Source organism: Tupaia chinensis, unplaced genomic scaffold (assembly GCF_000334495.1).
Source record: "Tupaia chinensis unplaced genomic scaffold, TupChi_1.0 Scaffold144058_1, whole genome shotgun sequence".
In the NCBI taxonomy this organism is placed as follows: Eukaryota; Metazoa; Chordata; class Mammalia; order Scandentia; family Tupaiidae; genus Tupaia; species Tupaia belangeri.
Genome location: NW_006203910.1, coordinates 825,603 through 883,793, shown reverse-complemented (window position 1 = coordinate 883,793; position 58,191 = coordinate 825,603). Strand labels below are relative to the sequence as shown.

At 39.5% G+C, this 58,191-nt stretch overlaps 1 pseudogene; it reads left to right on the top strand.

Moving 5' to 3' along the window:
• Positions 1 to 12,877: 12,877 nt before the first annotated feature.
• On the top strand, positions 12,878 to 27,464 carry LOC102495987 (myosin light polypeptide 6-like; annotated as a pseudogene).
• The last annotated feature ends 30,727 nt before the right edge of the window (positions 27,465 to 58,191 follow it).

The following is a 58,191-nucleotide window of genomic DNA, read 5'->3' as shown; positions in this document are numbered from 1 at the left end:
AAGGGCAGCTGGGACTCAAAGCCCCATTCTTTCCTGAATCTTTTACCCTACAAATGTGCCAATGCACCTGAAACCTCCAGCACTGGAGTCACTTTTTTGTGTTTTAACATGGGTAGTCCCTGTTTAATTGCAGATCTTACCTGGGAAACATCCTATATGTAGATGCTGAGAATTAAAATTTGTTTAGGAAAGGAGTGCATTCTGGCTAACCAATGAGAACTGTGTATAGAATTTAGACCAGTCTAAAAGTTGGTGAGTAAAGTGTACAAGAGGTTTAACTACAAGTTGGACAAATAAAATTTAAAATAGAGTAAATCTCACTTAAATGTTTAACACTTATCATTCTTTATTTTTTTAATCTTAGTCATTCTGACTGGGGTTAGATGGTATCTCATTATGGTTTTGATTTGCATCTCCCTTACGATAAGGGATGTTGAGCAGTTTTTTCATATGCTTTTTAGCTCTTTGTATGTCTCCCTTAGAGAGTTGTCTGTTCAGCTCATTTGCTAATTGGGTTGATCTTTTTTTGGGGGTAAGCTGCTTGAGTTCCCTATATATTCTGGTTATTGGTCCCTTATCTGAGGCATAATTTCCAAATATATTATGCTATTCCAAGGATTGCTGATTCACTCTAATTATTGTTTCTTTTGCTGTGCAGAAGCTTTTTAACCTGATGCCATCTCACTTGTCTATTTTGGAGATTATTGCCCATGTTTTGGGGTCTTACTTAAAAAGTCCTTGCCTACTCCAGTATCTCTAAGAGTTTCCCCTGTGTCATCCAACAGTAGTTTTATAGTTTGAGGTCTTAGGTTTAGATCTTTGATCCATTTTGAGTTGATTTTTGCAAATGGTAAGAGAGAGGGGTCAAGTTTCATCTTTCTGCAGATAGATACCCAGTTTTCCCAGCACCGTTTGCTAAAAAGATTTTCTTTTCCCCATTGGATTGACTGGTGCCCTTTGTCAAAGATGAGGTGGCTGTGTATTTGGGGGTTTATTTCTGGGGTTTCTGTTCTGTTCCGAATAAAGGATGATAGGTACTGGTGAGACTGGTGAAGGGGGAACTCTCCTACACTGTTTTTTTTTTTGAGAGATTTTCACTGTAGGGCGCGTGCGCTCGCCAGACAGACAGAGAGAGACATAGAGACAGAAAGCGAGAAATCACCCCCCAGGGGGGATGGTCACGCCGCAATCCCTTCTCCTCCATTCTCCTCTCAGGATGTTGGGAACGCACGCACACGCGCCCGGCGTGAGTTTTAAGCCACCGGGTCCGGGACGTGAACCGCGGTCAACTACGTGGGAGTCCAGCGACATAGCCATTACGCTAACTGCTGGTTCCCAACTCTCCTACACTGTTGGTGGGAATGTAAATTAGAGCAGCCACTCTGGAGAACAATATGGAGTTTACTCAGGGGCCTACAAATAGAACTTCCATATGATCCAGTAATTCCACTCCTGTGTGTCTATACAAAGGATAGGAATACAATTAGTCAGAAAAGTATTTGTACATCCACGTTTATCCAGAATTGCTAAGACATGGCTTAACCCAAATGTCCCTGAACAGATGAGTGGATTGAAAAAGTGTGGCACATGTACTCTATGGAATACACCTTAACCATAAAAAATAATGAGACCCTGGCATTTGATAGAAAGTGGATGAATATGGAAGATTTACTGCTAAGCGAAACGAGTCAGACTATAGAATAGAGGCATTATATGTCCCCACTCAATATATACCAAATGTCTGCCCTCTATGGCAGAAACTGAAATATTGGAAGGTATAAAAGCATGGAGAACAATTGTGGATACTAGAGACAGTGTGGGAGGTGGGTAGGAAATAGAGGAGAGTAAGAGGAAGGGAATCAAGGGGAAAAAGAAACAAAATATTTGAGGGATACAAAGATGGAAAATTATCTGTTGATAATGTGTATCATAATATCTTTAACTAGACTAATATACAGTGTATTCATGATGGGTAAATTCATGTTGCATGTGATAATATACAGTGACTGTATAAAAAATGGAAAAAATGAATGTTTAACACAAGTTTAGAATCTCGCCTCCAACAATTGTACAAGTGTAGGAAGAAGCTGGTAGCTAACTTCAGATAATTAAAGACATTCATATCAAAAACAGAGGAAGGCAGGGGTGACTCTACTTCTAGGTAGTGGTCAAGACAGGTTATTAATTGAAGTTTGTTACAAGGTAGAATATTTATGTTGCACAGAGACATATTTCTGGCCTGATTTCTAGCTGGAAGTTTCTATATTCTTGCAAATATTTTCAAACCAGGAGTCCCCTGGTCCTAAGGGGACTCCTATCTATGTGTAACTGTCCTTTCATTCCATATTCCCCCTCCTACCTAAAATTTATCAAAGAATAGGGTAAGCTTACCATGTTTGCTTTCTCACCTACATGCAGTTTTTAATTTAAACTATATTGATGTATACTTTAAAGTGTACATTTAAGGGACCAGCAGTTAGCGTAATGGCTATGTTGCTGGACTCCCGTGCAGTCAACTGCGGTTCGAGTCCCTGACCCAGTGGGTTAAACTCTGGCTTAAACTCATGCCAGGCGTGTGTGCATATGTGCCCAAGGTCCCGAGAAGAGAATGGAGGAGAAGGTACTACGGCATGGTCATGCCCCCTGGGTGGTGATTTCTCGCTTTCTGTCTCTCTGTCTCTTTCTGTCTTTCTGGCAAAAACACATGCACCCTGTAGCAAAAACCTCTTTTAAAAAAAAAAGTGTACGTTTAGTGAGTTTTGCCAAGCTTATATACCTGTGCAACCATCAACACAATTAAGATAGAGAACATTTCCATCACCCCAAAAGTCAATTGCCCCTTACCTCCCAGCCCAGACAACCACTTACCTATTTTTTTGTCTCTATAGATTGGGGGTGTTTTATTGGTATTTCTAGTCAACAGGGTCAATAGAATCTATTGTGTACTTTAAATTTTTATTTTATTCATTTTTTCCAGACAATTTGTTTTCTTTTTTTAAGGTTTTTTTTTTTTTTTCCATGAGAGAGAGACAGATACCCTTGGCCCTTGGCAGGGTTATGCCATACTGTCATATTTTTTCCCCCTACACGGCCTTCCAGAGCCAGGATCACAGGTGTTCCCTTGTACAAACCCAGTGTGTTCAGATCAACATGGGATCCAAACCTGGGGCCTCCCATAGGACTCTAGTATCACACAATTGTGCCCTGCTATTTTTGCCCTTTTTAGAAAGATATAATTATATATAAAACAGCATAAATTTAAAGCGTGTGACATGATGGTTTGATATACATTATGAAATGATTATCACAATCAAGCTAATTAGCACCTCCAACACCTCACAGTTACTTTTTTTGTGATGAGAATACTTAATATCTATTTTCTTAGAAAATTTCAAGTCTACAATACAGTATTATTAACTATAATCATTGCACTGCACATTAGATTCCCAGAACTTATTTATCTTATAGCTGAAAGATTTTACCCTTTGATCACCATTTCCCCATTATTTTTTCCCCTTGTCCCTTCCTCAGCCTCTGGTAGCCACCTTCTGTTCTCTGATTCTGTGAGTTCAGTAATTTTAGATTCTGTATATAATTGATATTGTACAGTATTTATCTTCTTGTACTTGGCTTAATGTTCTTCAGTTTTTTTCCAAATAGCCACCAACGGCAGAATTTCATTTTTTCATGACAGCAAATAATGTTCAATTTTGTATACATACTACATTTTGTTTATGCATTCATCCATTGACACTTGGATTATTTCCATATCTTGGCAATTGTGAATAATGCTGCCATGAATAGAAGATTACAGATATCTCTCCAAGATACTGGATTAATTTCCTTGGATATTTATATCTAGAAGTGAGATAACTGAATAATATGATAGCCCTATTTTTAATTTTCTTGAGAAACCTCCATACTGTTTTCCATAATGGTCACACAAATTTATATTTCTATGAAAAGTGTACAAGAGTTCTCTTTTTATCACACCTTCATAACACTTATTAAATCATGCCTTTTTCTCTTTGTTTGTTTTGTTTTGTGTTTTGCTCTGGGGCACACATGCTTGCTGGAGAGAGAGAGAGAGAGAGAAAGAGAGAAAGAAATCATCCCTGAAGGGGGAAAGGCCATGCCTCAATCCCTTCTCCTCCAATTTTCTCTGAAATTTTGGGCATGCACATACACGTGTCTGACATGCTTTTCTTTTTTCTTTTTAAAAATTTTTAGAAGTTTTTGCCATAGGGTATGTACACTCACCAGAGAGAGTCAGAGAGAGGGAAAATGAGAGATCACTCCATAGAGGGATGGCCATGCTGCAAGTTCTTCTTCATTCTTCTATCAGGATTTTAGGCATGCATGCACATGCATCAGGAACAATTTTCAAGTCACTGGGTCTGGGACTTGAACTTTGGTCAGCCATGGGGAAATTCAGTATCTTAACCACCACACCACCAGCTGACCTTAGCATTTACTTTCAAATATATCCAAATTTGACTTCCATATTTATCCTATTGAAACTCTTCTTGCAGGGATCACCAATATCTTATTGACAATTTCAATGAATGATTTCCAATCCTCTTATTTTACTTCTTGGCAGAGTTTGACTCTGTTGGACAAACACTTTCCCTGAAAATACTCTCTATTTTTGACTTCTGATAAACTACACACTACCCTGGTTTTTCTCCACCCTTGTTGGCACACACCCATTCTTAGCCTATTTTATAAGTCTACCTTCTACTTGGCTCTTTAATATCAGTATTTTAACAAATAATAATAACAAATACTAATTGGACTTTTCCTGGGCGCTATATAGAGTGTTAAGTGATACACACCTCAGACTCCGTACACTCTAAACCAAAATCATCTTCCTTCACTTTCCACCCTGGCCTTATAAGTTATTTATTTTTCTGTGTTTCTTATCTCAATAAATGTCCTTCAGTGGTCTTAGTTTGAAACCTAGGAATAACCCTAGATTAATCCTTGCCTTTTCTCTCTCCTTACCATCCTAAAAGAGAAAATGGCTTGGTGTCATTAGGAGAAAGGGTTGACATTAGACAATTGTAGTGGAAGATGAATCTAAAAAGCTAGGCTGAGACTCTGTGGTTGAAAACTTTGCATGATGTGCTATAGAGTATAGACTATTCCATAGACTCTGAGAAGTATTTTTCTCATGTTTATCATGAATTGGAAACTTAACTGATTTGAAAGCAGTGGAATATCTCAGAAACATAATGTGTTTTATGTTTTTCCCAGGAATATATCTTAGAAATTGTATTATACGTCAAAGGGATAAAATGACTTACTTTACAAACATCTGTTTTGCAGACAATCTTTTGGATATACATTGTTTACTTCCCTCCCTCTCCCCTTTCCTTTCACTAGAGGTTGTGCTTGATTGCAGGAGAGAAGAAGAGGAGAAAGCACTGTCTCTGGGAAATGGTCACTCTGTCATTCCTTCTCTTCCATACTTCTCTCCTTTTGGGATTTTGGTAATGTATGCTTTGCAGCTGGTAAGTTTCTCAAGCTTCCAAGTCTGGGACTTGAACCGTGCAGTTGGCCATGTAGGATCCAGCTGCCCTAATCGCCATGGCATGGAGCCAGTCCTGTAGTTTTCTTTAAATGCTGTGAATTCAAAATATATATTAAATTCAAAGTAAGTGATTTTAAATGTATCTATTGTTTTGGACTATCTTTTCCATGACTTCCTTTTTAGCAGATGTGTTGGGTATTTGGAATAGTCATGACACATTTTTGCATAGAAAAACATTTAACAAAAATCATGACTTCTCCAAGAACCTAATAATTGATAGTTAAGTACATATGAATTAGACAAGCTATCAGTCTGGTATCTGATGCCCTGACCCTCCAAACACCTTAAATTATAGTTATAATTCTTTTTTTTTTAAGGAAGGTAACACATACACACACATGAGAGTGAGTGAGAAAGCACTCAAATGCACTCTGGACAGCATCTCATCACAGCGCAATCCTTTTTCCTGAACCCTCCAGGTCATCAGGATCTTGGGTGCCCGGTGTGTTTTCAGTCCACTATGCAGATCCAGGTCAACAGTCAGTCATGTGGCTTCTAGCACAGTAGTCTAGTAGCTCCAGACTGTGCCACCTAGGTTGGGTCTAATCCTTAGGATCAAATGTAGTAATCATCCACATCAGTTGTCAGCTGTGGCAGGTGAGGCTGCTGAGTTAGTGGGGTAGGGATAAAGGGAGAAGATGAATCAATGGGTTATGAAGCCAAATAACTGGATTATAGTCTTGCTCTGACTCTGGCTAACTGTGATTTTGGAGGAATCATTTCATTTCTTTGTACTTGAATTTTTCACTGCAAAATAAATATTAAGCTTGAACATTATGTACAGCTTATTTTTGTCAACATTACTCAACCACAACATCTTTATTTGTTGAGACAACATATTCTTTCTCATACCAATTTGTTTCTGGTGAGTTACTCCCATGATCACTTGGCCAACTTATTTGGTTCTGATTAGTAGCAACGAAACAAAAACAAAATCATTTTGCTTCACATAGTGCTTTATTGAAAGTGACTCAAGTCAGTTCCTAAGATAACTGTTCCCCATTTGGAACGTTAGTCCCAATCTCCTCATTACTGCTTCCCTTCATTCTCTCTGGGTAGAGTGAGTGAATCCATCTTGTGAAAGACTGCTCAAATCTATATCTTTTAGTTTGGGCTTCTCTCTTGAAATTGGGAATTGAACTTTCTACTAATTATAGGATACATTTGCTTAGATACCCTGCAGAAACCACAAACTCAAAACAGTCTCAAAATGAACTCACTTCCAAACAACGCTGACAAAACAAATGAAAACCAAATGCAGTGCTCTTGTTTTTCTCTAACTCAGACAATGGTCCAAGATTTGTGGCTTAACATCACCTGTGCCTCCTTTGTCTTCCTAAACCTGAACCCCTAAACTTAATCAATTAGAGAAGCCTTACATCTCTCATGTCTTTCTCTCTCCTTTCACCTCCTACTGTCACTGCCCTCCATTAGGTCTCAGTTATTTCTACTCAAGTTTGTTGCAGGAGTTCCCTAATTGGCTCTACTGTTTCCACTTCTATCTGAATACCATAATCTCATGAGACCCCTCTTTATAAAACACAACTGACATCATGTTACTGTCCTCCTCATAAACTGCCACTATCTTCATTCTCATTGCTTATGGAATAAAACCCAAATGGCTCCTCTTGGCAACTGAAACCCTGCACAATCTGGCCCCAGCCAACCTCTCCAGGCTTATCTCTTTCTTGCATCCTATGCTCTGAATACCAACCATATTTGATTCTTTCTTGTTCCTATGCCTATGAAGTTCCTTTTGCCTGTGATATATTTCTGTCTACTGCTTCCTGGTAAAATCTTTCCCATCCTTCAGTTTGTCATGTGTGTTCCTTAAATATTTTGTGATTTGTGATTATAAAATTATCTTTATTCATCAGATTTACCCATTTTGTGATTTGTGATTATAAAATTATCTTTGGTCATCAGATTTACTGCTGGACTCTTTGCTGCCCCTGTTTATGCAATTCCCTAGAAACTACCTGTTAGAGCTTGCGCTCTATTTTCAATGACAGTAGAAGATGGGTAGAGATGCCTTTAATGTGTCCGTAGGCAGGATATTTTAACAGTTGGTGCTCAGTATGATCACTCCCCTTTCCTCCCAGAAATTGCCAGCCTCCAACTGTTTCCTCCAACTTGCTCCTTCCTTAAGACAGACATACCCATTGCTTTTGCCTGACTCACAGGGGGGATAGGGCAGGGAATGCACAAAGATTGACCAACTTGACTGCTACAATCACTTCAGTGACCCTTTCTGTCCCCTTATTGGTTTCCGCTGTGCCACACCCCTTCTCAGATTTCATGGCCTCCTAGTGCCAGGAAACTTTGATAGTTTCTACCTTTTGTGAACATCGCTCCTGGTACTCAATCTGTGGATGTCCTAGGCTGCTGTTACCCTCTTTAGTGATATTTGTTGGCTTTCAGGTTTTCAGGGATTCTATAATGTCACTTTTTTGTTTTGAGACCAGTTACATATTTACTTTACACACATACACACTATTTTTGGTTTGGTTAAGAAAAGGAAATGGAAAGAATAAAGTTAGGAGTTAGGGAAGCTACCACATGTATTTGGTATGCTTTTGAAAGCAGGCATCTTAATTATCCTATGGTTTTTAGCACAACTATAACTTTCTCCATGAAATCATTCTGAATTGTTACTACTGTTTCTTTTGCTGGTTCTTTTACCATATTTATAGAACAAGGAGAAAAAATATAATCATGAGAAATGCTGAAAAAGAAACGTACATTTGACATTTCTTCCCAACTAGAAAATAACTCTCCATAAAATTGTTGAAATTGTTTTAGTCCTTAAAAGGCCTATAATATTAAACATGTATATAAGCACACACACACACACACACACACACACACACACAAACTTCTTGCTAAATGGCAAAACACTAGGTTTCTATCAAACTCAGGAATAAGGTAAAAATTAACTTTGTTCTGAAGGTTTTAACCAATGTAATCAGGAGAAAGAAATAGGCAGAATAAAAACTGGACGGAAGGAAATAAAATTATGAGTACTTTTCCATGGTTTGACTTAATACCCAGAAAATGCGATGGAGTCGACTTAAAAATTTAGTAGATAGTAAGATGCTTCAAATAGGTTTCTCAGAACAAAATTAATAAATAAAATTGACAAATATTCCAACAATTTATAATTATAAAGGAAGAATTCCTTTTTACAGTTGTAACAAAAATGATAATAGACCTAAGGATAAATTTATCAAAAATGTTCCAAATCTTTCTGAAGAAAACTTGAAACACTAACAGGAAGGGTCAAATTAGAGCCTTGAACAAATGGAAAAAACTATATCATATTCTTTCACTGGAAAATTTACCTCATAAAATGTAGATTTGACAACTCCAATATCATCTAAACAAAAATACCTATAGGAAGGGTGAGTTCATATAGAAAAATAAGCATGCAAGAAGAGCATGGGAAAAAAGCAATAATGAGTTACCCTTATCATCATTAAAATCTATTACAATGCTGTGGACCAGCTCATGGCCTACTGGTTAAAACATCTGGATCCCGCATGGCCGACAGTACAATTTGAACCCTGGACTTGGGTGGCCTGAAAAACATGCTGGGCATGTGTGCATGTGTACCCAAAATCTTGAAAGGAGGGAGACACAGAGGAGCATTACCATCCCCTATGGGGGGTGTTTTCTCATTTTCCCTTTGTCTCTCTCTTTTCTGTCTCTGTCTTTCTCTATACTTTTGCCCTCTGACAAAAGTATAAAAAATAAAATAAGGCTATAGTAATTAAAATGGCAAGATATTGACACATGAAAAGACAGAGAAATCATTGTAAAAGTGTAGATAATCCACAAAATAGACCAAGATGCATGTAAGAAATTTTATATAGTAGATTTTTTTAAATACAAAGATCTTAATGTAAGATGATATTTCAAATTAGAGGAGAAAAGATGGTTTATGTGATGTTGGGTAAACTGGGTAGTCATCTGGGGAAAATATGATTGAATTACTGTTTCTATTGATGCCAAATGACCTGAGTCACCACCATTGGTTTTCATGAGTGATGCCCACTGTCATAAGATGTACATCACCATACACATACCAGACGTACTGGTAACTGCAATACAAACAACCAATAGCCACAACCACTGTCTAGCTCTAATCCCACACTTCATGCCTCTCACCAACAACTATGTTCAACAACAACTATATTTATTGACAGTTCCCATCACCAGAAGCCATACCTATCAGGCATACCTACTACAAGTAGCCTCACAAATATCCATCAGCAGCAGTCGGATCGCTGATTCCAACTAGCACCAATCATATTTAGTACCCTTCCTAGCTATCACCTCTCCCTAACCATGCTCCCTTCATCTTCTTAGCTGCTTTTTCTCATGCACATCCCTCTCTCAAGGGTTCTTCTGTCTTATCTCTCCCAGCTATATTCTTCTCCTAGGTAAGACCGACTTACCTCTTGTTTTTCAGCTTAATCATTGCCCCCTTAGACTGGATTAGAACCCCATTATTTTTAAGGTTTTTAGCACAGATCATTGTACTCTTTAGAGAGAAACAGAGGCAATGAGAGGGAAAGTGAGAAATCACTCCTCCACCCTCAGAAGGAATGGCCATACTGCAATCCCTTCTCCTCCATTCTTCTGGGATTTGGGGTACACACATGTGCACACCTGGTGTGATTTTTAACCCATGATGTTCAGGACTCAAACTGCGGTTGGCAATGTGGGAGTCTAGTGTGTTAAGCTGGCCTCAGGACCCCATTTTGATTTCTGTATTTACTTATCTTTTTAAAATTTATTCTGTGACAGAGAGGGTAAGTTAGAGGGATGGAGAGAAAGAGAAACAGAGAGAAAGGGAGAGAAAGAAAAAAGGTTCTTGATGTTATAATCCACTCCCAGCCTCAGCCAGCCCCAGATCACAGGCATATATGTGCCAGATATACTCAGGGAGGTCCCCGGATATGAATCCAGAATCTTCCCCTGTAGTTCAGCTTTGCAGAGTCATGTTTGACTGCTGAGTCACTGTCTAGCCCTTTGTTTGCCCTTTATTTCTATTTCACAGCCTGTTAGATGTTTTAATCATTTAATGATTTCATGATTGATTTAAGTTCTTTTAGGGCACATTTATATAGTTTTCACCATTGTATGCCTCAGAGCCTAGCACAGTTCCTGATACATAATTGGTATTCAAATAATTTTATGAACTCACTGACTGGCTAGGTCACTTTATTCTGGGGCTAGTCCTTCAAGCTGCACTAGTGGTGGAAATTGAATTACTCCTTGAAGTCTTTCCTTTTTCTTTTGGAGAGGTTTTTGCTATAGAGCATGTGCACTCACTCGCCAGAAAGACAGAGAGAGACAGAGAGACAGAAAGTGAGAAATCCCCCCCCCCAGGGGGTGGCCATGCCACAATCCCTTCTCCTCCTTTCTCCTCTCGGGATCTTGGGCACGCACGCACACGCACCCGGCATGAGTTTAAGCCACTGGGACTCGAACCACAGTTAACTACATGGGAGTCCAGCGACATAGCCATCACACCAACTGCTGGTTCAAAGTCTTTCTTTTCCTAATGCCTCCCTAGTCAATTTCCAGAGACTTGAAATTCCTACCATTCCTTACTCCTCTGTGTTGAAGCTTTGACACCTGAGAAAATACAAATATGGGAGCCCTTGATTATTACTAGTAAAGAGACCTTAGCCTAGATCACATGGCCCTTTAGGATTAGCATAACGCCAGTTGGTTCTTAAGGTAGAGACTGAGGGGCTGGGTAGAAAGATCCTGCTGCAGAAGCTCTGAGAAGGAAGCATGAGGGTTTTGAGAAACCAGGGTGGGTGGGATGGAGAGAGGCAGTGATGCCCCAACCCAGACTCTTTTTATAGCTCAGCTCAGGTGTACCTGTGTACATTGTTTTGGTTTCTATACGAGAATTTGTTGGTAAAAAGTAGGGCTTTTTTTTGTGGAGAAGGCAAATCCTAACCTTTTATCAAATGACACTGTGAGATTTATAATTAGATAATCGTGGCTGTCTCCTGAGGGCACTGTCAGTTTGCAAATGATTCTCACCAGATTATGGTGGGATCAATAGGACCTGAATAATTAAAATTCGATACTACTATGTCTCTCTCAATAACACTGTGGAGAATGATGTATGACAGATTTAATTGAATTTGTCAGGTACCATGGCTACATGCATAGATCACAGGGATATTTTTAGAGTTATGTATTTGATTTTCTGATGAGACTTGCAATGGGCCTTTTAACATTCGAGGTTCCTCCAGAGCCCTGAGCCGTTGTGCTCTGGGAGCGCTGACAAGGCCGGGGAACACTGACCTGACTTTGTGCCGAACGTCAAAAAGTCTAAATATGAAATGGCCTGGTGGAGGTGGCTGTTAGCTGGATGCACGGGGAAAGCTGATTTTAGGGGAAATAGGTCATAAAAAGAGAAAAAAAAACACCTATCAACTGATAATTTTCTATCTCATAGCATTGGTCAGCCACTGAAGAGAAAATTCTGGAATAACTCAGGCAACTTGAGTTCTAGTCTTGTCAGGTTAATGCCTTCTCTGTCATGCAATATTATCAGGGAAAAATAAAATAAAAGGTTTTAAGGACTTTGCAAACTGTTGCAGTGTGATATATACTATAAATATGTGAAACATTCTATTTCATTTTTGCTAGTATTGCCTCCGTTTATTTGTTCATTCATTCATCAATCCATTCATTTCCTTATCCATTTAATCACTCATCCATTCATTAATTCAGTGGACATTTACTAAAAGGAATTCTGCCAATATTGAGGGGCACATGTGGTGGGGAAAAGGAGATAGGAATACACCTGATCTCTCAGAAGGGGAGAGGGGCTTCCCAGAATCATGTTGGTTGACAAAAGAAGTCAACTGGGAAGAGTGATCAGAATATAAAGAATAATTGAGAAATGGATAGATTAAAATATTGTTAAAAAAAAAAGCCACATGAGACTGCAGGAAAAGTTCTTGCAGAATTGTGCAGTTAAAATGTATGACTTCCTCGGGACCAGCAGTTAGCGTAATGGCTATGGCGCTGGACTCCCACGTAGTCGACTGCGGTTCGCGTCCCGGACCCGGTGGCTTGAAACTCACGCCGGGCGCGTGTGCGTGCGTGCCCAAGATCCCGAGAGGAGAATGGAGGAGAAGGGATTGCGGCGTGACCATCCCCCCTTGGGGGTGATTTCTTGCTTTCTGTCTCTATGTCTCTGTCTGTCTGGCGAGCGCACGCGCCCTACAGTGAAAATCTCTCCAAAAAAAAATGTATGACTTCCTCGAAGACCAGACCGCGGAGTTCATGGAAGCCTTCTAGCTGTTTGACTGGACAGGGGATGGCAAAATCCTGTACAGCCAGTGTGGAATGGGATGAAGGTTCTGGGCCAGAACCTCACCAGTGCCAAGGTACTCAAGGTCCTGGGGAACCCCAAGAGTGATGAGATGAATGTGAAGGTGCTGTACTTTGAGCCCTTCCTGCCCATGCTGCAGACAATGGACAAGAACACAGACTAGGACACCTATGAAGATTATGTTGAAAGTCTTCGGGTGTTTGAAAAGGAAGGAAATGGTACCGTCATGGGTGCTGAAGTCTGGCATGTCCTTGTCAAATTGGGGAGAAGATGACAGAGAAAGAAGTAGAGATGCTGATGGCAAGGCACAAGGACAGCAATGGTTGTATCAACTCTGAAGAGCTCACCGTATGGTGCAAAATGGCTGAGGACACCCCCAGTACCCCTAGAAGCCCATGCCTTTCTCTGTGTGAGACTCTGTATCTAGTCCTAAAGAGTCCCAGGCTTTCTGGTCACAGCACCTTTCCCATCTTGTGTCTCCTGAATGATGTTTGCTGTCAGCATTCACTGAATAAAGTCACTCTCTATGCCTCTCCCTCTAAAAAATAAAAAAGCCACGTGAATGAGTCTCCAATTAATAGCAGGTAGAGTATAGTTGTTTTGCAAGGAAACTGTTTTGAGGCCAGATATTTTATTTCGTATTTCAAATACAATGCATTAGGAGACTGAAATTTATTTTTAAGAACTATTATTTACAGCTCAAAGCTACAACAAATGGCAATGATGTTGGATGTTTCACATTTGGGTGCTCTTAAGGTTATTGCTCTCAGACATTTATTGTCTGTTCTGCTTATAAATATTTACTTTCATGAATATTCTGGTACCATGGCTCAGTTCCTCTCTTTCCAGTATAACAGAGTCAGGGTTATATCAGCGAACACAATAAAAAACACATCTTAGCATTGTTGACCATGAGATTCTAGAGGTCTATGTGGAGCAGGCTCTGCTTATTTCAATTAATTTGTTCACCTACAGAGGAGACTCTATTGCTGTTGCTCTCTATCTTCCATTTCCCATCATCGACTGGTAGATTATAAATTACAGTTGGCAAGTTGGTATTCTTCCTACAGTACGGTAACACTATTGATTTATAGTCAATTAGGACCTGTCCTTTGAACTGTGTCTCTATTGGTGGAACATGGGGTCTGTCCCTTCCTTCCTTCCTTCCTTCCTTCCTTCCTTCCTTCTGTCCGTCCGTCCTTCCTCTTAGTATCCAACCACAAATACCTGTCACATCGTGGCCAGGGCTAGAACTCAGTTTGTGGTCAGCATTAAGGGCTCAGTCTGGGGTCAGGTTGGTAAAGTGCCAGGGCACACAATGAGTAATTATTTAAAGTTGGGCACCTATTGAACTTTCCTTGAAACCCCAGCAGTCATTTACTTATATGATCCAACACCTAGCTCATTCTACTCGGGGAAAGCTAAATCATGAAGGAAGGGAGCCCAGAGCTGGCAGATAGTGTGCATAGGAAGAAGGAGGGGGAGGTCAGAAGTGAATTCGGGCTAGAGCAACACAGAGAACAGCTACTTTCATGGTGGGAGACTGAGGGTATCAGGCCTTGCCAGATCAATAGTACAAGAAGAGAGCATGGAGACCCAGGGCCTCGGAACCTCATCTCACCTACTTTACAGCTTTGGCTTTAACACCCTCTATAGAGTACCACAGTTCTGTCTGGTGGGATTTTTTTTTTTTTTGAGAGGTTTTTGTTATAGGGCGTGTGCGCTCGCCAGACAGACAGCGAGAGACAGAGAGACAGAAAGCAAGAAATCAACCCCCGGGGGGATGGCCATGCCGCAATCCCTTCTCCTCCATTCTCCTCTCAGGATCTTGGGCACACACGCACACGTGCCCGGTGTGAGTTTAAGCCACCGGGTCCGGGACTCGAACCACAGTCGACTACGTGGGAGACCAGCGACATAGCCATTACACTAACTGCTGGTCCCTGTCTGGTGGGATTTTAAAAGGAGGCATTTTGAAATATCACATGTAGAGTGACAGCTATGATGTTTGCTGCCTCCATCCTTGAAATCATGGGCTTCCTTTGAGGTGTTAACCATCTTGAGCAGTCTCTCAGCCCCATTGGTAGTCAGGACCTCTACACACAGGAACTTCCAGTCTAGTCACGTAAGATGTTACTTAACCTGGAGGTCCAAGCTTGCTGCCAGGCCGCTCACTTGGGAGAGGACAAGTCTTTCACTGGCTGCTGGATGTACTGCTGGATGTGATAATCAGAGAAGGAAAAAGGTCTCAGAGGAAAACCCTTTTAAAGGCATTCAACTTTAGTGTCACCAGGGATGCCTAGTGCAGCTTTGTAAAGAAGACAGGAAATGCCCTTGGTGTCTGTCTGCCAGGGGACATATGCTAGAATGCAGTGGCAATGGCAGCCAGGTTAACAAGATACTGGTTAAAAAAATAGGCAGGCGAAAAAGTCTGGCAAAAAAAAAAAAAAAAAAAAGAAGTCTGGCTTAGGAATGCACTAAGGTAGCAATTCCCCAAACCGCCTGGAGATTTTTGGGCCTAAATTTGAAGATTTTGATTCATTCCATCTGGAAGTGAATGGGGGGCAGGGGAATCTGCATTTAAGTGCCTCAGGTAGTTTGATGGCAGTGTTGCTTGAAACTACTGCAGTTACAATTCATTAATCCAAATTCTTTTTAAAAATTATTATTTTTAAAATGTTTACTATAGGGTACATGTGTTCACTGGAAAGAGAGAAAGAGAGAGAGAGAAAATGAGAAAGCACTCTGTGGGGAAATGACCACGCCACAGTCCCTTCACCTACATTATCTCGGGATTTTGGGCACACATGCACACATGCCTGGCATGATTTTTAAGCTGCCAAATCCAGGACTTGACCTGTGCAGTCTGCCAGGTGGCATCCAGCTTCCTTAACCTCCACACCATCTGCTGGCCTCCAAATTCTGTTTTTTAATTGCCAAAGGGTGCATACACTTGCCAGAGAGAGACACAGAGATAAAGAGGGAGAAAATGTCCACCAATGGGATGTGGTCAAGCCGGAAGCCCTTCTCCTCCATCTCTCTATCCTGTCAGGATTTGGAGTATACACGCACATGCATGCACTCAATGTGTTTCTCAAGCTGCCAGGTCTGGGAATTGGACTGTAGTTGGCCTTGTGGGATCCAGCTCCCTTAACCACTAGGCTATGGGGCAGGGTATTAATTATTTGAATTGGACTTTGTGAGTTGACTCAAACCTGTTGATATTTGCGACAAGAGGCTGCTTTAGCAGTGGAACACTGTGAATAAGTTTAAAATACTAAAAATGGTTTAGCCGAGTAAGAGAACACTGATTCAATGAGAATCAGGAGTCTGTAAGCACTGTTAGACTATTGTTTCTTGTACTAAAAAGTAATACTCTGTACATTTCTAAGTTCCTTAAGGACCTTTATTTGGTTTGAATATCCTCCCAAGAGTCATGTTGAATTTAATTTGTATGGTAACAGTGTTAAGAGGTGGGGCTTTGGGAAATGATTACGATCAGATAAGAGCCCCAGCATGGAGCCCCCATGATGAGACTGGTGGCTTTATAAGAAGAGGAAGAGAGGCCCAAGCTAGAGTGCTTGCTCTGTCTTGTCATGTGATATCTCCTGCCATGTCATTGATAAACGAGGAAGGCCTTCACTAATGCTGAAACCTTGATATTGGACTTCACAGCTTCCAGAACCTGAGCTAACTAAGCCTCAATTCTTTATGAATGACACAGTCTCAGGCATTCTGTTACAGTAACAGACAATAAACAAAGGCAGGCCTCTTATATACAATGCTTGCTTTTCCAAACTTAAGTTAAAGTTGAAATTAAAAAAATGAAAGTGCATTTCTGGTATATATACACACACACAAACACACACACAAGTGCATGCACATACACACACAGAATCCATAGTTCAAACTGAGTTCCTCACAATTTATCTAAATGACTAATTTTTGACTATAGTAGAATTATAGGTCATGGAGTGAAGAGTGCACATGGAGAAGAGTAATTATAAAAACAAAAAGATGGAGTTCAAATAAAGGGCCTTTGTGCATTCTTGTATAGAGATCACTAGCAGCTCTTCCCCCCACCATGAAAACTCATTTTTTAAAATCAAGCATAAAGCATTAGAATCCAGAAAAGAGAGAATTTAGAGAATATGTGGGTGGAGTTTACAGGAAGCTTTGTAAATAGAGAAACAATCTGCAGGCAGCCTAACCCTAGCAAATCCTCTATAGCCCATTCTCCATCAGTATCCAAACTCTTTTCTACACCTCCCCTGGGAGTGGCTACACTTTTCACATATAGTACATTAGCTGCTGACTACCTTCCTGTGTCATCGTCAAGGCCCACAGGTCCAATCGGCTACTCGTTCTTCTCTTGGCATAGGGATGTCAGTCTAGACAACTGTATCATTAGATGACACCATAATTGTATGAAATTGGGATCTCAGAATAGGGAAGTAAATCAAAACTAAGGAATTTGGATCCTCAAATAACACAAAAGTGGAGGAGAGGTCAGATTGCGGTGTAGATGGTTGAGAAGGTACAAAATTTCCCAATTCCCTTGTATCTCCATCAGCTGGGAGGAGTACATAAAGCATAAAAAGGGAAGTAGAACGAGTTGGGGGAAAAGCAAAGGGCAGCTTTATTGTCTATCATAATTGACAGGCATATAGGTTTCTTCTTTTCATTTCTTGAAATGACACACATCATAGTGTTCGTGACAGGGCTTCTCGAACTAATGTGTATGAGAATTACCTGGGGGATCTTGTTCAAATACAAATTCTAATTCTGTACATCTGGGAAAGGACCTGAGATGCTGCTTTCTATGAGAGTGGGTGGGGGCAATTGGAAAAGAGGCATGTCTTGAACAGGGCATTGAATCATAAGATTAGATTTGGCTAGACAAAGAAGAGAGGTAGGAACATGCTATGGTGCAGAGGGGAGCAGAAGTAGTTGCAATAAAGCTACTGAGGATGGAATTGAGTGTGATATATGTCCCAAGGGAAAGCTGATCATTACAAGGTGACAGGTTTATTTGAGAAAGTAGGTGAAGATATGTTTGAGTAGGTAGGGTGGGAGTATTGCCATAGAGGGCCTTGAATGACAGCCTGAGGAGTTCTGTTCTGTTGATAACTAGAGTCAAGGGGAGATTTTGAGCAGAGGAATAACATGCTTAAAGCTGTGCCTTCAAATGAACTAATCTTATAGCAGCGCATAGGATGAATCAAAGGGAAGAGAACCTTGGAACAAGGTAAATGTCAATTGCAGTACAATGGGTGTAAAGGAATGAAGCTCTGGATCAGACTGGTAATGGAGGGTTTGGAAAGGGAGCCACCAGAGTGTGAAACAGCAAAACTCTGTGATTGACTGAAGGTCCCCCTCCTTAACATGACCTCATCCGGAAACACTAAGAGGCTGTGGGGCCAGCGTTTATCTTACTAGTACATCTTTGAAGCTCTGGTTAAACTCCTTCAAATCAGACTGTGGAGTGAGATAGCTGCTGTGACCTTGTCGGAGAACCAACCCTTTCTAATATTGTTGGAGCAGCTGAAAGGTGATGTTCTAAATGGTATATAAAATTCTGAAAGGATTGGACAAGTGGATGTCAATAAGTCTTGTGAGGTAGTAACTACTGCTGAAACACAAGGTCATAGGCAGACCTTGGAGAAGCTAGAAATGGAGCAGGCAATTTAGGCTAGATTTTCTATACCAAGTATGTGTAACTGGAGACCATCCTGACAAGAGTTCATCTGTGAACATAAATTCCACCCTAAAGCTCTTCGAAGACAATGTCTGATATGCTGTGAGAATGAAGGGTTAAGAGAAGGAAGTAATTGTGGATTTTGTCCTGGAAGCATTTGTGAGGCTTAAGTTGGATTGGCCAGATGTTCCTTTGCCCTTTCCATTTCTTACATTGTATCCCCACAGCATGACAATCATTCCCTTTTTTCATTTCATTGTTCAAAAAAGTGACATATGCCCTATTTCCTGGGCTGTGAATTGAAAGTGCCCCCCTCCCAAAACCCCTTCTTCTGTCTGTAAGTCTCTCTGATCATTAGTCTGCTGTGGGACCGGAAATGCCCACTGTACAAATCGCTTTGATAAAGTATAAGATCCCTTGAAAAGGCAAATATGTTAGCCACTAGAGATTCTTCTTACTACCTCTACAGTATAGAGAGAGCTTCAAGGGAATGGGGATATAGGACAGGGAAGTTTTGGTGCGAGAAAGCAGAAAAGTTTTGGATGACGGGATAGTTTTTGTGTATTTGTTTGTTTGTTTTAAGAGGTTTTTGCCTTAGGGAACGTAGGCTGGAGAGAGAGAGAGACAGGCAGTGAGAGGGAAAGTGAGAAATCACCTCCTCAGGGGAGGCTAGCCATACTGCAATCTCTTCTCCATTTTGCTCCCAGGATCTTGGCACTCACCCACACGTGCCCAGCATGATTTTCAGACCACTGGGTCTGGGGCTCTAACTCTGGTTAGCCATGTGGGAGTCCAGGGACATAACCACTATGCCATCTGCTCAGCCCGATGGGATAGTTTGGTGAGAAGGATCCTCAATAAGCACATGCGTGGCACCAGGTAGCCCAGAGCCCCTGCTGCGTGTGGAAGGATGTGAGGTTTGTGTCAAGCTCACACGTTCAGTCCAACACGCAGCTCAATATCTGAGGAGCAGCAATCTTCAGAAACTCTTAAATGCGAAGGCTGATGAGTAGCAGATTTTTAGTTAGGGGACATTGGTGGCATGTGCTATTTAACAGGCACCTTGCCAGACATTAGGCTTTTAGAACAGCAGTATTGATTCAGATTATACCTATATGTTTCTTCTGGGATTAAAAAGTCTTGAAAGCTCCTATGGTCTGGCACAGAGTAAGGTTCTTGATCTGTTTGTTGAATGTACAGTAAATGGCTGAGTGAATAAAATGCAAATATTATGAATAAATACTAAATTTAAAGTTATAGGCTTAAGTTCTAATTTCTGGATTGCCGTTTACAAGCTATTGGAAAGTTAGTAAATGTTCATCCCTCTGGGCCTCATTTTGTTGGTATATAATAAAATGGAAATGATGATACTTGCTTGGCCTCTCTCACCCAGTTGTGGAAAAAACAATATATCAAAAAGAAATATTTTTTTGGCAACTATTGGGTCGTCAGAAAAGTCATGACATCTTTTGTCATGTTTCTCTATGCAACAAATGCATCATGACTTTTCTGACAACCCAGTAAATTCCACAGAACTGTCCTGCACTGAACAAGGACATCCACTTTGGTGTTTGCCAAGTTAAAGGTATCCCTGAACTGTGGTACCAGAGTCATCCTCTCCTAAAGAAACTTCTGTGTTGCTTATGACCCACCCTCAGATTCCTGTACAAACAGTTTAAGAATCAGGTTCGTTTTCTGCTCAGCTGACTGTCCCTCCTAAGTGACAGAAACCACCAGAAACATTGTGGCTTTTTATCACCATCTTTGGAAGCCATAGACCAGAGCCAGAGACCAGACTGTCTCGTCAGCTGGTAACAACCATCCCTCCAGATGAACACTATCTCATGATGTCTTTCACTCTGTCCTCAACTGTCTTTATGATGGCTGTGTCCCAAGGGGTAGGTGACAGTGGCATTGTCCCAAGCAGGAGGTGACAGAGGTTGGGGACAGGAGTGAGAGGAAGAGTGGGTCTTTGTCCACCCGCTCACCTTGTGATTTACAAGGAGATGTTGATTTGACTTTAAATCAGTCTCTTCTTTGTGTGTCTTTCCTTTTATCTGAGGGCTTACTCCTCACCTTGGGCTCTGCTCAGTTGCTCTCAAAGGAAGCTTCCGCACATTCTATTTCTTGGACATATTGTGCAGAGTCCCTATTTAAATGGATGTTTTGTTCTCAGGGTTAGGAGAGAGAAGGTGGGATGATTTAAAAATCCTGCCGGGAGTCCTTGAGGAAGCAGGCTGGAGTACTGTTTGCAGAAGTCAATAGGCTTGTTGTAAGCAGGCATTGTGTGCTCTAGCACAGGCGGCTGAAACAAATCAATTTCAATTTACTTGTCCAGAAAATGGAGCCATTATTTAGAACTGAATAGCCAGAGCTCCCATAATATATTGTGAAAACTTATTGTAGTTTTTACTGAGAACTAGCTTATGATGAAATTATTTGTTTAGAAGCAAAGTGTGGATGTTTACAGAATATAAATTCTGGAGATATTGATTGGAGGCAGTTGAAGAAAGAACCACATCATTATTTTTTCTAAATGTGGTGGTCTGGTGATATCCACACAACGCTGATATTAGAGAACATTGCCAGTTTGAAATCTGGCAGGATCCTTATTTTGACAACAAGCACCATTAACGCCGGGGAATGGTATTTGCTACAACAGTGAGGGAGACTCTATAGTCAAGGCTGAAGTTCATTCACCTTTAAAGAGCAACTTGACTCATAAATTTGGCTACCTTACAAGCTTATCTGTCACTGGCTCTATGTTTTACGTTAGCTATACTGCTTGGTGTATTACCAGTAAATTGTTGAAACTCCCTGTAGGAGTAGCATTTAAGGCTGGATTCACTGAAGTTTTACGTTTCCCGTTTTTGCACAGTTTACATTAAACAACAACAAGACATTTGGGCTTGGGACATGATTTATGTCTCTCCCCAAAATTGGCGGGTCATATATTTTTCCGTTAATCAGGCTTCTCTGTGCATCTTGTGTAACTTCCTGTTACTGCTCTTTTGGAAAATGGCTACAGTTTACTGTCTATGTATTATGATTTTCCATTGAACAGTGTCTGCCTTCCTCTCTCACGAGTGGAAGGTCTTCTGTCTTCAGAAAAGCTCAGGTACAATTTACCCATGGGAAAGCAAGCATTAACACACTTTTCATCCAGGGCAACACAGGGTATTTTTGGTACCAATCCTGTGCCAGGTAGTAGGCCAGGTCCTGTGCCTTTGCCATCACTATGCTCTAGTAAAATTTTTGATTTCTGTTCCACTGACTTAAGCAGATGGAACACACTGGGTTGAGGCATGGTAACCGCTGACACTGACCACAATAACCTCAGCTCCCAGTAACCTAGAGATTATTCTTGGCTTCACTGCAGTGTCCTGCTTGGACTAGCCTATCTTAAGTAGTGGCACCCACCCCAGCTCCCGGCACTGTTTATCCTGAGTGTCATATCAATCGTACCTTACATAGGGCTTGAATTTAGTAACTATTCATTGAATACTATTGACTGAATGAATGGAAGGATGCCTCAAGGGTAAAGAAGTAGATCATTTAATGTACTAAATCATACTAATGTAATAATTGATGACCATGACTTGGTGTGCTTACTTGCTCAGTTATATTTATGCCAAGGCGACTTTCTGTACCTCTCATGGTGGGAGCTTTAGATACCACACCTGTCCCCAAGATGAATCATGCATGGTAACTAGATTATACCCTATACATAAATGAAATGTATGTGATTTAAACTTGCCCTGTTTCCAAGCCTTGCAGTTATTTACTTGTGAATCTTGTTTTGAAAAGAGAACCAAGGTTAGATTAAATGTTAACAGAGTTCATTAATATTAAGCAATGCTTTCAGTCTCAGAAACCAGGCATTGATAACCTAAGGTAAACTGGCCACTTTAAACTAGTGCTACTGAATGATCTGCCAAAAGACATGATTCACATGATTTATGTCCATTTTAATTTTCAAAGAGCAAAGATTCGATGGTGCCATTTTAATAAAGTGCCAACCTGGTTGTTTGCATGACATGTAGAACAAAACCACCAATCGGTTGACCTTTATTCATTTTAGTTACATATAGTATTTTCACATAAGCACAGAAAATGCTCTTGAGGGGCCTGAGAATGATCAGCATAAGAAGAAATTCAGTTCTCCTTCCTTGAGGTCATGGTTTGAAAGTCACAATGGTGAAACAGACAAGTGAACCCTGAACCTTTACTCAGACCCCTATTCGCTTCTAAGATAGCTAGTCAGAAGCCTGGTTGTATTAGTCTGGTTTGTATATGATTTTGGATTATTTACTGTAAATAGGAATACTCGTATATCTGTTGCAGATTCTTTTATAGTTAAATGATTTTTATTTTTTTGGCAGAGGCATCTACAGTCTCTGTTTTAACATAACTGTTTTCAAACCTGTCTCACTCACCCCACTTCTCTTGACTTATCTGAACCATTTCATGTTTGCTACTTATGTTAGTTGCCTTTTAAGCTTTCCTATATGCTCTTTTTTTACGCTCTTATTTTTATTTACATTTAATCACTGTAGTCTTTAGAGTCTACAACGTGGTTTTCCCAGCATGAATACAGTGCATATCAGTCTAGGCCAAGACATTATCATACACATTATCATTAGAAAATAACTTCATTTTCGTGTCAGTTAAATGTGTTGTTTTTTCCCAGATCCCCTCCCTCTCTCCTTCCCTCCCCCATTACCCACCCCCATTATCCTTCCCTTACTTTCTCTAGCATCTGCTTTGCCCTCTTTGCTTTTATACCTTCCAATCTTGCAGTTTCTGCTTCCAGAGTGCAGACATCCAGTATGTATTGTGTCAGGTATACTCTTCTTTTGTGGTTATTTAACATGGTTTTTGGTAGATTTTGTTTTCCTCAACACGAGCAAATGTTAGTTGAGGGCTAAGATTGTGTTAAATCCTTTGTTATACCTCATAGACATTAATATCTGTAGAATGAATTACTGTATTGGATTATAAAAACATTGTAATATTTGGCATTAGTATTGCAAAGAGTAAAGTTGCTAATAAAATAGATTCCACATGGTTAAAATAATAATGGCATTGTTTACTCTGTTGCATTTTATGAACTTTGCATGGGTTATTTCATTTAATATTTGCAGTGGTTCCATGAGACAATACTATTAGTATGATTATCTCATAGATTAAGAAACGGAGTCTCAGATACGTTATTTGCCCTACATTACCCAGATAAGTGGCAGACCTAAGAATTCAGGTCTGTATAGTACGAAAGCTCGCTAAACTACTCCTTATACCAATGTTTTAAAGTGTTCTGAGGTGACCTCTCCACTTATTTACCCTGTCACTTTCTCCCCCAAATCTTCTTTTATTCCGTCCTTTTTTTCTTAATTGCCAAAGAGTATATACTCTCACCAGAAAGAAATGGAAAGAGAGAGAGAAAGCACCGCCAATGGAACATGGTCAGATTGCAACCTCTTCTCTATTTCTCCATTCTGTCAGGATTTGGGGCACACACTCACACATGCTCAGCATTTGAAGCTGCTGGGGCCAGGATTTGAACTGTGGTCTGCCGTGTCAGATCTGGTTTCCTTAATCACTAGGCTATTCCCTGGCCCCCCTTCATAGGAAGAAATTCTTCAACTTCTACCATGGTGGCATACTTTTGCCAGGATCTGTGGTCTATTCTATGGCTTAAAAAAGACTATTAAAATGATAAAATAGACCAAAGAATGAAGAAAGATCTCAAATTAATTTGGACTATGCAGGCCTTTTTATTTCCGATCATAAATCTATCAAGCTCCAAAAGATTAGCATAATAGTTTTTGGGGGTACTAAGAGTAGCAAATAAGGACCAGCAGTTGGCATGGTGGTTAAGGTGCTGGATCTACATGGCTGGTTTCGCTGTTGAGTCCAAGACCTGGCAGCTTGAAAACCACACTGGGTATGTGTGTATGCATGCCCAAAATCCTGAGGGGGGAATGGAGGAGAAGAGATTGTGGTATGGCCATCTCCCCTATGGGGTGATTTTTTATCCCTCCCATTCTCTGGCAAGCATCTATTTCTTATAGCAAAAAAAATATATTAATAACAATAATAAATAAATAAATAAATAAATAAATAAATAAATAAATAAAAATGGCAATTTAGGGGTTATCACAAGTCTCTATAAATAATGCATTAATTAGTCAGCAAATTTGAATTTTCAAGACTGGAAAATTATCTCCATAAAGTCTTCAATGTCGAAAAAGATAGGGATAGGTGGCCTGGCACAAAATTTCCATTTATATGATTTGTTTTTAGAAACAGTCACTTCTTGAATTGTATTCAGTAATGTGTATTTTTAACAGTTTCATTGAGACATAATTTACATATTTATTCATGTGATGGGTACAATTCAATACCTTTCAATATATTCAAAGAGATGTGCAACCATCAACATAATCTACTTCTTCAACATTTTCATCCTCATAGCAAACCTGTAATCCATTAGGAGTCTGTCTTCTTATCCTGATAAGCCCCATTCCCAGGTCTTAGGTAATCACTAATTTACTTTTTGTCTTTATAGGCTTGCCTATTCTGGATATTTTATATTAAAAGAATCATATAATGTGTGGGCGCCAGGTTCTTCTGTGCTATAGCATGTTTCTGTCATTCTTCATCTTTATTGCTGAGTAATATTCCACTTTATGGATATATCACATTTTATATGTCCATTTAACAGCTGATGGACATTTGGATTGTTCATATTAAATGGCTATTGTGAAAAAGACTGCTTGAATGCTCAGTACAAGTTTATTTACTGGTGTGTATTTTCATTTCTCTTGGATATCAGTGAGTCATTGGGAAACACTGAGCTTAACATTTTTGAGTGACTAGCAAAGTGGTTTTCAAAGCAGCAGCTAAACCACTTTACATTCCAATCAGCAATGTATGTGGGTTTCAATTTCTGCACATCATCACCAAAATTTAGCTATCGTAGTCCATGTGAAGTGGTATCGCATTATGGTTTGATTTGCATTTCCCTAGTGACTAATGCTATTGGACATGTTTTCATTTATGTTTCAGGCCATCTATCTATATCCTTTGGCAAAATGTCCATTCAAATATTTTACCCAATTTTTTTCGTTAATTCATTTGTCTCTTTACTGTTGAGTTATAACATTTATATATTCTGTACATAAGTTCCTTGTCAGATATGTGATTTTCAAATATTTTTCTCATTGACCAGAGAGGGACAGAGTAAGAGGGAGAGAGAGAGAGAGAGAGAGAGGGAGAGAGAGAGAGAATGAGAGAGAGAGAGAGAGAAAGAGAGAAAGTGAGACAGCAAGTTGCCAGGTCTGGGACTCAAATGTGGGATTCCAATGCCTTTATCTACCATGCTACCTGCCAGTTCCTGTTTGTTGTCTTTTAACTTTCTAGGACTCCATTGTCAAATCCCAGGCAATGAAAGTTTGCCTCCATTTTTTTTCTGTCAGTTTTATGGGTTTTGCTCTTATATTTAGGTAATAGATTCACTTTGAGTTAATTTTTGCATATGGTGTGACGTAGGGGTCCAATTTCATTAATTTTTTTTTTTTGCATGTGAATATTCAACTGTCCCAGCCTTTTTTTTTTTGTTTTAGATTATCTTTACCCATTGAATTGTCTTAGTACTCTTGGGTAAAATCAGCCATAAATGTTAAGGTTTATTTCTGGACTTTCCTTTCTATTTCATTGATCTCTATATCTATCCCTATGCCAGTATCATACTGTTTTGATAACTGTAGCTTTGTAGTAAAATTCAAGATTAGAAACTGTAAGTCCTGAAACTTTGTTGTATTTCTCACAGATTGTTTACTGTTTGGAGCTTCCTGCATTTCCATACTAATGTTAGGATAAATGCATAGATTTTAGCAAGAAAGCAAGCCAAGATTTTGATTTGCATTAAAAGAGATTACTGAGATTCAGTAATAATGTTATGTTTTCTAATGTATGAATATGGGATATCTTTCCATTTATTCAAGTCTTTCATTTTCTCACCATTGTTTTTTATCTTTTATTATATAAGTTTTGGGGTTCTTTTGCAAAAATTTTTACAAATTTTTGATGCTATTATAATTGAATTGTTTTCATAATTTTTTTCAAAATGTTCATTGCTACTATATAAAATTTTATTTATTAACCTTGTATTCTGAAACTTTGCTAAAGTAGTTTATTAGGTTAATATTTCATTTAATGGGTTTTTGATTGTTCTCTCTATAAAATATTGTGATACTTAATTTTGGGTGTCAATTTGACTGGATTGAAGAATACTTGGAAAGTTGCTGAAGCATAGTTTCTAAGTGTGTCTGTGACATGATTGGCTTGTGAGTCAGTGGGCTGAGTAGAAGGTCTACCTTTAATGTAGATGGACACCATGCAATTGGTTGGGAGCATGAGAGAGACAGAGTAGAGTTCTGTTTCCTTTCTCCCTCCTCCTTTCACCCTTCCTTTTAGAGTATACTTTGTGTTCTGCTCCTACAAGTAATGCCTGTTCTGCCCTTGCTCCTCCGTTCTGCCTTTGGTTGTGTTCATTTTTTTCAGTTCCTGGCCCCCGTGCTCCTCCAGCCAGGCAGAATCCAAGTTCTTTAACCTTTGAACTCTGGACTCATACCAGCAGCTGCCCACCTATGGATGCTCAGGCCTCTGACCTTGAGAGCCCCCTTCAGGCCGCAGACTGGAACTGCATTAGCTACCCTGCTTCGGAGTCTTTCAGCTGTTTCTGCAACTTGCAGACAGCCTATTGTGGCACTTCTTGTGATCATTTGAGATCATTTCTATAATGAATTTATTCTTTCACATATTTATTTATTTAGTTGGTTCTGTTTCTCTGGAAAACTCTGGCCAAAATATGTTAGTTTTACATATAGGTAGAAGTCTTGTAATTTGGGAGATAGTGGAAAGTTCCTCAACTCTTTTTCTTGATCATTTGTAACTTCCTTACTCAAATTCCATATTTCTGAAAGTCTACTATTAGAGCTTCATTTTTTTATAGCTATATTCTCTACTCTTTTTTGAAATGCAAACATCTTTAGAAAGAATAACATATTGTCATTAAGCTTTCAATATGAAAGTCTTCATTAGTTCCATTCATCCCTCAGTGCAGAGGCTCTCCCGAGAGCACAGAGTTCCTGAGCAGGAAAAAGGAAGGATGTTTTGGAGAAGGAAAGAAGAATGAGAATCTTGTCAAGAAGCTTCTGCCTACTTCTGACTGAATTTTAGCCAGCCCCTCAGCTATAGAAACTTGAATTATTCACCAATTAGATACACATACCTTCTCTTAAAGAGGGTATAGATTTAGCAGTTTATTTTTCTTTGTGCATAAAGTTTTCTCTTGAGAATAAATCATTATCTGCTGTCATAAGGCATATCCATACATTAGTCTAGTCTTATTCCTGCTAAATAAATCTTAATTTATTTGCTATGAAATAGTTACAGAAATAATGACCATGTGTTGGTCTGAGTATATACATGGACATATAGATAATCATTATAAGGTCATATGTATATAATATATATTTTGGGGGGAGAGTGTTCTGGAGATCTAACTAGTGTTCAACTTAGTTTTTCTTTATTTTTGGAGATGTTTTCACTATAGGGCGCGTGCGCTCGCCAGACAGACAGAGAGAGACATAGAGACAGAAAGCGAGAAATCACCCCCCAGGGGGGATGGTCACACCGCAATCTCTTCTCCTCCATTCTCCTCTCGGGATCTCGGGCACGCACGCACACGTGCCCGGCGTGAGTTTTTTAAGCCACCGGGTCCGGGACGTGAACTGTGATCGACTATGTGGGAGTCCAGTGACATAGCCATTACGCTAACTGCTGGTTCCCAACTAGTGTTCAACTTTGGTGTGGAGTTAGTGACTCTTTCAAATATTCTTTGAGAGGAAACAAGCAGCCCCGGTTGCTTAGAGAGATCCATTTGAGCGTAGAGAGCTTATGACAGTAAACAGGAAGGAAGAGAGTGTGATTGATAGTAAGATTGTGTGCGTCAGGGTAGGGTATGTGAAAGGAAGATTTTCTAATGCCTCCATCACCAGTGAGTAGACTACACTGGGTGGGGGGGAGGGGGGGAGTTAGGGTAAATAAAGGTAATCAGGCAGGAGATTGGACTCTGACATGTATCCTCAGGACTCTGATGCTGGAAAATGGGGATTTTATAGACCATAGACAGTGCCAGCCCTAGAAACTCTGTGTGGTTCTACATGAAAACCACTTGATAGCAAGTTCCGGGCACTAACTTTTGATAACCTTTGAGAATGTCTCTTATGGAATAAACTTTAGTAGCAGTCTGAGTTAATTATTTTTTCTCAAATGATCTGTGGAAAGAGAAAAGTAGAGGAGAAAGAGAGAGAGAGAGAGAGAGAGAGAGATGGAGAATGAGAATTAATGAACGAGCTCTTGAAACTTGATAGTCAGGATAGTTGAAAGATCAATTAAATTGCTAAAACAATTTCCTATGTAGTAACCATCACTGAATGTGTTAGCTGACAGGACTGAGAATGAGAGAAGAGTGATATGTACTCAAAACCTGTTCCATAGGCCTGGTCTGAACAATTTCTGTCTCTATAACATCATTTGGACTCATACCCACCCTTATTGTCACACACTGACAGTCAGAGATTACTATTACTGAAGGAAGGGTAAAGCTGTTTACAGGCTGGATGGAATGAATGCAGTGGGTGGTAGTGTGGGAAGGAGAAATAGAAAGATGAATGAAAATATTCCCATGAAATTATGAAAGAAGGGGAAACTAAGGAGTCATGCTTTTGTTTGTCCTGTTACTCAGTCCTACCAGATGATCTGATGAGCATTTTTTTTTCTTTTGCTGAGAGTACATGTGAGAGAGAGAGAGGGGGAGAGAAAAGGAAAGTGAGAAAGCACCTCCATATGGGGAATGATCAAGCTGCAATCTCTTTTCCATTCTCTTTTTGTCTCTTTAGGCATGCACACATATGTGCCTGGTGTGTTTTTCAAGCCACTGGGTTTGAAACTCAAACCACTTAGTCAGCCGTATGAGATCTAGCCACCTCAACCACCATACCACTGATTGGTCCACTGATAAACTTTTTTAAAACTCTAGGCTAACTAGTCCCAACTTGAGTTTGCTTTGCCTCAGGCTTGGGATTCTTTCTCAAGCCCTAGGTTCCTGATTCCTAATTATGACTTGTGTCCTATTATGACTTGATTCCAGAATAGCCTAGAATCTAAAATTACTGAGATAGTAATAGAAACATAAACCATTAGACATGGAATTGGGAAGTGGGGAAGAGAGTACCAGTGATGAAATACATAATGATCTTTGGGAAATTTTTGGCCAGAAACAGGATGTCACAAATAGCATTCATTCAACCAGCTTTCATTATAGTGTGCTCAAATGTGTGCCTCATGCTAGGTCAGTTGGGAGCATTCTTTCTTTTCCAATCCATTCTCTACACAGCTTCCAGAGTGACTGAACACACAAATCAGTTTATACCCCATCCTACATAGAATCAGTCTTCCTAATTTGACATTTAAGGGATTTCATGATCATCTTTAAATATGTTATGCCTTTTGTTCCATGCTGCTTTTAGTCCTCACACATATCATTCTGTTTCATATGTCCATGCCTGTCTGCATGGTGTCTCCTCTGCTTGGATTGTCCTTTCACCTGTAAACTCGTTTTTCCAAGTTTCAGCTTAGGTTCTATCTTCTTCAACAATAATGTCTGAACCCCTATGTCCATTCTTTCTGTAATGATAGTACCATGCATTTACCTGTCTTTTAAGAGCACTTAACTCGATAATATCCAAATGATCTGATTGTATGTTTGTCTCCCCACCTAGAGTATTAGCTGGAATTGACAGGGTCAGAGTGACCATCTAAACTAATCTGAACTACAGTTCACGTTCCAAAATTTTAAATTGAGACTTTAAGAGTATCTTGCCTTTCTCTGTATGGCTGGGTCAATAATGTATGCTCAAGGATTACCAGTGGATATTCTTTCTACCATGTTGGTCCCCAAAGTAGGGAAAACTGGTTTGCAGAGAAAGAGGTAAGGATGAAAACTTAAAACAGTTGGGCCAGCAGTTGTGTGGTGGATAAGGGCACTGGATTCCCAAATGGCCAACCATGGTTCAAGTCCTGGACCTGGTGGCTTGCTTTCTCACTTTCCCTTTCTCTCTCTCTCTCTCTCTCTCATCAAATAAAGAAAAAAAAAATGGAAATAAATAAATAATTCTTAAAAAAAAAGAAAAAAAAAACTTAAAACAGTTCATTCCTCAAGCTCAGTGGTATTTCTCTCACTGAGTCACATAAGACACTTCTATATCCTTATAATTAAGTCACCATTCATGGTCAATCTACTTAGCTGAATTTCTGTGGTTTATAACTCAGAGTTCTAATAGGGGCTGGCAGGTGGCATAATGGTTGAGGCACTGGACTCCCACACATCTGGCCATGGTTCAAATACTAGGCCTAGTGACTTGCTTTTTCTCTCTGTCTCTCTCTAGTCAAATTGAAGAATAATTCATACTAAATAAAATTAAAGTTTGAATAATTCTTAAAAATAAAAAGGGGTCTTAATAAATAATAAACACAGATGATATTTATTAAACTGGGTTTAAATGGGAAGTCATTATCTCTGCCCAAAGAGAGGTTCCTACCATTGTAGTTTGCAAAGCAAAAATAGCCTACATGATACAATTATATAATAATACACAATACCATATTAACAAAACAGTCATAGAATGCAGACCATTAGCACCATAGGTGTGTGTGGAAAGATTTGGTCAAGTAAATGGGGTTAACCAGGAAAGTCTTCATGAAGGTTATAGAATTTAGGCTTGACCTAAATTTGCCATGGTCTGAATGTTTGATACCCTCTTTCCCCCATCAAATTCATGTGTCAAAATCTTAACCTCTGAGATGTGACCTTTAGGAAGTGATTAGGTCAAAGGGTAGAGCCCTCCTGAATGGGTTAGTGCCCTGTAAAAGAGTTCAGAGAGAGGCACATTACCCCTTGTACTGTGTGAGGACACATTAAGAAGGCAGCATCTATGAGCCAGAAAGCAGGTCTTCAGCAAACACCAAATCTCTCTTGATCATGGGCTTCCCAGCCTCTAGAACTGTGAGAAAAAAATTATCTCTTGCTTAAGTCACCCAGTCTATAATATTTTGTTGTAGCAACCCAAATGGACTGAGACAGCCTCAAAGGATAGATAGTGTTTGTCTTTTACACTTGGTGTTCTCAAAGAAAGATTCTAGAGAGACCTTTGACAGACCTCAGAAATGTGTTGAACAAGCCTAGATGATGATGATCTTGGAGACGATGAAAAGCTTCAGAGTCACTAGAGTAGAGATGGGGATCCCCACATGGGCTAGATCTGGACTGTGCATATGGGTTTTTGAACAGCAGTTAGCAACTGCTGACTGGGCCTAATGATAATGAGTGACTTAGTCATTCACCTTAGAGGTGAATACATTGGAGGGGTTCTAGGAAAATAAAAGACCCGAAGTTATTATAATGACCACTTGGAGAGACAGCCCTGATGATTCTTAATCTAAATGCTGGGACTAAATGACAGTGGATAACTGGGCTTTGCAAATTCTGAATCATTATGAATTCGAAAGTCCCTTTGCAGAGAGTAGGGAAGGAAAAGAATTTTATGTTCTCCTTTTTACCTCTTGTTAGATACGGTAGACTCAATTTCTTCTTGTGACTTGAGAAAATGGCATAGAATGTTTGCTTGGATATCAAATGGCTGGGTTTTTTGTTTTGTTTTGTTTTGCACTGTTGTTAAGTCGTGTGGCCTGTACATGACCATTTATTTGCTTTGCCTTCCTTAATATTACAGATTTGTCACCTTCAATATGAGAAGAAAGTCTACTTTCCTTAGATTTGGCTGTGTCACAGGAAGGCAAAGCTTTATGCAGCCTTTCAACCACCAGCATGAAGGTTTATTAGATATTTTAAAAATGAATTTGCTATTCATTCAGGGTAGTTAATGGAGCTGCTACATATAGAATCTTGATAATATTTGCTATTACCCTGAAAGAATTATACATAAGCATGTAGGTATTATAGATATAATATTAACAGTTTGTACTCATACACATGATACATGTTCAGTTCACTTCATTTGGTGTTTACTGTTTCTAGTTGGCTGGATATCCAGAAAAAAAGAAATGTAAGACAAAGTCCATATTAGTGAAGATTTTCAGTAAAAGAAATACAATTAAAAAAGATACAAGTTTCAGAGTGAGTAGAGAGGAAATATGGATGAATTTTATTCAAGAGTTCAGGTAAGACCTCTCTGAAGAGAGAACTTCTGGCTCTTCTTTATGAATGAATGAGTATTCATGGAAGAAAGACGAAGGGAGAGGCAATAATCTATGTGGAGGAATAGCATATACAAAGGCAAGAAGCAGCCTCAAGATTTGTTCCAGGTACTTTGCATAATTCAGAATTGCTAGAGAATGAAACACAAAGTTGTGGGTTGGGAAAGATAAGCCCGGAGAGGCAGATAGTAACCCAGTCATGAAGTACCTCATATACTGTATTTTGTACATGCTAAGAAGTCGGTGACGCTATTTAAGCAAGAGAGTTATATAAACTAATCTGCACTCATTTCTTCATCCAGGTTGTCAGCCAATGAAGAAGAATTTGTTGAGCTACTACTATGTGCCAAGCTCACTGTCAGATACTGTGGGTATAATCTTTCTCTTAATGGAGTTTAAGGTCAAATGGGGAAGAAAGATACAGGAGAAGCAAATATAAACTTGGTAAATGCTCTGAAGGAGAACTGCAGAATACAAAGGCAGCTAATCTAGTCTGAAAGGGTGGGGGTTGAAGAAGTAATACAGTATGAATAGACTTTAACAAAATGAAGAAGGAGAGAACATCAAAGATGGAGGGATGGATATACACAGAATCCTTGAGGGAGAAAGTAACAAGCTGTTCCAGGGTAAATGAAAAAACAGCAGGGTGGCTGAACTATGAAGGGCCATAGGGAGAGAATAACAGATGAGGCCAGGTTGGTTTGTTAGTTTTTGTTTGTTTTGATTTAATTAGATTGGGGAATTTTTCTAGCAACAAAATAGGGGGGTGGGTTGTGGGAAAGAAAACTGGAATTTGGAAGAAAAGAATATTGCAGTAGTCCAAGTGATATGTGATAGGGTCTTGATTTAGGCACTGGCAGTGAGAACGAATGGTGAGGAGAGAATGGAACACAAAGCTGTTTAGGTAGAAGGATCAACAGGACTTAATAACTGATTAGATGCGAGGGCTAAGAAAGGAGAAGTGGAGGATGACTTGAATGTCTGGCATAGTTACTAGGGGAATATTTCATATCTTCAATCAAGATATGAAATATAGGAGGTTGTTTCAACTTTGGTATAGCTTCCATTTGCTGATTGCTTACATGGGCTTTGAACTTCTTGCCTCACTTTGATGGGTGGCACTTGTGCTATCAAAAACCAGTATCTTTTTATTAAACGAAAAATAACACATGAAACTGCAATTCATACAGTACATAATGTATAAATGGAAACTATCCTCTCTCCATAACCCCTAGTGAGTTTCCTCAAAAGTAACTTCTATTAACAATTTCTTCTAGAAAAATATTTTCTGTTAGCATATGTATGTATTCTTTGCAAATTAACAAATAGAATCTTACATACTGTGCTTTATTCTTTATTTATTTGTATTGCCAGGAGGCACAAGTGCTCATCAGAGAGAGAGCAAGAGCGAGAGCGAGAGAGTGAGCAAGCTCCCCAATGAGGCATGGTCACACTGCCATCCTTTTTTTTTTCATTCCTCCTCCCTGTCAGGATCAGGATCTTGGACACACATGTGCCCATCATATGTTCAAGCCATCGGGGCTAAGATATAAATCACAGTTGGCCATGTGGACTCCAGCTCCCTCCACCAATGAGCTACAGGGCCAGCCCATTACAGATTGTTTTACATCTTACTTTGTTCACTTTAATGTATCACAGAAATCATACTATTAATAAATCAGGATATAATTCATTCTTTTTAATGACTGCTTAATACAATGTTCTATTGCATGGATATAGCCTGATTTAATTAAACTCTATTGAGAGAGGTTTGGGTAGTTTCCAGTTTTGCACTGCTATTCATGCATTAAATAGATGTTTATTGAAGGACTACACTGTGCCATGCATAATCTCTATGGAGTAAAAAGTCCAGTGGGAACTATATACTCATTAATTACAGAAATGAGGCTTTCAACCGTGACATATACTGAAGGTGCTCTGAGAACCTGTAATAGGCATTTGACCTAGTTGGATAGGCCAGGTAAAGGAGCTCCTAAAGAGCTGCTGATGCCTGAACTGACTAATGAAAGGTTTAACAGAATATAACAAAGAGGAAAAAGAGCATTCTAGGCAGAGCAAGAGAAAAAAAAATAGATGCATTTTTAATTTTGATATACAACAGGAAATCCTTATTATCCAAATACTCATTATCTCAGTCCCTAGAGTTACAGGATTTTATGAAGTAGCAAAAGTTATTAGAGCACAATATTCTTTAGTGAATTGGCCACTTAGGAAATTGCTTCCCACTTAACACCCCTTCCTACTTAGCACCCAAGCCTATCCTTGCTCATCATATAAATGTCTTTGTCAATCTATACAATGGAAAGAGAGGGCAAATCAATTGCAAAGTGAAATATCAAGTATTGTAAAAAAAAAAAAAAGGCTTAAACTGATGAAAGTGATGAAGATTTGCTTGAACTACACAAAGCCATTGATGGGTGAGGACTTGGCAGGGTTAACTTTTGAGGTAAAGAAGAAATTCACACAGGTAGTGACAAGATGGATAGAAGCAAAAGGAATAATTGAAATTTCAGAATCAAGAGCAGTCCTTGGGAAAATTGATGAAATGATTTAATATCTTGTACAACTTATTCTCTATGATCTTGCTGTGTAATAATGAGATACTTTATTGTGTTACATGCCATTTTGTCAGTAAAGTTGCATTGAAAAAATCCACAGTTAACATTTGATTTATTAATGGGACCAGCAAATGGCCTAATGCTTATGTTATTGGACTCCCATGTAGTCGACTACAGTTCAAGTCCTGAACCCAGTGGCTTGAAACTCATGCTGGGTCCATGTGCATGTGGGCCTAAAATCCTGAGAGAATGGAGAAGGGACTGCAGCGTGGCCATCCTCCCCGGGGGGTGGGGGGGTGACTTCTCGCTTTCCTTCTCTCTGTCTCTCTCTGTCTTTCTGGCAAGCACACACACACGCCCTATAGCAAAAATCTCTCTTACCAAGGAAATTTTTTTGATTTATTTATTGTTCAAAGGACACTTAGGAAAGCTTGCACTAAAGCTTTAAAAAAATACAGCAAAGCATGTTCTTGTAGTTTTTAATTATTAAATATAAAATTTGAATTAAATATTAGAAATCAACTCTAATGTTTTGGTTCCTGTTTTAACTAAATTTCCTTTAAGTGGTCCTTTTTCCAGTAGTGGTTATTCTTAGATACACGGTCTGCCTCTATTGCCCAATTATCCTCCCTAGAGGTGGCATCAATTTGCATTTCCACCAACAGTGTATAAGAGTGCCTATTACTCCTTATCTTGGTGAGCTTTTGAATTATTGACAATCTGAGGGGTAAAAAGGCATCTTCATTGCTGTTTTTATTTGCATTTCAGTAATCATGAATAAGGTTGCACATCTTTTCATGTGCTTAATGGCCATTTGTATTTATTTTTCTGAGAACTGCCTGTTACTATTCTGTGCTTGGTTTTCTTTGGGGTTGTTCATCCTTTTGTCATTGATTTGCACAAGCTTATTGTGAATGAAAGAGCATAGTTGTTTGTCTCTCATACGGGCTGCAAATGTGTCTCTGGTCTGTCTTTTGTCTTTGTTTCTGACATTTTCAGTATTTGCAATAAGCAAGGTTTACATTTATATATAGTCAATTTTATGTCTTCTTTTGGATTCTGAAGTTTGTATCTTGCTTAGTAAGTGCTTCCAGCTTCACGTTGTAATGTAATCTCCCTATGTTTTCATCTAGTAATATTATTTTTCTTAGCACTGAAAGTTTTTCTCCATTGAGGATTTACTTTGTATTTTGGTATGAGAAAAGGAGGAAGGATTTCAGCTCTTTTTATATAGTCAATTTTATGTCTTCTTTTGGATTCTGAAGTTTGTATCTTGCTTAGTAAGTGCTTCCAGCTTCACGTTGTAATGTAATCTCCCTATGTTTTCATCTAGTAATATTATTTTTCTTAGCACTGAAAGTTTTTCTCCATTGAGGATTTACTTTGTATTTTGGTATGAGAAAAGGAGGAAGGATTTCAGCTCTTTTTATTTTCTTTTGGAATCAGCTATATGTACTGATGTCTCTAATTGAATTATCCATATTTTCTCCTTTGTTATGCACTATATTTTCATGAGACTACTAATATAGCAGTTTAATTGTGCACTCTTTTGTGTTCCATTTAATTCACTTATTTCTTCTCCATCATCAGACTCTTTAAATCTTTGCAGGGTCATAATGTATTTAAGGCTGCTCTCCTATGCTTCTCTTTCAGACTTTTCTTTACTGTTTCTGTTTATTTTTTGTCTACCTCATCTGTCATAGGTGACAGAAATGTGTCCAGATCAACTTTTACTGTGTTTTTAGAGGTTTCTCCTTGTACTTTATATAGTTTATGTTCTTCATATTCTTATTTTTTTATTTTTTATTTTTTAGAGTTTTTTGCTGTAGGGTGCATGCACTCACCAGAGAGATAGACAGAAAGAGAGAGATCACACCCTGGGAGGATGGTCATCTCTTCTCCATTTTCCTCTTGGGATCTTGAGCATGCATGCACATGTGCCTGGCATGAATTTTAAGCTGCCAGTTCCAGGACTTGAACCGTGGTCGACTATGTGGGAGTCCAGCGATGTAACCATTATGCCATCTGCTGGTCCCAATTCTGTTATTTGGTACATGAATATTTATGGCAGTTATATCCTCATTGTGGATGGTGTCTTTTATCAAAACACTTTTCCCCTTTGGATTCAATCTTCTTTGATATTAATATCATGACCTCTGTTTTCTTTTTTTTTTTTTCACTTTCATTGTATATAATGTTTTATAGTTTAGTGGTGTTTTGCTTCTCAATTTGCTTTTTTATCTTTGTCGTCTCTCTTTACATCTTGTTCTTCTCATTCATTGTTTTTATCATTTGTCTTTAATGTCTTTTGTCAGTGACTCCATGTTCTCTTGAAATTTTTCTTTTCTTTATAGGAGAATTGTTTTCTCTTTTAAAAACATTTTTTAAAATTTATTTCTTCCATGGGAAATGGGGACAGTAGAAGAAAGCGAGAGGAAGGGAGGAAGGAAGACCCCCAACTAGTTTCTTCACTCCATGATCCTACCCTACCCCTAGTCTCACTCAACCATATCATGAACATGCACACACACTCACGGTGTGCACAAGAAGACCTTGGGACACAAACCTGGTACCTTAACATCCTGGAGCATTGCATTATTGCTGTGTGTGCCACTATGACTGGCCTGGGAATGTTTTCTTTAATTGTATATTCATTATCTGCATTCCTTTCTCTCCTTACTAGTCTTCCTTACTACCTCTCTCTTTACATTTCTTCCCATAGTATTTTTGCAGAGGCTGTCATTCTGTATGTTTTCATTGTACTCATTTTTTTATTTTCATTTGCCAGTTGACACATGCGCTCGCCAGAGATAGAGAGAGGGAGGGAAGAAAACACCCTCTGTGGAGCATGGTCGTGCTGCAATCCACTTCTCCATTTCTTTCTACTTTCAGGATTTGGGGCAGGTCTGCACATGGTCCTGGCATGTTTCTCAAGCTGCTAGATTCCAAACTTGAACCACGCTGTTGGTCATGTGTCATCCAGCCACCTTAATCACCATGCCATGGACCGACTCCATTGTACTCATTTTTGAATCAAGGAGTTTTCTGAGAAATTCTATATGTAGTGGAGTGAATTCTCTTTCCTCTCTCTTTGTATCTTCTCAGAGCCTTAGGTGAGGGCTAGGCATTGGGTACTCTCACCACATTCTGTTGCCTGAGGGCAATCACAGTTGGTGGATCCCTATTTTTCTTATCTGCAATTTCTTTAAAATGTCTATAATACAATTTATTTGATCTGGTTCAGTTATGCTCTGCCCTTACTAGGCATCAGAATCAGCTGGAGGAAATTTAAACAACAACAATGCCTGAGCATTGGCCTCAGATGATTCTGATTCATAGGGACTGGCCTGAGGCTCAGGAAGTGGCATGTGTCAGCATCTCTTCAGAGGGAGAAAGGACCTGTTGCACCTATTGCATGCAGAGTAACTTCAGCTTCAGGTTGTCCTCTAAGTCAAGGCGAAGCCCTAGATCCTTTCCTTCCAACAAACACAATCAATGTCAGAAATCAACTTTTCTTACTTTATTCTACCTTCTAGATTGTAAATAAATAAAGAAAAAAAAAAAAAAAAAAAAAAAAACCTGTTTTTCCCCATGATACTACTATTCTGCATGCTTGGAAGGGAAATTCATCAGGACATAGTAATGACCCTCTTGTTTCTGAGCCTTCAGTTCTTCAAACAATTTTGTCTTATTTATTTTTTTATTTTTCTATTTTGTCTGCTTAGTTGTTGCCAGAGAAAATTACCTGTGGATAATTACAATTGTTATTTCTTCTCATACCAGCTTCTACCCTAACCTTCAAAAGTCAACATGAAGTTTCTCTGCCTTCATGGACCTTGACAAGGTACCGAGGTTGTTAAGGAGTGGTTTCTCTTTTTGAGAGTGTTTCCAAATCTCTTTTCAGGTTTTGTTTTTGTTTTTGTTTTTAATTCACTCTCATTCTTCCCACTTTACTAATTCATGAGAAAAAAGGTGCTTGATGAAAGCTGTACCAATGAGAACCTTCCTCATTTTCCTTAGATGTGACTTTTGAAAGACTGTGGCATGGATATAAGCCTCATAAGAGCCTTTCTTTGCCACTTCCCCACCCCCCCAATGGTTTCTGTTTATTATTGTTCTTTTTAAAAATTTTTGTTTATTTATTCATTTATTTTTATTTTTTATTTTTTCAGAGGTTCTTCACTATAGGGCGCGTGCGCTTGCCAGACACACAGAGAGAGACATAGAGACAGAAAGCGAGAAATCACCCCCCAGAGGGGATGGTCACGCCGCAGTCCCTTCTCCTCCATTCTCCTCTTGGGATCTTGGGCACGCACGCACACGTGCCCGGCGTGAGTTTTAAGCCACTGGGTCCGGGACGCGAACCACGGTCGACTATGTGGGAGTCCAGCGACATAGCCATTACGCTAACTGTTGGTTCCCTTTATTTATTTATTGAGAGAGAGAGAGGAAGAAAGAGAGAGGGACCCTTGATAGGGTCTTGTCACACTAAAATCTTCTTCCTAGCCTTACAGTCAGCCAAGATAAGAGGTGACCCTGGGAGTATAACCTGGTTTGTTTAGGTCAATCCAGTATCTGAGCCTGGGGCCTTCCCATATGGCTCCAGCATCACACAGTAGTGACCTACCATTTGTGCCTATGAGTTTGGTCTATTATTTTTCTTTTCATTAAATTTTAGAGACATATTTTGTGTGAGCTAGCTTTATTCTTTAGTCATACCCTTAGAGTTCATCTGTGTCATCTTTGTTTATCTAGCTTCATTTAATATTTATGAAGTGCTGTAATTCTTGGATATGTATCTCCTCCCATTCCCATGGTCTAGGGTTGCCAAAGCCTACATTTCCTGATCTGTGATGTGGTTTAGGGTATTTGCTCTAATAGAATGGGTTTGGTTTGTGGGAATGAGCCACTAGAAATTAAGTTATTATTATCGATAGTTCAGTTTCTTATTCTGTTACTAAGCAGAGATAATTCTATCATCGTACTTTCTAAGTGAGACACAGAAATATTTCAAGCAACTTTTCAGAATAGCAACTTTGCCAAGTCTAAGAGGTTTGACTTAGGAAAATGTGATCATTCAGCTGATATTTCAGCATAGCATAGTTTAGATCTGTACACAAGAGAGTTAAGAAAAGCTACCTCTATCTCTTCCAATAACTTGAGATACATTTTATGTCGTGTTGATATTGAGCGATAATACTGTTTTGGCTTTTAGGAATTAAGGTTAATGTTTTTGTTTTTGTTTTTTGGTATCAGGTGACCAATAGGGATTGACATTGGATGTTCAGGCTGCTTATTTTTCCACAAATATTAATTAGGTATCTACTGTATGCTAGAAATACTGTGGCACAAAAATCTAAGGTATACAACATAGCCTAATGTTCTTTGTTGAAGATGATGAATATGGTAATATCCTTGATTTGATTATCACACACTGTATGCATGCTTTGAAAAATCATATTATACCCCATGAAGATATACACCAATTAAATGTAAGTAAAAAATTATAAAATGAATACATTTTTTTAAAGTAAAAAATGAAAACCAAAAAACAACCCAATGAGATAAAGAAAAAAATTGCATTTTTATTTAGGTAGTGACCAGTGCTAGGATTAAAATAAAGGTGAGTAAAGGGATAGAATGATGGAGTGGAACTGGGGGCTTAGATAAAATGATCAAGATGATCTCTTTGGTTAGGTGACATTTAAACAGAACTTCTTTTTTTAAAAAAAGGCAAATAAAATTTAATTCTTAAGTCTTCATTAGATACACATTATAGTCAAGTTTTTAAAAGTAAGTTTTACTAAGACCTTTTTTTTAGGAAAAAGTGTTCAGAAAACGGTGTTACACAAAGTACTATGAATGTTTAAGTCAGTTTAAAAATTTTATTGGCTGATAGAGAACTGCTATACTTTCTTCCCATCATGATTCTACTGGTCCTGAAATAAGTTTGCAAAAGGAAGCAGAGACCAAAAGTGGTTCCTTAGGTACTCAACAAAATTTAAAGAAGTGGGAAAACTGTTCAGTTATCAAATACATTGTTGGGTGTCAGTGGTAGTATGAGAGTGGGGATGGGAAACTAGTCATAGAAAGTTATCAAAGAAGGAATCTACAAGTATATAAGGATGTGAGACATTCCATGCAGTTTTCTCCTGGAGAGCCTAAGGGAAGATAACCATAGTAAAGGCTCTTGGAAGTCCTATGGGAAACAGATCACTTAACTTTGAATAGCCCAGCATTTCTCAAACTTACTTGATGACATTTACATGTAATTCATGTCCCAGAGAAGGAGGAGTAAGTTTTGGGAAAACTGGAAAAGTGTGATAGGGTAGTCATATTTAGTCAGAAATACAGAGAGTTCTCTCTTTAATTGAAGCCCAGTTATTGAGAATTCATAATTGTGAGATTGCCTTTGTTGAATTTTCCCATCCCCATTACCCTGCCCGCAATCAACTTTGAGGAAAAAAGAGGCAAATGGTAGTAAAGCAGGGTGAGATTTAAGATATAAAAACATCAGGATTATTTTAATTAAAATAATTTCAGCAATTGTATTTTCATGAAATTCTCTAGAATAGAATCCACTTAGCCCAGTGCTACAGATCAAGTCTTCTGCTCCATGTTCAGGAGAGCCTGAGGCTCAGCAGAATTGTGGGCGCTCAAAAAGGAATTTAGCCATGTTCACCAACCCAGAATTTTTAGATATGAAAATGGAATTGCATTTTAAGAAGATTTTCTGAATTAGAGGTTGAAGTCAAATTGTTTTTAACCTGTACTTGACCAGAAATTATAAATGACTTTAAGCCTTGACCTCCCAATATCTATTCCATCAAGCTTTCAGAGATGAGCACTAAGTAAACAAGTTAGATCAGGGCAATAGTAGTAGCTACTTTTGGTTATACTCCTGAGCTTCACTGCTGAAATGGGCAGAAGTGCTTGAGATACACTGGGTAATAGGCTCTGTGAATGGGGGAAAGAAACCTTGTGGTGCTGAAGTTTCCTTAAAAAACTCCTATATATCTACTGAAATGTATTTCTGTAGTCTTGGCTGTCATTTTCAGGATTTTCTTGATGAGAGAGTAAAGTCATTTTTCAAATCAAAAGGATTCTTGAAAGAATTATAATTTGGGGTATTAGCCCACTTTTGGAGACATTACTTCAGTGGCTCCCAAACTTCATTTACATAGTAAGCACCTGGTGTTATTGCTAAGAATGCAGTTTCCAACATATCTCCCTGATAGAAATTCTGGTTTGGTTGGTTTGGTGTATGGCTTAGTTATCTACTTTTGTAACAACTCCCAGGTGATTTTTTTTCTTTTATTTTTTATTGTAGAAAATTAAATACATATGCAAAAGTAAAAAAAATAGTACAATGAATTCCCTTCTATTATCGCCTAACTTTAATAGTCATCAACTCTTAACTAATTTTGTTTCCTCTATACCTCAAACTACTTGCCCCTGTATTGACTTATCGTGAAGCAAAGCTAAAAAACATCTTTTCTTTTGTAAACATTCTACTGTATGTCTCTAAAAGAAAAGGATTTTTTTAAAAAAAAACTAAACAATTACAGTACTCTTACTAATTTTTTATCTTATGATTTCTTATTTATATTTAGTAGTACAATGTTCATCTTGATACTGTGGTCCAAGGATCACAATGAGGTAAATATTAGTTTGGTTCAGAGTTCTCCCATTCCCATCCCAGAGGTCTACATTCTTTACTTCCATTTTGGCATTAAACCTCAACTCTGGAGTGCTGACATGGAGAATCATTTGGTTTGCCAACATTGACACTGGTGCTCCAGTATTGTTTCTTCCATGGTCAGACAGTTCCTCTGAGCTATGCAATAGGAAATCTGTGTAAAAGTTTCTTACTGAGTCTCTAATTTTGAGAGCTGAGAGGTCCCCCTTGTTATTTCCTCACATAAGGGATCTTCAAATAATTAATAAATAAATAAATAAATAAATAAATAAATAAATAAGGCATAGTCACAGCACACTTCAACAATTTTTTTGAGTCTATAAGGTTCAAGACCAGAGGAAGATGTTTTATGCTTTCAAAGCAGAGTTATTAATGAAGGCTTTAAGACCTTTGCAACTGGAAAGATTTCTCTAAAGGTACCACCCTTAGGAGTTCAGTATCCAACCTTGACATGAAGATTGAAATGGTTTTGCCCCATTCAATGGCTCAAAATGCCAACACTGTGCTTGATAATTTGTACAGTATTGCAAAAATCAAACTGAATGCACCTGTACATAAAACATCATTTAATATTCTAGGCAATTTATTTTTAAAGAGGATCTGTCAGTCTTTTGACAAGCTTCAAACTTAACTTACTCTTGCAAATGTCAAGGTTGAGCATCAAGTTTATCTCATCAATCTCTGTAGTTTTACAGCTTTGAAAGAAACTGGCTAACATTAACTTAGGGTCATGAAAACATAAGTTTAGTGAATCAGCAGACATGAAACTCTCTGTCTCTTATTTGATATTTTATTTTAATTCCTGAACATAGGCTATGGTGCCTGAATATTATTATATTTTCTTGAAATTTTAATAAACATTGGAGAAAATCCAGTCTTTGGGGGAACATACATGAATATTATTTCTGAGAAACCCCGAATAACAGAAAATGACTCTTCTTAATAAGATGTTAGTGATATCTCACAGGCTGAACAGTGGGTTAGCTGCACCTTACTCCACTTTCTCTGTCTTTTCTATTCTTCCTAGAAAACATTGCTCATTGGACAACAAAAGATAACACAAGCTCTTCCACTCAGAGTTTTGGTATAGATTTTTATTGTTCATTAAGCAATCACTGGTCACTGTTTGTACTGTGTAACCAGAATGTTCTTCTAAGAGAATATGGTAAGAGAATATGGTGAAGTGACCATAGAAATTAGATTAGATTAAGCTTTTTATTTTCCTTGTTTAAGGTTTAAAAAGTGTTTACTGCATTTTGAATCTCAATTTATGGTGATATTCATACCCCTTTTATTCATTAGTGTGTGTGTGTGTGTGTGTGTGTGTGTGTGTGTGCATACACAAGAATTGTTTCCAGTCACTAAATTATTCTTAATTTGGTTATTCCATTGTCTAAAATTTAAATAGTAGACAAATGGATTACTCATAATTGTATACCAGGCCCCTGGTTTTATTGTTTAGTCTGAGAAGTTTTTGGAAAGAATATTCAACATCTTAGGAATCAAATTTGAGGTTTTTGTCACATCTTCTCTTCCTCCAAGTTTTGCATATGTTCTTTATATATTTTCTACTAAAAGTTAAATTTCTAAGCATGTATTGAATGCCAGTGTTAAGTATTTTCACACATATCACTCCATTTATGCTCTGGTTCACAATAAATGCTTGTTTTAGAGTAGCCAGAAAAGCAGAATCAACAGGATAAGTGTATATGCATAAAAGAAGGTATAGGAATCATCTCACAAGAACACAAGGTAGAAGTCTCCCCCCAGGCTGTCTGGAGGCTAGAGAAAAAGTTGGAAAACTCAGAAACAAGGAAGTTAATGGTGTAGCTTCCAGCCCAAGGCTGAAAATCTGAGCACTTTCAGGGAGGCCCCTAGCATGACTCAAAAAATTATGGTCTGCCTGACTGGAGGGCAATGGGGCCAAGCAGCACTGAGAACCTAATACAGCCAAGGGCTGAGTCATGGAGCATGAATGAAATGGACAGATGGGTAGGTACCAGGAGTGGAACATTCAGCACTCTAGAAGTAAGAGTTGAAAGAAAACAAAACCTCCCATTTCCTGTTTGCTACTTTTATGTCCCCAGTCAATTAGATGGTGACTACTCACATTAAAGGCAGTTCTTCTCGTCCACTGACTCACATGCCAATCTTTTCTGGCAATGCTCTCACCGACACACCCAGGAACAATACTTCACAAGCCATTCAGATATCTCTTAATTCAGTGAAGTTGACACCCAAAACTAGCCATCAGAAGTCTACCTTTTGTCAAATTAATAGCTATATGCATCTCCATAAGCTATACTTAATAGCCAACCAAGGATAATAACAAGGTCATACTTCTGCTGAACACGATACACGATACAGCTATCTTGAGTTCAGCTGAAGAGACTATAGTACTGTAAATACTATGATGTAAAATTAACCATACTGATATAAAGTCAATGGATCTTATAACAAAGGAATGAGAGAGGAAACACCTTAATGTATGCATATAATACACACAAACATACTTTAACAAAAAATGGAGCAAATCCTCATGAGGATTATAGTGTTCATTTCTGAAACAGGTCATGTGGTGGTGGCTGTTATTTATTTATGTATTTATTTTTAAGGATGTATTTAGTTTGATTTATTACTACTTTTTTTCAATTTGCTATAGACATGTGCACTTACCAGAGACAGTGGGGGTGGGGGTGAGGAAGCAAGCCACCAGGTCTGGGATTTGAACCATGGTTGGCCACGTAGAAGTCCAGCACCTCAGCCACCATGGCACCTTCTGGCCCCTTGCTGTTGATATTGCCTATTTTGTATTCCCTTTGCCGTCAGCAACCACCTCAGCTGGTTGTGGTTCTTTACATAGTGAAGTAACCCAGACCTTGATTTCTGAAAGGTCTGGCCCATTTGTAATCGTGCATAGACTGGGTCATTGTACTTTCCCATTGACCTTAGTCACTGTACGTGGTAATATTAACAGATGCCCAAAGGTATCTCCTGTACTTCAGACATACTTCCTTGTTTTAACCTCTACTGTGAAGTAATAGTTTACTTTCCCATTGGTAGTAAAAAGATCAATCGCTCCAGCCAACACTTTCTTCTTAGCTCGTTGGCTCAGAGGCCTAAGGAGCCAAAGTGGCCGTGTGGTAGTATTAACTTCCAGTTCAGTGGAATCTATTGGGTCATCAGAAAAGTCATGATACATTTTTGCATAGAAAAACATGTCACGACTTTTCTGACAACTCAATAGTTCTGATTCAATGGAATCATCATTGTACCTCCTAGTAGAAACATTATTTTCTCTGGAACTAAGTTATCTAAGCCAGTAGAACATAGTGTCATGGGACAGGAAGAAAAACTTTTGCTAGTGGGTCACTAGAGTAAATGGTGTTATTCCATGGCCATTTCTACTTCTTCATTCCTGGACTTGTGAATCCTAGCTATGGGAGACAGTCCTATGTATTGGGCACTGATTTGGGGCACACATAGCCTCCTGAAGAACCTTGCATCAGCCCTGCAAAATCACCTAGCTGGTAATGTAACTGAAACTTCAAAAGACCATTTTACTGTACCAGTCAGTTGTCTTAGGAGGATGGGGAACATGGTAAGACCAGTGAATTCCATGAGCAAGAGCCCATTGATGCAGTTCTTTGGCTGTGAAGTGAGTTTCTTGGTTAGAAGTGATGCTCTGTAGAGTACTGTGACAGTGGGTAAGGCATTCTGAAGGTGTTCTGTTCCTTCCTTCCTCCCTCCCTCCCTCCCTCTTTTCCTTCCTTCCTTCCTTCCTCCCTCCCTTCCTTCCTCCCTTCCTTCCTTCCTTCCTCCTTCCCTCCCTCCCTCCCTCCCTTCCTTCATTTTGACTTAAAGCATGTGCACTTACTGGAGAGGAAGGAAAGAAAGTGAGAAAAAAATGCCTCCTCGATTGTGGGGTGGCGATGGCTGGGCTGCAATTCCTTCTCCTCCATGTTCCTCAGGATTTGGGGCATGAACACATACATGCCCAGTGTATTTTTCGAGCTGCCAGGTCCCACGTTCAGGACCCGAACAGTATAATTGGTCATGTGAGATTTAGCCACCTTAACCACCATGCCACCAGTTGGCCTAAGATGAGGTATTCTGAAAGTGTGCAGATGATAGTTTTGGCAGAAGCATTGTATGCAGGGAAGGCAAATTCATATCCAGAGCATCATATGCAGAAGTAATACAACGTAATCAACAACCACCAAGTAGTTGACTGTTGACCCTCAAAGAATGATGCCATAATGGGTCTCAGTGTTTGTCTTTACTGCTCGCAGAATTGGGTACTCAGCAATGGTCATAGCCAGGTAAGCCTTGGTAAGAGGGAATCCATTTTGTTGAGCCCATGCATAATCTCTGGCCTTGTTCTCATGGATACTTTGTTTATGAGCCCATTGGGTATAACAGGGATAGCTGGGGAAAAAAAGCTGAATGGAAGCCACAGGAAAACAGAATGAGTCTTCCTATCATAATATCCTCGATTATTAAAATCCTCCTCTGCTGAGGTTACCTTTGGCAAGCATTCACAGGGGACATGGTATCTTCACATCTTTTGTCCACTCAGAGAGATTGATCAATATACCTCTTTCCTAAATTTCTGTGTCACCAATTTTCCAGTCATGTTCCTTTGAAGTCCCTGACCAACAAGCAAAAACATTTGCTACTGCCTATCAGTTGATATGTAATCACATACCTGGCTATTACTCTTTCTAAGCAAAATATACAGACAGGTGTAACTGCCTGGTATTCTCCTCATAATCAAAAAGAGTTTCCTTCACCGTTCTCCTTTAGGAAGTCCCAGACCGGGGCTATAGAGCTACAGCTGTCACTTTGGGGTGGTGCTTGCACTTCATGCAGAATTCTGTGTGAACCAAGTCCGAGTGTTCTCTTTGTCAACTGATCATGGGTAATCCCCATGAGGCTATAGGTGCAGACTGGGAGAGAGAAGGTAGGATAGTGGGAAGTGCTGCTGTGCATGCCCACCCTTACACTTTGCTGGGTCAGATAACACCCATTTAATGATAGGAAGCTCAGGTCACATGGTAACTTGGTGACTCGTGGCCAAATGTTTAGTTTTTACTAAGGCCTAATAATAGGTCAAGAGCTGAGGAGTAGTTATCTGCAGATAATGGAAGATCCTTGTTCCCAAATCCTGAAGGCTGCCACTGTGATTTACAAACAGGGGCCTACCATCGGCTCTAAAGTGCATCCCTATCTCCCACTGACACCTCAAGTCTCATAGGATCTACTGGATCATATGGTCCAAGTGGCAGATAAGCTTGCATAGCACCCTAGACTTGTTTTTCTTGCCTTTTCCTTGCTCTGGACCCTGAAAAGGAATCAAGAAGAGAAATAGACAAGACATTTAAAGGACACAGAAATGGAGGGTTGTCTGTTGATAATAACATGTATGGTATTTTTCACTGGACTGGTGTGAAGTGTATGCATGTTGGGTAAACTCATTTTATAAGCTGTAGTGATGTACAACATTTGAATGTATAACATAAATTAAAATTTTTTTAGAAAAAAGCTAGCTGCTTTTTGTGTCATTTGAACTGTACTCAATACACATTCATTTATTTTTTCATTAAATAAGTAATGTTGAGAACCAGCTATATACAGTTTACTCTACCATATCCTGGGATAGGGATAATATCGACGAAACTACAGAGATATTAAAAAAAATGAGTCTCAGGACATGATTACAGTCAACTTATCTGAAGCGTGGTTATATTTCAAAGAACCAGATGAGGATACTAGGGAGTATTGGCGTTCAAGAAAATTATTATGTCATCCTTTATTTAAAACAAGTGGATGCATTTGCATTTCATGCTTGCTTTTCCCTTTTACCTATCTTCACCCAAATTAATTCCCCTAGTCCTTTATAAAATACAATTGTCTTATAGTGAATTTCTTTAATATAGAATATGTGGGGTGTGCAGAGCCCAGATGGGGAACTTTGTGAGGTAGAAATAGGATCTGGAATTCGGACCATTTTTATGTGAGAACATGATGGCCGTAGTGTGTTGTTTTAGTGCTGCATGGATGTTTTTACCCCTCATAAAAACTAGAGTTTGTGATTAGAAGTTAGCAGTCTGCAAACTGAAATCCAACTGCGATGCCGAGAGGCAGGCAGCTGCAAAGGAAAACTCAGGCAATTACGGGTTTGAAAGAAGCATAAAAGCTCTCCCTAGCCATTCAGGATTGTATAATCAAATCTGTATCTGTCAATTGCTGGAGTCAGATCATGGAGTTTGCCTACGATTGCATAATCTGAAACCCAGGACGTGCAAAACCCATTAAAAGGAATACTTGAAAAAATGAGTGTGGTACTGTACAGACTTTGAAATTGCTTTTCATCGGTTATCTCCAAATAATCAAGTCTAGAGAGGAGACGAACTAAGCCGGAAGTGACAGGTCTTTTGCTAGAGAAGAAAATAGGAATTTCCACCTTATTGTTTCCTCCCTGAAATTGTGGTTATAATAATAATAATTTTTAAAGATCTAGCAAGAGATCTTGCCTCTAACACTGGCAAGTGAGAAATCAATAAGTAATGTTTCCTAAAGCCTCCACCTCGGTCCACACTTTCCAGTGCAATCCCCCCTTCCCTTTCTGTCTTTCTCATATCTCAAACAGGTTTTATTCAACTAACACTGCTATTTGGATTAAGGCTGATTTTCTTCCCTTGTCTGGGTTTTGCTACCTATACAACATAGGCATGGAGAAGGCACTGAAGATAAGATAGTAACTGACTTGTTTTGCATCTCGTCAGAAGAGGAACACATTTATGCTAATGAATGTGGGCACACCACAGTCAGCCAGCCACTCCATCCTGTAACTTATATCGTTGACTGTCCTGCACTGAGGAAATTGTTATCCACAACGTATAGAGCTCACTCTCTCCGTCTAAACAAAACTTTTATGGTAGCCATATTGGCAAAACACTGCTGACATAAATTTTATGTGGGGATAAAAATATGCTTGGAGGGGGTGTAAATTTTATATGGATATATGGATTTCAGAATTCAAACTTGACAAATTGATGAGATGGCCAGGGAGAGCTGAATTTTCTTTTTTAAAAGGTGATAAAAATAACCCAAAGGGCTGTAGACTGAGATAAAAATAAATGCGCTACATAATGTATTTGATTTAATTTATGATGTCTTTCTTGTGCCTGTTCTTAACAGACTGGAAGGAAGCGAGGCTGTCATGCTACTGGGCCCTGCTTTCAGTCAGCAGAAGTGGTTGCGGTTGATGCCTTTCCACTGAAGACACTGTTCTCCACGGTGAGTGTAAAGAGGTACTGCAGGGCATACGATGAGGCACTGCCCAAATCCTTCATTTTTTCCCCCTAAAGTTTATTTTATTCATGGGATATGAGAGAGAGAGTGCATATATGCACATGTGAGGGAGAAAGAGAGAGGGAGAAAGATCTTCTACTGGATCTCATCACACTGTGATCGTCTTCCCACAGATCTTGAGTACATATAAAGCTGGTGTGTTTCCAGGGATTGGAAACCGTGGACAGCCATGTGGCTTCCAACAATGCAGTTCAGTTTCCTATTGACTGCATCACCAAGACTGGTCCCAGATTCTTCTTCAAGGAAGGACTTGTTGCTCAACTATTGGGAGTGAGGTAAGCAGACAGCCTTCAGCTGTCAGCCCTTTCAAGGTTCGCTTCAGCTGCAGAACTCCACCTCACCCTAGATCACACTTGGAAGAGCATTCCATATCCAGTGTGGGGATAAAAAGGCCTATTCAGGGACCAGCAGATAGCATGGGGGTTGCATCATTGGACTCCCACATAGCCAGCCACGGTTCGAGTCCTGGACCTGGTGGCTTGAAAATCACGCTGGGTGTGTGTGCCAGGAAGAGAAGGGACCTTTTCATCTCAGGCCAAGTCAGAAAATCTCTGAAAGCCCACTTGAGTTCTAGAGCTCCCTATCGGCTTGACTGGGTCTGTCCTTGAGTTCACATTGGAGCTTGACTTTTCTCTGTTTCTTTTGGCTTCCTTCCCTTCTCTTCCACTAGTGTTGCTAGTGCAGGCACTTCTTAATAAACATTCTGGATATCAAGCTTGTTCTCAGTATCTGCTTCCCTGGGAACACATTATGACCTTTATGAGCCCTAGGCTCTTTTGCCTTCATGGACCTATTCATCTATAGAAATATTAAAACTTATATATTGGGATCAGCAGTTGGCGAAATGGCTAAGTCGCTGAACTCCCATGTTGTCGACCGTGGTTTGAGCTCTGCACCCGGTGGCTTAAACTCACGCCGGGCGCGTGTGCGTGCGTGCCCAAGATCCCGAGAGGAGAATGGAGGAGAAGGGATTGCGGCATGTCCATCCCCCCGGGGGAGTGATTTCTCGCTTTATGTCTCTCTGTCTCTCTCTGTCTTTCTGGCAAGCTCACATACCTTACAGCAAAAACCTGTACAAAACAACAACAACAACAAACTTATATTTTTTACTGTATTGGCATAAAGAGGAATATATTAATATTATACATTATAATATTTTCTTCCCCCTAAAAGTTCATTTTTCTTCTGATTTTAAAAGAAAGCAGAGCCTTTTTTGTAGGCCCCAGGCATGGTTACTACTGTGCCTAATAGATAAATTAGCCCTACCTGTGACAGGAGGAAGTTGTTTACCAAACACCAGAAAAGATTATGAAGCCTAGATAAATTGTTGTTGTTACTCTTTCTCTTCCAATCTTAGGTTGCCAGGTTCCCCAAAGATTGTTGTTTGCTTTTTAGGGAAACCAACTTGCAGCTAGCCCTCCTTTTGGAAAGGCTCATTCATACGAAGATGTAAATGATGAATAAACTGTAGTATAATGATTTTAAGTCTATAAGAGGATAGTGGCGGAGGCTTTCTTTATATGACAGAATTGTTCTTGTCACCGATTGGGTGATTGGCTCATTTTCTTCCCACTCTCCACCCTCTTTCCATGTCCACATTGCTGTTACTTTGTTAAATCTTTTTTTTTTTAAACTAACTTCCTTCCTTCCTTCCTTTCTACTTTCTTCTCTTCCTTCCTTCTCTCCTACCTACCTATCTATATTTCTTCACAGAGACCAGTACTCAACAGGATCTCACACCACAATCCTCTCCCAGCCCTCCCAATCAGCCAGAATTCCAGATATGTGTATGGCTTGGGAACCAGCACAGATGTTCCTCACTTGGAATTCTGCTTCCAGAGTTGTAGAGCGTTGTACTACTGCTGTGTCACTACCACTGGACCATTTATTTTTATTTTTTTAAACAGGGTCTGCCTGTATTGCCTAGGCCAGCCTTGAGATCAGGATTCTCCTGTCTCAGCCTCCTGAGTTACTGGAGTTACAGGCATACACCACTACATTTTAGCAGAGCAAGCCACTGTGACTGGGCCTGTTAAATCCTTCTTTTTTTTTTTTTTCTTTTTTTGGGCACGCACACACACACGCCCGGTGTGAGTTTTAAGCCACCGGGTCCGGGACGCGAACCGCGGTCGACTACGTGGGAGTCCAGCGACATAGCCATTATGCTAACTACTGGTCCCAAATCCTCCTTTTTTTAAGAGAGGTTTTTGCTATAGGGCATGTGTGCTGCCAGAAAGACAGAGACAGACGGAGAGACAGAAAGAAAGAAACCATCCCCCAGAGGCGATGGCCACCCCACAATCCTTCCTCCTCCATTCTTCTCTCAGAATCTTGGGCATGCACATGTGCCTGGCATGAGTTTAAGCCACCAGGTCCAGGACTTGAACTGCAGTCAACTACATGGGAGTCCAGAGACTTATGCGATCTGCTGGTCCCTTTATTTGCTTTTAACAATCTAGAAAACAAAATTTTTTTGAATGCCTACTGTGTGCCAAACATTGCTTTGGGTGCTTTAGATACATTGTCTCAAATAACTGTGGCAGGCTATTAGCTCAGGCTGATCCTGGATGATTCATAATGTGGCTATTGGCTGATCCAGTGGCTCATACAGTATCAAACTGCATTAACTTAAGTACATAACACCAAAGAGAACTAAGGAAAGTAGACTTCTGGGCTTAGGTGCCTAGAGTCAGAGACAGAAAAGGGTTAATGATAAGGTCATTTTGCCCAGAGAAACAATAGGTAATCATGGCTAAGAACTTGGATTCTGGAGCCAACTTGACTGAATTTGAATGCTGGCTCTTATCACTTTCTTGCTGAGTTACCTTGAACAAGTGACCTAGCCCTTCTGTATCTCAGTTGCCTTACATGGAAAGTGAAGATAATAAATTGGAACTCCATTGAGTGATAGAAAATGTTAAATGTGTCAATACGATGAAACTCTTAAACAGTGTATGACATATAGTAAGTGTCTCAAAATATGTTACTCTATTATAGTGTCCATTGCCCTTGCCCCACAAACTGGTTTCCATATCCACTCTGGACCTAAAGACTGCAGACAGAAGCTGAAGGAGTTATTTTTAGAAGGCTTTTTGTGAAACTGAAACTATTAGCATGGTTTGGGGCCAAGGTGAGAAAATATTAGATTGTCGGCAAAGTCATGAGGTAGTTTTCCATGCAAAAATGCACCATGACTTCCCCAACAACCCAATAGAAAGCATGACTGGGGGAGGGGGACCCTGTCCTTTCTGCATGGAACTGGAAGGTGCCATTTGGTATCTTGGGGCTTTGTGAACATTAATAAATATTTGCCCTGAACAGTTGAGCTTTACTCGTATCTGGAACTTGCCCATGAGGTGAGGTCAGGAGATGGAGGCAGAGGTGACTGCTACCTTGTGGCAAGAAATGAACAGGACTAAATGAAACTACTGTGGCTTGCCAGGCTCCCTCCACCCCTGCTTGCCCCATTTATATGACCTGGTGTGAATAGACAGAGAATCTGGGTGGGATTGGGAAGAGCCGCAGTTGTCATCTGCTTGCAGGTGGATCAGATGCTTGACTAAATGGCCTTTTGCTCACTGGGTACCAGATCCAGCGGGACCAGTACTGTGGCTCCCCTCCTAGTGAGCCTTTATCTGGAGACAAACGCTTTCTGGAAGGCCTTTACTGTAGAGACCTTGTCATATACAGACTTATTAGGCAAACAATGGGAGTGGAGGGGAACTCAGAAGGGGGAAAATATAGGGGTCAGTAAGTGTTAATTTCAAACAAGCATCTTTGCCAAAATGAAATAATTACTGTATCTAGATAAAGCCCACCAAGTTGGAACAAGCAAATGCTGTTGGCAGGAAGTCGATCACATGCTGCACAATTCAATTTATGGGCAGCTACAGACAGCTTTAAAATATTTTTTTGGCTTAATGTGATGTTAAATTATTGAACCCCCTTTTGCTAGACATTAATGAACAATCCAAAAATACCAATCAGTATATCACCAATTTATTTGTTTTATTCTTAAATAACTCCTCTCCCTCTGTGTCAGTTTTATTTTCATAGTCGTCCTTATGAAATGTCTCAGAACATTGCAGAGGTAGGCTTTTTCCTGTGATCTACTACTAGGGATCTCACTAGCCCATTGCCAAGAGGGCTGCCATCTCAACGGTGACCTTCAAAGAGACTACAAGTAACATTTAGCGGAAGTATCCCCTATCATAAAAGCAAACCCAAATGTCTTCCTGGATTCCCACAGTCCCATTCTCTCTTTGTTTTTCCTGTCCTAACTGCTTAAGTAGATCACAGCCTTCGTCCCTACTTTCACACCTCTATTCCCTCTTCATTCTGTTGTAAACTGGCCTCTGCTGCCATGATCCACAGAAACTACATTTGCCAAGGTCAGCGCTCTCACCGGGCAATGCTATCCACTCATCACCTATGTGCTGACGATTCCCAGATCTATATTTGTAGGCCCAACATCTCCCTGAAATGTCAGGCTTATACATTTGATGGCCTGCCAGCGTCTCCAGCCAGATGTCTCACAGGCAATTCAAACTCTACGCGTCCGAAATGACCTCCCCCCACCCCCCCTTCCTCCAGATCTGTTGTCATCCAGTTGAAAAGCCGTATTTCGTTCTCATCTTTATTTCACCTCCGACTTGTAATAAATCACTATGGCCAGTCAACTTTCTTTCCTAAATCTACCTTGTAGGTATCCTTTCTACTTTACCTCTATTAATGCTTTCTCATTTTAACTTCTGGATGATATTGGGCTGTGGGGAAAGTCATGCTGCATTTTGGCATAGGAAAATGTGGAAAACTACGTCACGACTTCCCCGACAACCTAGTAATAACAGTTTTTCCATTGACCTCTGATCTGTTCCCCTCCGATCCATTCTCCACGCTGCCACCAGGGAGATCTTTCTATAATGAAATCTGACCTCATCATATCTTTTGTTAAAACTCTGGAACGCTTTCACAGTACCTATTGAATAAAGTCCAACCTTTCTAATACCTTTTTTTTTCTTTCTTTCTTTTTATTTTTTTTTTGGGGGGAGAGGTTTTTGCTATAGGGCGCGTGTACTCGCCAGACAGACAGAGAGAGACAGAGAGACAGAAAGCGAGAAATCACCCCCCAGGGGGATGGCCACGCTGCAATCCCTTCTCCTCCATTCTCCTCTCGGGATCTTGAGCACGCACGCACACATGCCCAGCATGAGTTTTAAGCCACCGGGTCCGGGACACGAACCGCGGTCGACTACGTGGGAGTCCAGGGACATAGCCATTACGTTAACTGCTGGTTCCCTCTAATACCTTTTCAATATGGCCTGTAAGCCCTTCAGAACCTTATCCTACCTGCTTTACCTACCTTACCTTAGAAATATTTTTTCTTCCTTCCTTATGCTTTTGCCATTTCTTGTTTTTATACTGTGCACCTACTATGCACCTAATCTAGAATGATTTTCTCTCTCTACACCTTCCTGGTCTATATAATCTGACATATCTTTTTATTTTTGAGAGATTTTTGCTATAGGGCACGTGTGCTTGCCAGAAAGACAGAGAGAGACAGAAAACAAGAAAGCAACCCCCCAAAGGGGATAGCCACACCACAATCCCTTCTCCTCCATTTTCCTCTCAGGATCTTGGGTACACAAGCACATGCACCTGGCATGAGTTTAAGCCACCGAGTCTGGGACTCGAACCACAGTCTACTACATGGTAGTCCAGCGACTTAGCCATTACACCATCTACTGGTCCCAATCTGACATATCTTTAATACTCAGTTTTGGTGTATCTTCTTGAAGAAATATGGTCTGTCTGCCCTCTCCACTCATAGGGTAGATTCATACCTCTTTTTCTGTGATCCCATAATACTATAATTATGCATACATATCTCATTTTGTCTCCTCTGTTTTATTGTAATATTTTATTTACATCTCTTCTCTTCCCTTGGACTGAGCTCCTTAATATTTGGGGTTGTGTCTCTCTTGCCCTTAGCCCTATCCTTAACATCTAACATCATCTCTAGTGTCTAAATAGGAACTCAATAAATGCTCAACAAACAAATTAATAATGATAATAACCAACTGTATGCAGGTTCTTTGAAAAGTTCATGGAAAATGTGTATTATGAAAAAGTTATGCATGGATTTCAAATGTTTTGCATCAAAGTAAACTTTTTCCCCTTACGTTTTGCCATAGAGCACATGTACTCACTGGAATGAGAGAAGGAGACAATGGGAGGGAAAGTGAGAAATTACTGCCCAGTGGGGATAGCCACATTGTAATCCCTTCTCTCCTCCTGGGATCTTGGACACTCATGCACATATGCTCAGTGTGGTTTTCAAGCTACCAGGTCCAGGACCCGAACTGCAGTCAGCCATGTGGGAGTCCAGCATCTTAAACACCATGCCACCTGCTAGCCCTAGTAAATTTGTATTTCAATTCCATTTTTCTCTGAACATTTTGAAGTTCCTTTGAGTTTCAATAGCATTGAGGTTGCTTTACATTGTATTGTATTGTTTGCAAAGGTATTTCCCATATATTGCCTTATTATCATAAAATTTTGTTTTAATCAGGACAAAATGAAAGCTATTCTAAATGAAGGCTGTGTATTAATAGCAGAACATAAGAGTTTCAGATTTGGAGTCATACAGGTCTAGCTTTGAATCCCGACTCCACCACTCACTAGCTGTAAGCTTTTGCACAAGTTGCTTAACGTCTTAAAGTTGCTCCTCTCATGTAAATTGGGAATTATAATATTGACAGTTCCTACTTCATTGCATTATTTTGAGGATGATATGAGCTAGGTAATTCATGCAAAACACTTAGAGCAATTCTTTGCACATAGTGAATGGCCAAACAATATTTCTGTTATTCTTATAATACAATAATTATTATTTTATCTTTTTGTCTATCTAGATTTTTCTCTGTATAGTTGAGCTAGATCATCAGATATTACATATAAAGCACTCAGAACAGTTCCTAGCATATAGTAAGAATTCAAAAAGTGATACCTATTATAATAATTATTATGCTAAAGCAGTGTTGTCCTTCATATCTGCTGGTTCGCATATGGTCCACAAAAAGAATTACTTTGATTTTTAAAAATGCTTCTCTTTGGCCTGAGGCTGGGATGAAGTCATCAATTACCCTATTCATGTCAACAAAGTACTCACTCTGCGTCGTGTCAAGAGTATGGGGTATGATCATTTTTTTAAAATTTTTTCTTCCATGGGTAAGACAGACAAAGAGAGACAGAGAGACAGTTACCCCCAAAAGGATACTGGCACTGAAATCTACTCCTCGGCCTCAGTCAGCATCAGATCATGGACATACACACAGGCCTGGAATGCTCAGGGAGTTTTCCAAATTCCAACCTGGTACTTTCTCATATGGAAATGCTTCTTTCTCAACACTTGCTTAAAGAATTAAAAACAGGGGACTAAGGCCAGAGGTAGCATGGTATTTAAGGCACTGGACTGCCATGTGAGTGACTGAGATTCTAGCTCCAACCCAGTGGCTTTTAAAACATTTTTGG